The 72,077-nt window shown below is 36.2% G+C and overlaps 4 protein-coding genes across 21 annotated transcripts; 3 read left to right on the top strand and 1 right to left on the bottom strand.

Moving 5' to 3' along the window:
- Nucleotides 1–20,666: 20,666 nt before the first annotated feature.
- LOC140181431 (uncharacterized) lies at nt 20,667–21,197 on the top strand. The gene has a single exon (XM_072224995.1). The coding sequence runs from the start codon at nt 20,667–20,669 to the stop codon at nt 21,195–21,197; it is 531 nt and encodes a 176-aa protein (XP_072081096.1).
- A 3,345-nt stretch (nt 21,198–24,542) lies between these two features.
- On the bottom strand, nt 24,543–33,267 carry LOC112773130 (CRM-domain containing factor CFM3A, chloroplastic/mitochondrial). Of its 18 annotated transcripts, none has more exons than XR_011875812.1 (13): nt 32,987–33,267; nt 32,720–32,884; nt 29,229–30,536; nt 28,487–28,643; nt 28,109–28,378; nt 27,887–28,017; nt 26,974–27,324; nt 26,381–26,537; nt 25,883–26,196; nt 25,651–25,710; nt 25,458–25,547; nt 25,246–25,374; nt 24,543–24,871 (listed from the first exon to the last, which is right to left on the bottom strand). XR_011875812.1 is itself a non-coding variant. In XM_072223921.1 (13 exons), the coding sequence occupies exons 3-12, from the start codon at nt 30,168–30,170 to the stop codon at nt 25,249–25,251; spliced, it is 2,517 nt and encodes an 838-aa protein (XP_072080022.1). In that variant the 5' UTR covers nt 30,171–30,536; nt 32,720–32,884; nt 32,987–33,252; the 3' UTR covers nt 24,543–24,871; nt 25,246–25,248. The 18 variants fall into 18 exon arrangements, 10 of the variants coding, with proteins under 10 accessions (XP_072080022.1, XP_025673960.1, XP_072080020.1 ...); XM_072223921.1 differs by having other exon boundaries at nt 25,883–26,175; nt 28,109–28,643; nt 29,229–29,916; nt 30,085–30,536; nt 32,987–33,252; XR_011875809.1 differs by having other exon boundaries at nt 28,109–28,643.
- Nucleotides 33,268–38,657: 5,390 nt separating this feature from the next.
- On the top strand, nt 38,658–42,454 carry LOC140181430 (uncharacterized). The gene is made up of 3 exons (XM_072224994.1): nt 38,658–39,191; nt 40,868–42,183; nt 42,289–42,454. The coding sequence occupies exons 1-3, from the start codon at nt 38,658–38,660 to the stop codon at nt 42,452–42,454; spliced, it is 2,016 nt and encodes a 671-aa protein (XP_072081095.1).
- Nucleotides 42,455–49,831: 7,377 nt separating this feature from the next.
- LOC112772358 (uncharacterized) lies at nt 49,832–50,930 on the top strand. Its single transcript, XM_025817292.3, has one exon. It carries the CDS (start codon nt 50,118–50,120, stop codon nt 50,676–50,678), a length of 561 nt encoding a protein of 186 aa, XP_025673077.1. The 5' UTR covers nt 49,832–50,117; the 3' UTR covers nt 50,679–50,930.
- The last annotated feature ends 21,147 nt before the right edge of the window (nt 50,931–72,077 follow it).

The raw sequence follows: 72,077 nt of genomic DNA, 5'->3' as shown, positions 1-72,077 counted from the left end.
ATTTCTCTAAGTTATCCACCACAATAAGGGTCCATTAAAATTGCAGTTCACTGCTATTATTTTTTGTCCCCATATTATGAGGAGCACGCTATTATTATATGTTGATCCCAAATGCATGTGTTTCTGACTCATTTAGCTTCAATTTTCTGCACCTGATATGCAGATTGGTTTCACTTTCGAGCTCTTTGTAATTGATTATTAATTATGGCACAAAACTGTTTTTAGAGTCGGAGATTGAAAAAAAAAAAAATATATATATATATATATATATATATATATATATATATATATATATATATATATATATGAGTAATTTTTTGGTGGCCAAGGTTATAGTGATTAAGAGTGGCTAAATTTTGACTGACCAATAAATATATGACATGTGTAGAGTTGGGTGAAAGTTGTTAGTTAGAGTGATAGGCCTTATTGTTAGTGAGTAGTAGGGCAAAAGAGTAAATAGAATGACCAAAATGATGTGTATATCATGTGAGTCTTTGTTTTGAAGGAAAAAAATGTGTTAGTATTTTTTAAGTGGATAATTTCAAAACTTTAATGGTTGGACTTTAGTGTGAAAATTTATTATAATGTTAGATCAATAAAAGGTCATGAACTATATATTAATAATGAGAGTAATAAAAAGGGCCTAGACCCCGATGAAATACCAAAAAAAAATGAGAGTAATAAAAAAAAATAAAAATTAAATCATGCAATATTTATGTGAGCTCTTACTATTAATGTATTTGTGGCATGAATTATATGAAAGTATACATTTATAAAGTGTTAAAATTTTATAAAAAAATATTTTTATTTTGAATAAAAATAACTATTAAACATTATTATTATTATTATTATTATTATTATTATTATTATTATTATTATTATTATTATTATTATTATTATTATTATTATTATTATTAAAAGAGAAATTTTTGAAAATTGGTAATTTTTAGTATTTTTGTTCATTTTTTGGTGAATAAAAATACTAAATTATTTTTAACAGATAAATTTTATTAATTTATATGTTCAAACTCTAAAAATTTTGAGTGCAAATGGTAATGAATTATGTGTATGTGCATAATTTTAATAAACATATGTGTAAATTGTATGTTTATTGTGTACAAAATCTCTATAAATATAAGTACAAATTATTACCGATTAAGTGTGGACAAAAAATGATAATACTTGTTAGTCATATAGCACTGCTCTTATTAAAAATCTTCATAATAGTTTTATTAATAAGATTTACTCTTTTTACTTTGTGAATCCACTAAAGCTGCATCCGTAAATCTTAAATTCATAATGTCATACCTTCTATAATTTATTTAAATAAACTAGTTGAAAATCAATTATACCAGATTGTCTTAAAACTGAATTCACTGTTAATTTTGTTTTTTTCTTAATATTTATATAAAACGTGGTCCTTGTATAAAATTTTAAAGAAACAAATATAAAATCTGCAAAACCACCATGATTTATGAAGTAAATTTGTTAGTTTTTATCAACGTTTATGGTTTTTTACGATATTAATTTGTTAATTTTTATTTAACTAAAAATTCTTTGTTTTTTAATTTGTATATCCATGATTATACATATTATTTGTTAATTCTATGATATAAATTTTAAAACTAAAGAAGAAATGGGCATTGACAAGAAGAAAACGTAAAAATATAAAACAAAAAGAGTCACTCGTATTTTTTTAGGATATTCATGTAAAATTACGGTAAAAGATATTTTAATCATAATAGTGTACAAAATATTTTTGTATTTAGATTACCAAAAACGGATCTAGTATTTTTAATATGGAAGGGTCGAATTATAGACAAATTTTTTAACTTCTTTTTTAGATTTTTTTATTACATAAATGTAATTTAGGAATAATATATAGTTATTGAATTAATTTTATCCAAATATAAAGAAAAAATCTTATAAATTATTTTTTATAATATCATTTTTTATATGAAAATTACATAAAAGAGACAACAATATCAATAATATGTTATAAAATTATAATGATAAAAAATTTATAGTGTATTTAGTTACAAAAATTATTAATTAAAATTATTTAAAAAAATTATAAATTATTAATTACTTGAAAAGTATAATACTGTTATCAAATATAAGATATGAATATTAAAATAAAATGATAGCTGAAATTAAATAATTTAAGATAAAAAAAAGTTAGGTTTATTTTGTTTTTTTTTTATGTAAAATTAAACGAAAAATTGAGTATTTTTTTACAAGAAAATAATATTTAAGATACACAATATAATTACCAGAACATAATTCTGTAAGTCATTTACTAATATTTTATATAATAATATAAATGTTAGATATGTTATTATTAAAAGAACAAACAATTTTTCTTAAAAATAGATATAGAGATAAATATATAAAAACTATTTTGATAAGTACAAAAATTTGAGTGTATGATATTAAATTGGTTAAAAAATACTAGAGATCTAAATAATTAAGATATAAATCCATTACATAATAAAAAATTAATACATATAAAGCTACTAAATTACATAATATTTTTTATTTCCTTAGACATATATCCCATATGTAGACATAGTTTTTTAAAATTTTTAGATGGTCGAGGTTTAACTGTCTCCTACATGTTACAATAAAAGATAAAAACAGAATAAAAATGAATAAAAACTGCAATTCACATTTTGTATTTGACTGCAACTCAAATAAAATTGCATATCTACAAACATATAAATTTAAACCATAAATTTTGTTTTTGAAAAAAATAACCTATATATAACCTTCTAATGTGGTATTTCAGTATAATTTTTTTACATTTTAAATTTTAAAATAAAAAATAATTATAATAAAAAAATTTATAAAAGTCTAACCAGATTTATACAATGTGACTCTAAAAATATTAGGGCATAGCATTAATAAAATTATTATTTCTCTTTTAATAATAATAATAATATATATAATAACAAGAAAAAAAATAATAATTATGATAAAATCAACAATACTATTTAATAGTTATTTTTATTCAAAATAAAAATATTTTATTATAAAATTTTAATACTTTATAAATTTATATTCTCATATAATTCATGTCACAAATATATTAATAGTAAGAGCTCATATAAATATTACATGATTTAGTTCTTATTTTTTTAAAATTATTCTCATCATTAATAGTTCATGATTTTTTATTGATCCAACATTATAATAAATTTTCACACTAAGGCCCAATCATTAAAGTTTTGGAATTATCCACTCAAAAACAGATTTTTTTTTCCTTCAAAAAAAGCCCACATGATATACACATCATTTTGGTCAGTTTATTTATTTTTTTGTCCTTTAATAATTACTAACAATAGACTCATCACTCTAACTACCAACTTTCACCCAACTTTTCATATGTCATGTGTTCATTAGTCAATCAAAACTTAGCCATTCTTAGCCACTGTAACTTTGGACACCAAAGATCTACCCTATATATGATATACACATCATTTTGGTCAGTTTATTTATTTTTTTGTCCTTTAATAATTACTAACAATAGACTCATCACTCTAACTACCAACTTTCACCCAACTTTTCATATGTCATGTGTTCATTAGTCAATCAAAACTTAGCCATTCTTAGCCACTGTAACTTTGGACACCAAAGATCTACCCTATATATATATATATATATATATATATATATATATATATATATATATATATATATATATATATATATATATGTTTAATTACCCTGTTGGTTCCTATAGTTTTGCAAAATTTTTAATTAGGTCCTCTTGGTAATAATTGGCTTAATTGTATAGGAACTTAACTAAAAACAAAATTGGTGCAGGAACTCAAATAAAAAAAAACGTAGGGACTCAATTAAAAAAAATTTGGTGCAAGGACTCAATTAAAAAGAAAAAAAAGTATAGGAATCTAATTAAAAATTTTGCAAATTATGTGTGTGGGAGAGAGAGAGAGAGAAAGATAAGCTAGCCTACGTTTTTACGTGAAATTATATATTATCTAGGGTATTAAAGTATACTTTTTGTCCCTAAAGTTTGACAAAAATTTCAAAAATACCCTTAAGTTTTATTTTGTTTTAATTTTATCCCAAAAGTTTTGGATTTGCATCAAATATACTTGTGTCAGCTAATTTTTTTAAAAGTTTAAGACCAATTCAACAACAATTTCATAAAAACATTCCTCAACGTAAGTAATTCAAGCAGAATTTTTATGCATTATTGTTAAATTGGTTTTAAATTTTTTTAAATTTTTTCCGTTGAGAGTATATTTGATGCAAATCGAAAACTTTTGAGACAAAATTAAAACAAAATAAAATTTAGGGATATTTTTGAAATTTTTGCCAAACTTTAGGGACAAAAAGTATACTATACCCTAGATAATATATAATCTCACGTGAAAGCGTGGGTTAGATAACCATAGAATAGGTTGAATTATGTATGTTAAGGGTTAGTAACTTTGATAAAAATGTTGAGTTATCTTGAGAATGAGTTGATGATTGATGATGATAATAAATTGGAATGATGGTAGCTTGACGAATAATGAGTTAACTTATCTTGATTTTGGATTGTTTAGGATAAAAATTAATATAATTGAGTAAATAGTATAATGTGGAAGAGATGGAATGGATATAGAATTGTTTTGGACTCAATTGGTGTTGTTTTGGGGTGTGAATCATTGGTTTTGAAATGAGAGTTTTGGTAAAAATAGAGATTTAGTATTTTTGGTAAAACTTGATTTTTGACAAACTTCGGCAGGTTATAACTTAACTTCCGGACCCTTAAATTTTGTCAAACTTCCATGAAGTTTACGCCATTCGAAAAACGAACTAAAAATAATTTTTAACAAAAAAGTTATGCACATTTGAATTTGTTGTGCGAAATTTGAATTCTACAGACTTAGCAGCTTTTTACTACTTTTGCTGGGCATGCGTACGCGAATACACACGCGACGCGGACCTAGGCTCTACCCAGGCATCCGGCATACGCGGGAGTGTGTATGCGTGCGCAGAATGGGAAGATTTACAAGCTCGCGTACGCGAGCAATACCACGCGATGCGGGAAGGCTTCCCTGTCCAAAGGGCTTGCATACGCGGACAAGGGTCACGTACGTGAAATGGACAAATGGCACCGCTGCGTATGCGAAACATGACATGCATACGCGGAACTCCTATTTTGGAAAAGTTATTTTTATTAATTAAACCTATTTTCGAACTTCTAAACTTCTATAATTACCTTCTAAGCTCCTATACCTAATCCCTAGTCATAGGAAGAGGGGTGAACTTAGAGAATGAGTTAACTTGGCAGTAAAGAAAGATCTTTAAAGTAATGATTTATGTTTAAAAAGTGCAAAAATGCTGAATATGTGATGAATGACATCTGTAATAATAATGATTAATTGAATTTAAATTATTATTGGCATGTGCACTTCTATTTATCTGAGATACGAGTTTCTCTGGGTAGATGCAGTGGCTAGCCACCACTCGCTCCAAGTTGAGACTTGATACTCTGTTGACCCTACGTTACAAGATATGGCTGGGCACTTTAACTCCCCGAAAATTCTTCCAATGAGATGAATATTTAATGATTGAGATTATATGCATAGATTCTTAGAGATGCGTGCACGGAGGACTGTCCAGGGTTAGCTACCGGATATATCGGGTTTGGTTATATAACTGACAGATGAGACTCATCAGCCATAGGGCATGCATACATCATATACATTTGTATGTTTTTGTAGGAGTGTGCATTACTTGTGATTGTCTATGTGATTAACCATGCTTACCTGCTATTTGTTCTACTTGTTGTAATTGCATTCTATATGTGTTTTCTTTGTCTGTGCTTTATATCTTTGCAACTGAGAGATCCTTCGTCTGACGGAGGTGTGATGAGGGTAGTTCCATTAGTGCTTCAGAGGGTTGGAGGAGACAGAGATTGGAGTGTTGAGTTTAAGTTAGGTTTATAACGTGAATACCTTAGATAATTTACCCCATTTATGGCTTAGTATATTCCTTTAAGTTAAATTCTGAGTGTTAGAGTTCTAGGATTTTCTCTTGCCTTCCTGAGACCTTATGTATTACCTATGTTAGCACCATTACCATGCTGAAAACCTTCGATTTTCATTCCATACATATACTGTTGCTTTTCAGATGCAGGTCGAGGGACACCTCGGTGAGCATCTGGAGTTTTCTACTGCAAACGAAGTTTAGGATGTTGTACTTTGTTATTATGCTATATATATATATATATATATATATATATATATATATATATATATATATATTCTCCTCTGTATATACTTTATATACTTTATGTTTGATCCTCCTAGAGGCTTTTATGGAGAAATAGGTGCTCGCTTTATGCATTTTTGGGATATTTTGGGATGTATATATATGTATGTATATATTCTCCGGCCGGCCTTGACTTCATAGGTCGATTCTGGAGCTTGATATTCTGTATCTTTCGGTATTCCGCTTTGTATGTATATATCTTTACCTTTCTTCCTATCCGAGTTTTCGTTTGCATGTGCAATGTGCTTTTCTTTTTTTGCGATTTTGCATAAACCTTCCTTCAAGGCTCCTCGTTACGAACTTTCTTTCAACTATATTTATACGTACGTATTTTTATTTTAGAGGTCGTAATACCTCGCCACCTCTATTTTACGACTTAAGCGTAAAACACTGTGTGGTAGGGTGTTACATTATGGTATCAGAGCAATTCGTTCCTGTAGAGCCTCAGGGACAAACTGACTATGCTTTTGGGCATGCTCTGGATGTCTATATATGCTGAATTATGATATCTAACTGATATACGAGGCATAATTTTTCATGAGAATGCATTTGGGACTTTGAAGCACTAGACTTGAGATATTGAGACTGATCACCTTGATATCACTTGTTTGGTGTGAACAAGGACCAGATGGTAAGTTGTGGACGCGGTCGCGGCCGAGAGAGAGGTAGGACTAGTAATACAGAACCTGAAACGACGGAAACTTTATGGCTGCCTTGGAGAGCATGGCTACGGCTGTACAGGCTATAACCGAGGTGTTGGGAAACAAAGTCAATAATGGGAATGGCGGTTGGTGCACAAAATTGTGATTCACACTTTTCACAACTCCGCACAACTAACCAGCAAGTGCACTGGGTCGTCCAAGTAATACCTTACGTGAGTAAGGGTCGATCCCACGGAGATTGTTAGCTTGAAGCAAGCTATGATCATCTTGTAAATCTCAATCAGGTTGGATTCAAATGGTTATGAGGTTTTGATAATTAAAAGATAAATAAAACATAAAATAAAATAAAGATACTTATGTAATTCATTGGTGGGAATTTCAGATAAGCGTTTGGAGATGCTTTGTTGCTTCTGAACCTCTGCTTTCCTATTATCTTCTTCCAACCATGCGTGCTCCCTTCCATGGCAAGCTATATGATTCTCTCGGATGAAAAATACCAGGTACGATCTCTGCACGACTAATCAACTGTCGGATTTCTCGTCTCGGATGAAAAATACCAGGTATAGCTACCGCACGGCTAATCATCTGTCGGTTCTCACTAGCGTCGGAATAGGACCCTTATCCTTTTGCACACTATCACTGCGCCGAACATTCGCAAGTTTGAAGCTCGTCACAGTCATCCTTTCCCAGATCCTACTCGGAATACCACAGACAAGGTTTAGACTTTCCGGATCTCAGGAATGATGCCAATTGTTCTAGCCTATACCACGAAGGTTCTAATAACAGATTCGAATGCTCTGTTGTCAGGAGAGATGATGCGAATCGTGGCTTAGAGACCCAAGAGAATATACTCTGGCTATCGTCTAATAACTACGTTGAACATCATGTAGACCGCTAGTGGTTGTCAGGCACGCGGATCTTGGCTAAGCGAGTAATGAAGATAGTGGGTGATTCTCACGGGTCACCCCTTCATTCTGACTTAACTGAATTAAGTACGAGAGTATATCTTGGAGAAGAAGTAAGCGTGAATTGAAAGAGAAACAATAGTACTTGCATTAATTCATAAAGAACAGCAGAGCTCCGCACCTTAATCTATGAGGTGTAGAAACTCCACCGTTGAAAATACATAAGAAAAAATAGTCTAGGCATGGCCGTGTGGCTAGCCTCCAAGTCCAAGGATGATAATATCATAATCCCCTAATACTATAGTAAAAAGTGCTATTTATACTAAACTAGTTACTAGGGATTACAGAAAATAAATAACTAAGTGCAGATATTACAGAAATCCACTTCCGGGGCCCACTTGGTGTGTATTTGGGCTGAACATTGAAGCTTTCACGTGCATAGGCCATTCTTGGAGTTAAACGCCATCTTGGGTGCCAGTTTGGGCGTTTAACTCCAGTTCCAATGCCAGTTCTGGCGTTTTACTCCAGAAAAGGGTCACTGGTGGGCGTTTAGACGCCAGTTTGGGCCATTAAATCTTGAGAAAACTATGGACTATTATACATTTCTGGAAAGCCCAAGATGTCTACTTTCTAATGCAATTGAGCTCGTGCCAATTGGGGTTATGTAGATCCAAAAAATCCATTTCGAGTGCAGGAGGGTCAGAATCCAACAACATCTGCAGTCCTTTTTCAGCCTTTGAATCAGATTTTTGCTTAGGTCCCTCAATCTCAGCCAGAAAATACCTGAAATTACAGAAAAATACACAAACTCATAGTAAAGTCCAGAAATGTGATTTTTGCATAAAAACTAATAAAATATAATAAAAAGTAACTAAAACATACTAAAAACTATGTAAAAATAATGCCAAAAAGGGTATAAATTATCCATTCATCACAACACCAAACTTAAATTGTTGCTTGTCCCCAAGAAACTAAAAACAAAATAGGATAAAAATAAGAAAAAATACAATAAATTCCAAAATTATCAATGAAGATTAGTTTCAATTAGATGAGCAGGACTAGTAGCTTTTTGCTTCTGAACAGTTTTGGCATCTCACTTTATCCTTTGAAGTTCAGAATGATTGGCATCCATAGGAACTCAGAATTCAGATAGTGTTATTGATTCTTCTAGTTCATTATGTTGATTCTTGAACACAGCTATTTTATGAGTCTTGGCCGTGACCCTAAGCATTTTGTTTTCCAGTATTACCACCGGATACATAAATACAATAGACACATAATTGGGTGAACCTTTTCGATTGTGACTCAACTTTGCTAGAGTCCCCAGTTAGAGGTACCTAGAGCTCTTAAGCACACTCTTTTTGCTTTGGACCACGACTTTAATCGCTTAGTCTCAAGCTTTTCACTTGACACCTTCACGCCACAAGCACATGGTTAGGGACAGCTTGGTTTAGCCGCTTAGGCCAGGATTTTATTCCTTTGGACCCTCCTATCCATTAATGCTCAAAGCCTTGGATCTTTCTTACCCTTGCCTTTTAGTTTAAAGGGTTACTGGCTTTTTCTGCTTGCTTTTTCTTTTTCTTTTTTTTTCCGCCCTTTTTTTTCACAAGCTTGTTTTCACTGCTTTTTCTTGCTTCAAGAATCAATTTTATGATTTTTTAGATTATCAATAACATTTCTCATTTTTCATTATTCTTTCAAGAGTTAATAATTTTAACATTCACAAACTTCACTATAAAAAATATGCACTGTTCAAGCATTCATTCAGAAAACAAAAAGTATTGCCACCACATCAAAATAATTAAACTAATTTCAGGATAGAATTCGAAACTCATGTACTTCTTGTTCTTTTGTAAATAAAAACATTTTTTATTTAAGAAATGTGAAGGATTCATAGGACATTCATAGCTTTAAGACATAGACACTAGACACTAATGATCATGTAATAAAGACAAAAACATAGACAAAACATAAAGCATAGAAACCAAAAACAGAAAAATAAGAACAAGGAAATTAAAGAACGGGTCCACCTTAGTGACAACGGCTAGTTCTTCCTCTTGAAGATCCTATGGAGTGCTTGAGCTCCTCAATATCTCTTCCTTGCCTTTGTTGCTCCTCTCTCATGGCCTTCTGGTCCTCTCTGATTTCATGGAGGATAATGGAGTGCTCTTGGTGCTCCATCCTTAGTTGTTCCATGTTAGAACTCAAATCTCCTAAAGAAGTGTTGAGTTGCTCCCAATAGTTGTGTGAAGGAAAATGCATCCCTTGAGGCATCTCAAGGATTTCTTGATAAGGAACTTTCTCATGCTCTTGTTGAGGTCCATGAGTGGGCTCTCTTGTTTGCTCCATCCTCTTTTTAGTGATGGGCTTTTGAGATGAATCTCTCCATCTCCCATGACTCGGAGGTGGAAGCAATTACCTTCCCTTTCCTCTTTCTAGAGGTTTCTCTGGCCTTAGGTGCCATTAATGGTTATGGAAAAATAAAAAGTAGAGATTTTTTCCACATCAAACTTAAAAGGTTTGTTCGTCCTCGAGCAAAAGAAGAAAGAAAGGAGTAGAAGAAGAAGAAATGGAGGAGATAGAGGGGAGTAATGAATTCGGCCAAGGGGATTTGAAGTGTTTATGATGTATGAAATTGAAGGTGGTAAGGAGGGGTATTTATAGGGTAAGAGAGAGGGGGAATTCGTGTAAAAGGGGGTTGGATAGGGAGGGAAATATTTTGAATTTGAATGGTGAGGTAGGTGGAGTTTTATGATGGATGGATGTGAGTGGTTAAGAGATTATGGGGGAAGAGAGTAGGACTTAATAGGTGAATGGTATTTGGGGAAGAGGTATTGAGAGGTGTGAAGAGGAGAGAGAGAGTGAGTTGGGGTAGGTGGGGATCCTGTGGGGTCCACATATCCTGAGGTGTTAAGAAATTCTGCTCCCTGCACTATTCTGGCGTTTAAACGCCCTCTGTGTGCCATTTCTGGTGTTTAATGCCAACTCTGCTACCTTTTCTGGCGTTAAACGCCAGGCTGATGCCCATTTCTGGCGTTTAACGCCAGCCAGACATCAGACACCCTTTTCTGGTGTTTAACGCCAGTCTAGCTACCAATTCTAGCATTTAACGCCCAGAATGCTGCCAGACTGGGCGTTAAACGCCCATTCTGCTATCCTTACTGGCGTTTAAACGCCAGTAAGCCTGTTCTCCAGGGTGTGCTATTTTTTATTTTGCTTTAATTCTGCAGCTATTTTTATGACTTCGCATGATCATCAACCTAAAAAAACATAAAATAACAATGGAATATAAATAAATATAATTAAATAACATTAGGTTGCCTCCCAATAAGTGCTTCTTTAATGTCAATAGCTTGACAGTGAGCTCTTAGAGAGCTTCACAGAGACTCAGAGCTTAATGGTGGCCTCCCAACACCAAACTTAGAAGTTGAGTCTGGGGGCTCTGTTTTACTCTGTATTGAGAGAAGCTTTTCATGCTCCCTCTCCATGGTTACAGAAGAAGATCATTGAGCCTTAAACACAAGGTAGTCCTCATTCAATTGAAGGACTAACTCTCCTCTACCCATATCAATCACAGCTCTTGCTATGGCTAGGAAGGGTCTTCCAAGGATAATGGATTCATCCTCATCCTTCCCAGTGTCTAGGATTATAAAGTCAGCAGGGATGTACAGGCCTTCAACCTTCACTAAGACATCCTCTACAAGTCCATAAGCCTGTTTCATTGATTTGTCTGCCATCTCTAGTGAGATTCTTGCAGCTTGTACCTTAAAGATCCCTAGTTTTTCCATTACAGAGAATGGCATGAGGTTTATACTTGAACCAAGATCACACAGAGCCTTCTCAAAGGTCATGGTGCCTATGGTGCAAGGAATTAAGAACCTTCCAGGATCTGGTTTCTTTTGAGGTAATTTATGCTGAACCAAGGTATTCAGTTCCTTAATGAGCAATGGAGGTTCATCCTCCCAAGTCTCATTAACAAATAACTTGGCATTCAGCTTCATGATTGCTCTTAGATACTGAGCGACTTGCTCTTCAACAATATCTTCATCTTCTTCAGAGGAAGAATACTCATCAGAGCTCATGAATAGCAACTGTAAGTTCAGTGGAATCTTTATGATCTCTGTATGAGCCTCATATTCTTTTGGTTCCTCATTAGGGAACTCTTTAGCAGTCAGTGAACGTCCATTGAGGTCTTCTTCACTAGAAATCACTGCCTCTTCCTCCTCTATAGGTTCGGCCATGTTGGTTATATTTATGGCCTTGTACTCTCTCTTTGGATTCTCTTCTGTATTGCTTGGGAGAGTACTAGGAGGGATTTCAGTAACTCTTTTACTTAGTTGACCCACTTGTGCCTCCAGATTTCTGATGGAGGACCTTGTTTCAGTCATGAAACTGAGAGTGGTCTTAGATAGATCAGAGATTATGGTTGCTAAGTCAGAGAGGCTCTGCTTAGAATTCTCTGTCTGTTGTTCAGAAGATGATGGAAAAGGCCTGCTATTGCCAAACCTATTTCTTCCACCATTATTATTATTGAAGCCTTGTTAAGGCTTCTGTTGATCCTTCCATGAGAGATTTGGATGATTTCTCCATGAAGGATTATAGGTGTTTCCATGGGATTCTCCTATGTAATTTACCTCTTCCATTGCAGGATTCTCAGGGTCATAAGCTTCTTCTTCAGAGGAAGCTTCTTTAGTACTGTCGGATGCAGCTTACATTCCAGTCAGATTCTGAGAAATCATATTGACTTGCTGAGTCAATATTTTATTCTGAGCCAATATGGCATTCAGAGTATCAATCTCAAGAACTCCTTTCTTCTGAGTCATCCCATTATTCACAGGATTTCTTTCAGAAGTATACATGAATTGATTTGCGACCATTTCAATGAGTTCTTGGGCTGCTGTATGTGTTTTCTTCAGATGAAGAAATCCACCAGCAGAGTGGTCCAATGACATCTTGGACAATTCAGACAGACCATCATAGAATATACATAAGATTCTCCATTCTGAAAGCATGTCAGGAGGACACCTTCTGATTAATTACTTGTATATTTCTCAAGCTTCATAGAGAGATTCACCTTCCTTTTGTCTGAAGGTTTGGACTTCCACTCTAAGCTTGCTCAACTTTTGAGGTGGAAAAAATTTGGCCAAGAAAGCATTGACCAACTTTTCCCAAGAGTTCAGCCTTTCTTTACGTTGTGAGTCCAACCATATCCTGGCTCTGTCTCTTACAACAAAGGGGAAAAGCATAAGTCTGTAGACCTCAGGATTAACCCCATTGGTCTTAACAGTGTCACAGATTTGCAAGAATTCAGCTAAGAACTGATGAGGATCTTCCAATGGAAGTCCATGAAACTTGCAATTCTGCTGCATTAGAGAAACTAATTGAGGCTTAAGCTCAAAGTTGTTTGCTCCAATTGCAGGAATTGAGATGCTTCTTCCATAGAAGTCAGAAGATGGTGTAGTAAAGTCACTAAGCATCTTCTTTGCATCTCCACCATTGTTGTTGGGTTCGGCTGCCATGTCTTATTCTTTTTTGAAAATTTCTGTAAGGTCCTCTCCAGAGTGTTGTGCTTTAGCTTCTCTTAGCTTCCTCTTCAGAGTCCTTTCAGGTTCAGGATCAGCTTCAACAAGAGTGTTCTTATCTTTGTTCCTGCTCATATGAAAAAGAAGAGAATAGAAAAGAAGAGAAATCCTCTATGTCACAGTATAGAGATTCCTTTATGTGAGTAGAAGAATGGAAGAATAGAAGGATGAGGTAGAGAGGGAATAAGAAGAATTCGAACACAGAGAGAGGGAGAGGGTTCGAATTTTAAGAAGAGGGATGTTAGTAAATAAATAAATAGAAAGAGATGAGGGAGAGAGTATATTCGAATTTTGCTTAAAAGAAAAGAAAAATATTTTTGTTTTTATTTTAATTATAAGTTAGAATTCGAAATTTAAGAATAAAATAAAATTAGAATTTAAAACAATTAGTTAATTAAAAAGAATTTTGAAAAAGTGATTGGTTATTTTTCGAAAATTAGAGAGAGAAAGAGAAAGTTAGTTAGGTGGTTTTGAAAAAGATATGAAATAGTAAACTTTTTAAAATTAAAACAAACAACTCAAGTGGTTAATTGAAAAAGATTTGAAAATAAATTTTGAAAAGATAAGAAGTTAGAAAAAGATTTTGAAATTAAGTTTTGAAAAAGATATGATTGAAATTTATTTTAAAAAATATTTGAAAAAGAAATTAAAAAGATTTGATTTTGAAAATTAAAGTTGATGACTTGACTAACAAGAAACTAAAAGATATGATTCTAGAATTTAAAGATTGAACCTTTCTTATCAGGAAAGTAACAAACTTGAAATTTTTGAATCAAAACATTAAATGTTAGTAATAATTTCGAAAATTATGAACTAAAATTAAGATAAAGATTTTGAAAAATTTATTTTGAAGAATTTTCGAAAAACATGAAAGAAAAATGAAAAAGATTTGATTTTTGAAAAAGATTTGAAAAGATAAAATTTTTAAATTGAAATTTTGAATTGACTAACAAGAAACAACTAAATTTTAAAATTTTTTGACTAAGTCAACCCAAAATTTCGAAATTTATGAGTAAAATAAGGAAAGATATTATTTTTGAATTTTTTTGATTTAATGAAGAGAGAGAAAAATAACAACATGACACAAAACATAAAAATTTAAGATCAAAACAAATAATGTATACAAGAACACTTTGAATGTCAAGATGAACACCAAGAACACTTTGAAGATCATGATGAACATCAAGAACATATTTTTGAAAATTTTTAGGAAAAGAAAGACATGCAAGATACCAAACTTAGAACTTTTTAAACTTCAGACACTATGAATTCGAAAATGCATATGAAAAATAAGAAAATACACAAAACAAGAAAAATTAAAGATCAAATAAGGAAAATCATCAAGAACAACTTGAAGATCAAAGAAGAACACAATGCATATATTTTCGAAAATTTAAGAAAATTAAAAACATGTAATTGACACCAAACTTAAAATTTGACACAAGACTCAAACAAGAAACATAAAAATTTTTGGTTTTATGATTTTATTAATTTTTTGTATATTTTTCGAAATTATTTTGGAAAAAGAAAATAAAGAAATTCAAAATTTTTAATAAGAATTCCAGGATTCGTGCAATGTTCGTCTAAAGCTTCGGTCCAAAAGAATTAGACATGGCCAAATGGCCAGCCAAGCTTTAGCAGACAAATACAGACATGTCCTTTCTACAATGGAAAGTGGAAACCTCAATCCAAAAGATTAGATATGGCTTAACAGCCAGCCAGGCTTCAACATACCTCAAGAAGCTTTAGAATTCATTCTTAAAAATTTTTATGAATTTTTCGAAGACTAAAATTTTTTGTTTTTTTTTTAAATTAAAAATAAAAAGTTTAATCATAAAATAAAATTACCCAATCTAAGCAACAAGATGAACCGTCAGTTGTCCAAACTCGAACAATTCCCGGCAACGGTGCCAAAAACTTAGTGCACGAAATTGTGATTCACACTTTTCACAACTCCGCACAACTAACCAGCAAGTGCACTGGGTCATCCAAGTAATACCTTACGTGAGTAAAGGTCGATCCCACAGAGATTGTCGGCTTGAAGCAAGCTATGGTCATCTTGTAAATCTCAGTCAGGCGGATTCAAATGGTTATGAGGTTTTAATAATTAAAAGATAAATAAAACATAAAATAAAATAAAGATACTTATGTAATTCATTGGTGGGAATTTCAGATAAGCGTTTGGAGATGCTTTGTTGCTTCTGAACCTCTGCTTTCTTATTGTCTTCTTCCAACCATGCGTGCTCCCTTCCATGGCAAGCTGTATGATCCTCTCGGATGAAAAATACCAGGTACGATCTCTGCACAGTTAATCAACTGTAGGATTTCTCATCTCGGATGAAAAATACCGGGTACAGCTACCACACGGCTAATCATCTGTCGGTTCTCACTATCGTCGGAATAGGACCCTTATCCTTTTGCACACTGTCACTGCGCCCAACATTCACAAGTCTGAAGCTCGTCACAGTCATCCCTTCCCAGATCCTACTCGAAATACCACAGACAAGGTTTAGACTTTCTGGATCTCAGGAATGTTGCCAATTGTTCTAGCCTATACCACGAAGGTTCTAATAACGGATTCGAATGCTCTGTTGTCAGGAGAGATGATGCGAATTGTGGCTTAGAGACCCAAGAGAATATACTCCGACTGTCGTCCAATGACTACGTTAAACATCATGTAGACCGCTTGTGGTTGTCAGGCACGCGGATCTTGGCTAAGCGAGTAACGAGATAGTGGGTGATTGTCACGAGTCACCCCTTCATTCTGACTTAACTGAATTAAGTACGAGAGTATATCTTGGAGAAGAAGTAAGCGTGAATTGAAAGAGAAACAATAGTACTTGCATTAATTCATGAAGAACAGCAGAGCTCTGCACCTTAATCTATGAGGTGTAGAAACTCCACCGTTGAAAATACATAAAAGAAAACAGTCTAGGCATGGCCGTGTGGCTAGCCTCCAAGTCCAAGGATGATAATATCATAATCCATTAATACAATAGTAAAAAGGGCTATTTATACTAAACTAGTTATTAGGGATTACAGAAAATGAATAACTAAGTGCATATAGTGCAGAAATCCACTTCCGGGACCCACTTGGTGTGTGCGTGGGCTGAGCATTGAAACTTTCACGTGCATAGGCCATTCTTGGAGTTAAAATCCAGCTTGGGTGCCAGTTTGGGCGTTTAACTCCAGTTCTGGTGCCAGTTCTGGCGTTTTACTCCAGAAAAGGGTCACTGGTGGACGTTTAGACGCCAGTTTGAGCCATCAAATCTCGGGCAAAGTATGGACTATTATATATTTCTGGAAAGCCCAAGATGTCTACTTTCCAAAGCAATTGAGAGCGCGCCAATTGAGCTACTGTAGCTCCAGAAAATCTATTTCGAGTGCAGGAGAGTCAGAATCTAACACCATCTGTAGTCCTTTTTCAGCTTCTAAATCAGATTTTTGCTCAGGTCCCTCAATTTCAACCAGAAAATACCTGAAATTACAGAAAAATACACAAACTCATAGTAAAGTCCAGAAATGTAATTTTTGCATAAAAACTAATAAAAATATAATAAAAAGTAACTGAAACATACTAAAAACTATGTAAAAATAATGCCAAAAAGGGTATAAATTATCCGCTCATCAGCGGTAATAGAGATACTAGGCTGATGACGCTTGCAACTTTTCTGAAGGTAAATCCACCGACCTTTAGAGGAACCACGAACCCCATAGAGCATGACAATTGGTTTCGGGCGATGGAGCGAGCTTTACAGGCACAACAGGTGCCTAAAGATCAATGCGTTGAGTTTGCGACTTATCAATTAATGGGTGAGGCTCAATATTGGTCACAAGGGACACAACGCCTTCTACAGCATGATAATGTTGTGATACCTTAGGATGTGTTTCAATCTGAATTCTATAAAAAGTATTTTTCCAACTTAGTCAGGACGACAAAGGAGCTTGAATTACTCCAATTGAAGTAGGATTCAATGTCGGTAGCTGAGTACACAAACAAATTTGAGAAATTGTGTCGATTTTCTAGGATTTGTCAGGGAGTTTCAGGAGACTTTGAGGAGTGAAAGTGTATCTAATATGAAGGAGGGTTCCAGAGTGATATTCTGGACACAGTAGGACCGATGAAAATCAGGACCTTCTCTAAACTAGTGAATAAGAGCAGAGTTGCCGAGGATTGTATAAGGAAAGCAGAATTAGAGAAGGGAAGTCACAGAGTACCTTTTCAACGGAATCAAGGAAGGAATTTTGCACCTTGGGGTCGGGCTTTCAAGCATGGAGGTTATGTTCCTCAACAACCACAGAGCCAGAACAACTTCTGGAGATTTAATACCAATAACCATGAGGGAAGAAGGTTTGGGAAGCAGTCTCAAAACAAAATGACTTGGAACAGGTGTGGAAGTTACCATCCGAGAACTCTGTGCAGAGCTGGACTGGGTTTGTATTATTTCTGTGATGGAGCCGGGCATTTGTCTTGGAATATTCCATAAAAAAAGAAGTAGGATATTGGGAGAGCTCAACAGCAAGGACGGGTATTCACTATGTCGGTTGATGGTGCTGAGAGGTCTGACACACTTATTAGAGGTAATTGGGATATTTGTGGTAAAACTTTAATTGCATTATTGGATACTGGAGCATTACGTTCATTTATATCGTTTGAGAAAGCTGGTGAGTTAGCCTATGACTTTCAAGTGCATACTCCTTCCTCTGACACTATCGTGACTAGGTTAGGTTGTTATCAAGTCCCATTCCGAATTAAACATCAAACATTTGTCAATGACCTAATTTGCTTGCCGATGACTGGCCTTGATTTAATTCTGGGATTGGATTGGCTGTCAAAATATCATGTAATGCTCGATTATTCTGAACAGTCAATGCAATTCATATCTGTAGGACCGATAATGGTGAAGGGATACTATCTGAATCGGTTGTGGTAAGCTGTAGTGTAAGTGAATGTCAGGGTTTTATGCTGTTACCCACAAATGTATCGGGCAAGGAACAAAGCTTAAATCAGATTCTGGTTGTGAACGAATTTTCAGAAGTATTCCCTGAAGACATACCTGAATTTTCTCCTTATCGAGAATTCAAGTTTGCAATTGAGTTGGTGCCTGGGGCAGGACCAATCTCAATTGCGCCCTACCGAATGTCGCCGTTGGAGCTGGCTAAACTTAAAGCTCATCTGGAGGAATTAATGAGAGAGAACTTTATCCGACAAAGCATTTCTTCGTGGGAGCACCGATGTTACTGGTGAAGAAAAATGATGGAAGTATGCGGATGTGCGTAGATTATAGACAATTAAACAAAGTACAGTGAAAAACAAACCCGTTGCCAAGAATCGATGATTCGATGGGGCAAATGCAGGGAACTAGAGTCTTTTCTAAGATTGACTTGAGGTCTGGTTATCACCAGATTAGGGTAAGAGATGAAGATATTCCAAAAATCGCTTTCAGAACCTGATACAGCCACTATGAATATACTGTAATGTCATCTGGATTAACTAATTCCCCGATGGTGTTTATGGATTACATGAATCGGATATTCCGTCCTTTCTTGGATAAATTCATCGTCGTCTTCATTGATGACATTTTAATTTACTCTAAGACCGATGAGGAGCATGCAGAAAATTTGTGGATCGTGCTACAAATTCTGAAGGAAAGGAAGTTGTACACTAAACTTTCTAAGTACGAATTCTAGAAGAAAGAGGTAAAATTTCTAGGACACGTGATGAGTTAGTAGGGAATACCTGTGGATCCCTCTAAGGTTGAGGCAGCAATGAATTAGGGACGACTAACATCAGTGACTGAAATCAGGAGCTTCTTAGGTTTGGCAGGTTATTATCAGAGGTTTATCAAAGGCTTTTCACAACTTGCGTTGCCTTTGACAAAGCTAACCAGAAAGGATGTGCCGTTTGTCTAGACGTCAGAATATAAGGAGCGTTTTCAAGCCTTGAAGCAGAAACTGACTACATCGATTGTACTTGTGTTACCTGAGCCTAATGAGCCTTTTAAGATATATTGTGATGCGTCATTGAAAGGTCTGGGGTGTGTGCTGATGCAACACCGTAATGTCATGGCGTATGCTTCTCGACAGTTGAGACTGCACGAAGTAAATTACCCGACTTATGACCTGGAGCTTGCTACGGTTGTGTTTGCTATGAAATTCTGAAGGCATTACCTGTATGGGGTTAAATTTCAAGTTTTCTCTGATCACAAGAGTTTGAGATATCTTTTCGATCAGAAGGATTTGAAAATGCGCCAGAGAAGGTGGATGGAGCTACTAAAGGACTATGATTTCAAACTGAATTACTATCCAAGAAAAGTTAACGTCGTGGCTGATACTTTGAGTAAAAAATCTTTATGTGTTGCATAGACGATGGTTAAGGAAGAAAAGCTATTGAGAGAGTTTGAGAACCTCAACATGGGCGTCAGAGAAGTAGCAGGTAATCTATGTTTGAATCAGTTGCATATCTCTAGTGACTTCAAAGCTGAGATTCAGAAGGCTCAGCTGAATGATTAGGGAATGCGAAAAATGTTGCAAGCAGTTGAACAAAAGGAACTAGGAGAAGTAACACAAGAAAGAAAAGGAGTATGGAGGTATAAGGGAAGAATCTATACACCGAACGTGAGAGATTTGAGGCAAGATGTGATAACAGAAGCTCACCGGAGTAAATTTTTTATCCATCCAGGAAGTACCAAAATATATCATGATCTAAAGACAATGTTTTGGTGGCCGGGAATGAAAAGCGATGTGGCGTTGCACGTTTCTAAGTGCTTAACTTGTCAGAAGGTAAAATTTGAGCACCAGAGACCATCCGGGACCCCTACAATCTTTGGAAATTCCGCAATGAAAGTGGAAAAGTATCACAATGGAATTCGTGTTCGGATTGCCATGAACTCGGGAAGGGCTTGATGCAGTTTGGGTTATTGTGGATTAACTGATGAAGTCATCTCACTTTTTGCCCGTCCGGATGAACTATACCTTGGAGGAGCTAGCACGCATATATTAAAGAAATTGTAAGGCTGCATGGTGTTCTTACCACCAGAATCTCCGATAGAGATCCTCATTTCACTTCGAGATTCTAGGGAGCTTTCCATAGAGTATTTGGAACTCAATTAAGCTTAAGTACAGCGTACCATGCTCAAACCGATGGCCAATCGGAGAGGACGATACAAACCCTAGAAGATATGTTGAGGGCTTGCATATTGGATCAACCGGCGAGCTAGGATCGGTCTATGCCACTAGTGGAGTTTGCGTACAATAATAGTTACCGTGTGAGCATCGGAATGGTTTCGTATGAGACTCTATATGGGAGAAAGTGTCAATCTCTACTGTGTTGGTATGAAGTTGGAGAATCAAGTTTGTTGAGATCTGAGTTAGTAGCTGAAACCACAAAACAGATCAAGAAAATTCGAAATAGAATGCTTACAGCTCAAAGTCTCCAGAAAAGCTATGCCTATTATAGACGGAAACCTTTAGAATTCGATGAGCGAGATCATGTATTCCTAAGGGTTACTCCAATAACAGGAGTGGGTAGAGCGATCAAAGCAAAGAAGTTGAATTCTCATTACATTGGTCCGTTTCAAATTCTGGAGAGAATTGGGCCGGTGGCATATCGGATATCTCTACTACCACATTTTTCGAACTTGCATGACGTATTTCACGTCTCGCAGTTTTGGAAGTACACTTCTAATTCCAACCACATTCTAGAACCAGTATTGACAATACCAGTATTAAGCAACTGCGCAGGAAAGAAGGTTCATTAGTTAAAGTTGCTTGGAGTAGGGCTAAAATTGAAGAACATACTTGGGAACTTGAATCCGAAATGAAAAAAGACTATCCACACTTGTTCTTAGGTAACTGAATCTGAATTTTGTGGGCATATTTCTTAATTAGTAGGATGTAAACCCTACAAAATTAATGAATAATTAGTCAATAAACTAATATTAATAAAAAAAATTAGAAAATTTAATTTTATTAATCCAGAGAGATAAAAATATTAAAAATACAAATTTCGACACCGAACCAACAGGCCGAACCGGTTGGACGAGGCCCAAACTGGGCCCAAGGACCAACATATAAAACACCAAACTTAGCCATCTTCCTTTCTCATTTCCATGGAAGCACGCTGAAAGGGAAGAGAAGAAACCTCAAACCCTAGTTCCAAATTCAAATCTACTTATCTCTCAATCCAGAGTTCCGATTGCCGCACCGCTTGCGGCCAAATGACCACCACGTCGAGCTCTACAAAACCCACCAAACAAAGTAGTATGTACCTTGCTATTTCTTACTCATCCTTCCTCCTTGCAATTTTGAAAATTTAGATTTTGATTTTGAGAGATTATGTGATTTTAGTGCTTTAGGATTGAATTAGCTTTGGGAACTTGCTGGGTCTTGTCCCAAACAACCGTGAGTAAGGTGAGAAACTACTAAGTCTTGTGAATCATTGATAATAATGAACCTTATGTTGATTTTGAGTGATATTGTTTCGTATTAGATTAAATTAAATGTGTTGGGATTAAATTGATGGTATTAGAGGCTTGAGATTGAATCTTGGGAGCTGAGTTGATTATTGGTGAGAAATTGGAGCTTTGAAGCTTGTGGAACGGAGGCATTTTGAGGTGTCCGAGCATTAGGGAGGAATCGGCCAATGTATGGTTTTGGTTTCTCATAGATAATATATAATGTCATGTGAAAACGTATGCTAGATGACCATATGATAGGTTGAATTATGTAAGTATGTTAAGGGTTAGTAACTTTGATGAAAATGTTGAGTTATCTTGAGAATGAGTTGATGATTGATGATTTTGATGATTGATGATGATAATGAATTATGATGATGGTAGCTTGATGAATAATGAGTTTTGTTATCTTGATTTTGGATTATTTGGGATGAAAATGAATATAATTGAGTAAATAGTATAATGTGAAAGAGATGGAATGGATATAGAATTGTTTGACTCATTTGGTGTTGTTTTGGGGGGTGTGAGTCATTGGTTTTGAAATGAGAGTTTTGGTAAAAATAGAGGTTTGATATTTTTGGTAAAACTTGATTTTTGACCAAATTTAGCGGGCTATAACTTGGATTCTGGACCCTTAAATTTTGTCAAACTTATTTCAAATGAAAATTGGGTCCGTGAAGTTTACACTATTCGAAGAACGAACTAAAAATTATTTTTAACAAAAACGTTATACGCGTTTGAAATTTGGTGTACAAAATTTGAATTCTGCAGACTTAGCAGCTTTTTACTACTTTTGCTGGACATGCGTATGCGAATACACACGCGACGCAAACCTTGAGCTCTACCTAAAATTAATAAAATAAAAAATTAATTATTATTAATTTTGTAATTTTTTAAAAATATATTTTAATATTTTAATTTAAAAAAAAAAGACAAATAGGTCTCTGAATTTTCGTTCGACAATATTTTAGTCTCTCATAATTTAAAAATATAAAAGCATCCCTGACCATTCAAAATGCTTAACATATGAGTCCTTACGTTCAATATAGTTGGCTAAACGTAACAGAGTCAAATTAGATGGCGCTTATGTGATATAGAGTGTGTGTACATGTCACTAAGGTGTTGTTAACGGGACTGGCCTGGTCCATTATAAAAAGTTATGAGACAGATGGGTCCTTATGCTCTAAAACGACGTTTCAAAAAATGTAGTTGTTCCTGTACTTATATGCAATACCAAGGATGCCCATAGACAATTACAAGAAGCCTTAGCACTGACATTTTTTCTCCAAAAAACACAATGTTTCATCTTCATCATGTCGCCATTGGTGTTCTGTGAAGCAGCTTTAGTGAAGCTTTGTTGTTGTAGCTGCATCCGTCGTATTGAAACTTATTGTACTCCTGCTTTTTATTTGTTATGCATGTCCTAGGATGGTTATAGGGACTGTAAGGGTAGTGGCTAATTAGTTATGTGGGGTTAGTGAGGTTTAGGGTAATGTTTAGGACTTACCGAATTGAAAAATTTGGATCATTGTTAACTATGTATGATTTTTGTGTTGTTTTGTGTGTTAAAAAATGTTGCAAATGAATGATGTATTTGATATTTTTGTTTTCCATCATGGGAACTACTTTTCAAGGGCAAATTTTTTGGCAAACTTTTGGTGCTCATGTGGTGACCTACTATATTATGTTATTTTGTTAAGATTGTAACCTTTTTAACTTGTCATATCTTATGTTTGGATGTTTAATGAACCAAAATATTTAATTTAGTTCACATAGACCATTAACAAGACATTGTATATAGCCATTTAAACACATAATATAACAGCAACAAAATATTATCATTCATTAATGCATAAACATAACTAAATTATGTGAACTCAAACCATAGTTCATCACAAGTTAACAACAATGCATAGCTTCTTTAATTGTTTATTTTTCAAGACTTACTTACAATAACAGCAACACAAGTTACTAACAAACACACAAAAATAACTAACAGATTAGTTTTTTTTTTTTTTCCTCTCTAGATAAGCAAGCTTCTTCTCCAACTTAATCAGTCTCTGTTCTACTTTACTCTTGCGTAAGTACTCTTTCACATCATCAGTCTCATTGCACAAATTGACTTCTCTATGTCTCTAATGTTATGTATGTATTAGTATGCTCTACTTTAATTATGTAACTAGTTATTGTTATTTTTACTTTTTCATTATACTGATAAACAATATTTAAAACTAGAAAAATGACTTTTATAATAAAACCTTATTTCTCTACTAAAATATGTGAACCCGGATTTATTTCAGATAAATTATATTGTTCTCCCAATTAAATTTAAAATTATATGAAGGATTTTTTGTGATTTGGTTACTAGAATACGATGTACCATTAAAAAAATGCATATAATTGAATGATACGGAGCTGTTGGTCTTGCTGTGTGTAGTGATTGCAGTTTTATAGTTAGTGAGTAGTGATTCTTGTTCTTTTCTATTTTTGCCTGGCAATGCCTTGTCATTGTTGCTTTTTCAGTATAATCAATAAACAACAACTAAGCCTCTATATGGATTAGTTAATGTCCTATGAGATTCATTACCAAAAAAAAAAATGTCCTACGAGATTATATGCATTTCTCTATTAAATCAATCTCGCTTAAGATTTGTCCACTGAATTTTCTTGACTTTTATAAGCATTTCTCTATTTTCTTCTTAACTTGAATGAGATCACTTTGTAAGGTGAATCAAGATTCCTAAATTTCTCAATTGTTGTTGAGAAACATGTATTTCAACTTTTAGTACATCTTTGAAAGGCTAAATTTTTCTTAGTAAACGCCCAAAATTACTTTCTTCATAAATGAATGCTATGTACCCAATTTCTACTTGACACTTAAACATATTAACAAAATACCAAAAATAAATTAAGGCATTACATACTCCAGGAGCAGCTTCAGCATGCAGAAAACATTACTTGATCCACACCTTATACATCTTAACAATCACAATAAAAGGCAAAAAAAATGAAACTCATTACTATAGATGCTGCATCAGCATGTAGAAAACATAAGGTAGCTAATAATATAGATGCATGCAAAAAAAAAAAAAAAGGATCTATTAACTAATTCAACTCAGAGCGCTCCATTATGAACAAAAAGTACGTACATACAATTTTCAATAATTCTTTGTCTAATTCGATTCTTATCATGACTGCATAACATGTCCTTTGACACACATGGCACTAAGTCTTTTCTTTAGTGGCTTGATCAGAAAGAGTTATTATGTTTATCCACATTCAGCATGTGTTCAATGTATACTGTTCCATAAATGGTAGAAATAGTCTTAAGAGTTCAGACATGTCCTTTTACCTTTTAACTTTGTGATGCAAATTTCTCAGTTGAAGTATACAAATTATTATCACTTTCATTGTCTTCACCGTCGCTTTCACTGTTATAGGTCTCAAGATATGCCTCATCTCCTTCCTCGCCATCTTCCACCTATATATAAATAACATATTAACCAAAATTAAAAATTAAAAATAAAACAAGGTTGAGAGAGAGAGAGAGAGAGAGAGAGAGACCTCGGAGTCATCATCATTGCTAGCATAAGCAGATTCTAATTTGTCATACAATTCTTCATCTCCATGGTCCTTTACAGTCTCCACTTGTTTCTATCAAAAGTGAAATAAGCAAAATATGAGTACAGTCTGCTTCCCATAATACAATTTTGCTTGCAATATGCTAAAGATATAAGATCAGAAGGTAGGTACATACTATTTCAGATCTTATCTTCTCCACTTTCTTTTGCAGATTTGAAATATGCTTCAAGAGAGCCTGTTATCAGTGGAAAAGGGAAATTAAAAAAGAGCATGCATTGTACTAGTAAGCACAATACTAGAAGAAAATTAGGATAAATGATCAATTAATTAGAGAGACCTACAAGTGTTTTTGGATTTTGCAAGAAGATTGATATCAGATATCACGAAACAAAAGTTTGTATAAATACCTCACGTCGTTGGAGCTCAATTGACCGTGCCAGAGCCTTTCTCTTTGTTAAAAGATTCTTTGGTCTTAAAGTTAAAGGTCGCTGGTAGTCCTTTCCCCGGTAAACAACTATAGCATATCCTTTTGAAACTTTGTCAACCGAAACTAAAATGCCTCCACTCTCGGCTTCGAGTGCCAATGCAACCTTTTTCACTTGATCAAAGGTTTTAGCCTTCACAATTATCTTAACCAGTTCCCTATATTTCCAGTGCAGGTGCATGTTCTCAATGGTACCATCAAAAACTCCACGTCTACCTGACACCAAAAATCAGGTTCCTATAAAACAAATTTGAATCAAATTTGTTTTATGGATAAGCATCATGTGCAGTTTTAATCAAATTTACTATCCCACCCTTACTCTCTAACCAAGGACACCCTGATTTCTTCCTTCCACCCTTTGCTAAAGGTGAAATGAACCAAAATGGTCCTGAAATAAATTGACAATTTTATATGCTCTTACCAAGAAGTAAGAAGGCTTTCATCCGCAATCCTAATTTGCGAAACATAAACCTCTCTTCGTCAGTTATGCTTTCAGGGTCTGATTTGGGTTCCGATGGCATCAAAGATGACTCCACTTTCATCAAGGCTCGTTCAGCTCTCATTACCTTTCTTTCAGCCTGGTATAAGTGAAAATCCCAGGATCAATCACAATTATATATATGCCAAGTTGGAAAATAATCTTAGAGTGGAGTTAGGTCATCGAAGAAGACAACAAGAATGTAAAAAGCTCCAAAGCACTTACACATCAAACATAATATCTATAACCATTGGTGATAAGGCCTTATTTAGAGTCATACTAAGCACGTTTGGAAATTAAACAAGCTTAGCGGTTATAAAAAGTGCTTAAACTTGTTGATAATGTATGGATTTGTGTCAGGTGCAAAATAAGTAATAAATATTTTTTTCTCCTTGTAAACTTGGTCTATTGCCTTCATTATTCATTGCTTTACTGCCTTTAAGAAAACCCTTAGGGAACTATCATTTTTCTCAATCATGAAAGTGACTTAACATGAAATCCATTAGCAAGTTGATAAGAGATTTCTATTCACTTACCAGAAACAGATTCCGTTCTAACTTGTTAACGACTTTGGTATGTCGTCGTAGTTCTACTTCTCTCATTATTTTTTGTTTGTGATGTTCGTCCAAGGTCTTTCGCCACTTTGCATCAGCATCCAAAGTTTCACCAAGGGTCCCAGCCTCTGCAGATATCTCTGAATTATTAATTGTTGGTAAGATCAAAGATGACGCTCTCAATCTTGCTTGTTCTTCCTCATCTTGCATTGCTTTTGCCATTCTTTCCCTCTCCTTCAAGGCTTGTGTGACTTTTGCTGACAAAAAATTCTTTCCCCGATAAAAGACCAAGAAATATTTATTCCTCGAGAGCAGTACACCACCTGTCAATTTCTGGGGGAAAAAAAAGTAATAATTTATCAACAGCATATAACAGGCAACCATTTATTATTATTTCAGTATTTGTCTAACTAGATTCGTTGATGCATGTAAAGTCCATCCAACACTAATCTAAATGCAACTTGCAAGGCCATCTGACTAACTTCTATATATTAATATACAGTTAGTTCATAATTTTACATTCTAACTTATTAAATATCTATATTTTTCCAAAATCCCTTTATAATGTGATAACTTCAAAATAACTTGATATCACTTAAACTTGTTAGAGATACAAATCCAGCGCCAGACTTCCACCTATAAGAGTTGAATCCCTCAAGTGTTACAAACATAAGTTGTGGAGCAGTCTCGACCCCTTAAAGACATTTCATGTCTACTAAAGGAAGCTGCCATTAGCAAAAATTATGGGGAAAAAACAGTATATTTTTTTAACATGGGAAAAGTTTTTTCATTATGAAATGGCATTTGTAATAAAAATAACATTGAAGAAAAAATTGGAGGAAAGTCAATATTTTTACAAGTGGAACTGGAAAAGACATGATTTATCATTTATCACCTTGATATCTTCTGCCATTCTCTCGCTTGTAGTTAGTGGCACACCGCGTTTGAGTGCCACCTTTGCAATAGAACTTTTTTCCCATAATTTAATCATGGCTGTAGCTAACCCTTGAAGTTGTCTGTTTCTGCCTATACACAATGATTAATTTATAATCAGCACGAAACTATATACACAATGATTAATTTATACTTCACATGCACAAGAGAATTAATTGCTAACCTAATGCAAAATGTGGAGGAAGGGTCCTTGCAATCCTTCGTAGAGAAGTTGCCTCTGTTTGACCAAGCGAGGGTCTCACTCCAAAGGGAAGAACTCTGAAGGGAGGCTCATAACCAGGAACAGTTTCCGGAAGCATATCTGCATCAACTGGCAACAGCTCACTCCCAGGCCAATCTGTGTATCTAGGGCCTAGAGTATCCAAAAATTTGCCTACTTCATCTTCGTAAGTAACTTCTGGAAGCAAATTTTTTTCCTTTTGGTCATCAGTAGCTTCCATTTTTTCCAAATGTGAAATTGTCCCAAAATTAGAAGCAATGTCAGAATGCTTTTCCAATGAACGATGAGGTGGTGCTGGTAGAGACTTAAAAGAATTCTCACTTTTCCCATATATCTGTTTGTTCTGTTGCACTGAAGAACTCCCTCTTTTCCTATATATCCACTTGTTCTGTTGTATTGAAGGAGCTTCATAGCTCACACCCCTGTACAAGGAAACAGAGTTGCCAGACCTCCAAACCACGAGACCACCAGTTTTTCTCTGAACGCGACTTTAAAATAATCAAGAATAAGAATAAGGCGATGACCAATGAAGAATATATCCACACCCCAAAAATATAAAAGAAAAGAAAACACAAACAAAACAACAGCAGTCAGAAGAAGCAAGTTGAACATGTAATCATAGAGCATTCAACATTCAAACAAATCCCTAAGGATAATTGGGATTATTCTAACAAGAGATGTGGTTGATCAAGAAATGTATCCAAATCCAAAAGAGAGGAAGTATTCTCTCGAATTCTAGAAAATGTCACAAGAATTCATCACTATATGAAAAAATTTGTGAAAAAGAAATATCATGTTTTACATCAAAACCTTTTAAGAATATCAAAACATGTCATAAGAACAGATTTGACCTTGGATGTCCAACTATAACACCAAGAAAGGGAAGGTGTCTATAGAATGCTATTCAATTCATCTAAGACAAGTTTACCTATGCTTCACAAAGACACTGTTACCTTCAATACACTATTGCATTTGAATCTAATTATCATTGTAAATTATGAATGAAGCTAAACTAAACATAGAAGACCTATATATGAAACTAAGCTAAAGGTAGAAGGCAAACCTCCAGTAGCTCATGCATCCTCTTCATGTTAAGTGCAGCTTCCCCTTCGAATTTCAGCCTAACAATCTCCGAATCCTTCCACCTCTCATGAATCTTGTCCACAAGACCTTGAGTAACCCCACCACCTCCAACTCTGGTCTTATGCTTCTTCTCGAAAGTCAAGTGCCTCAGCCTCCTCAATTCCGACTCTGGAAGAGTCAGTTCTGCAAGAGAAGTTTTACTTTCCCTCCTTCGATTATACCTCTCTTCTTCTTCTTCTTCTTTCTCTTTATCCATTGGCTTCTCCCATGGAAACCTCACCTCCCTATCACTCACAAAGTTTCCAATTCCAAATGGAGACTCTGGTGAAAACCTGCCTCGTGTATTGGGCAATAGCCCTTCCTCCACGTAAAATATATCCTCCACAGATCCTTTTTTTATTACCCTCTCCTCCCTTCTATCTTGCTTCTCAATCTTATCATCATCAACATACCCAAATTTCTTCAATTTCCCCACAATCTTATCCATAGTACTACCACCACTGCTTCCATCACCTCCTCTATCATCATAATCATAATCATCATCAGAACTCACAAAACCAGATTTTGATGAATGCCCATTTCCAGAACCTTGATAATCCAAAAGAGCACATGGCTGTTTTGGACGAGTGTACTTGCTAGGCTCGTTCCAATGTTTCAACCAACTATCACTACACAAACCCTTACATTGAAATATTATATTATTTTTCACGCCAAAAAGACTAGAATTCCTAGAGGGTATTGTTCCATTAATTGAATGGCACAAGACCCAGTTCCGTGTTGAGCAGAAAGTGAGCTTATCAGAGCAGTGAATTGAAGAAAAAGAATAAGAAGAGTACCTGAAGAAGCAAAGAGTGTGGAGCTTGGGGGTAGTGTTGAAGGAATCAAAGAAATGGTGAAGATTGCAAGTGGGAACAAGAGCCATCACATAAAAATGGTGGAAAAATAAAACAAAGTTGAATGTTAATGTGATGGTGGTGGCGGTGGGGAAAGAGCATAGAGTGGCAGTGGAAATAGCTTTAGCTTCTTGAGCTTGTTGTTAATAGTTACCAACGTAAACTTATCATCATGGTTTTCATCCACGAGACAAATATCTCTTGGTTCGATTTTTTAAGAAAAAATTATCCGATCTAATTTTATATGAATTTTTCGGTTTAGTTTGGTTCGATTTTTTAACTAAGACCAATCAAACCAAACCAATTTTGATTTTTCAATTTTTCAATTAATTCAAAAAAAGTAACCTTCTGCTCCTCCTGTGTCGCCAAAGTGAGTGTTGTCACTTGAACTGAAACTGCATAATTATCATAATTCACAAAAAAAATTAGCACCAATTAATTAGAATTTACAATCTAATAATCAAAACTAACCCACAAATTAGTAATAACCACTAACCACTAAATTTGCAAACAGAATTACAGCGCTAATTACTAAACTTACAAACAAACAAACTAAGAAATCAAACTGCAGTAACAAATTAAAAACAGAACAAAAACAGAATTTGGAACTTCAAACCAAACCAATTTTGATTTTTCAGTTTTTCAATTAATTCAAAAAAAGTAACGTATTGCTCCTTCTATGTCGCCAAAGTGAGTGTTGTCACTTGAACTAAAACTGCATAATTATCATAATTCACAAAAAAAATTAGCACCAATCAAGGTTGCGAGAACTGGTGAAGCAACTGGTTCAGTGGTTTAATGGTTCAACCGGAGTTCAACAGGTTTAATTAAATATTAAATAACATTATTCAAAATTCAATATATAATTTTAAATATTTAAATTCAATAATTTCTAACCTAATAAAATTCAAAACACATAATAAATTGTCCATAATTTATCAATAAAAATTCACAAACAACTTCAAACATCAAAGTCTATAACTAAAGTAGATCAAAACACATAAATAACAAACACATAATGTTCTACCACCAAAAGAAACAACAACTAAACAAACACTAATCATAAAAAATCATAATCATCATTAAGTGCTTCAAGATCTTTAATATACAGTCAACAAAAATTGTTCCATCAATAAAATTAACTCGGTCAGAAAATCAGAAAACCAGCATCATCGTTATGGCAGAAAATAACAACTCAGAATAATAAAAAATTAACAAATCAGTAGTTCAATATTATTAACTCATCAGCAATAACATTGGCAACTCATTATAATAAAAAATTCAATTAGTATCAAATCTCTCAAAAAAATTCAACACTTTCATATTGTTAAACATCTTAAACCCATCTTGTTTCCCTTCAACTCCATTATTACTGTTACTTAATTTACTATTATATTAACAACCAGCAATAAACATCACAAATCTGATTATCAATTTTATTTTATCAGCAATCAAATGAACAATATCACAAAATCAGATTACAAAATTATTTTAGTTTAACCTATGATTTTAGAAATAAAATAAATAAAATCATAAAAAAAGGTGGGAAAAACGGGTAAAGAACAGAAGCACAACCGTAGCAAAGAGATGAGCAAAACGGCGACATCACTCGAAGAAGCAAGCAGAACCGAAGAAGCAAGCAGACGTCACTCGCGGTGGAGAATGGCTAGGCGAGCAGAGGCGACGACGGAGCAGCCCTTCGCGGCAGCGACGCCAACAGCTCCAAGCATGCCTTCGTGCAACGTTGAGGAGAAGAGGAGCGAGGAGAAACGAGCAGACCCAACACTAATAATCTAATAATCAAAACTAACCAAGGTTCTGATAACCGGATCGGTCATCTAATCGCTCTAGTCATTGATTCACTAATTTACTGGTCTAACCAGTCCAATCAAAAAAACCGTTTTAGAATAAAATAATAAATAAATTATAGAACTAACTCTCATCAACACAGTAAAAAACAATCAATAAATCATCAGAGACTACTCACAAAAACTCTAATATTATGAGAATCACCGATAGTCTGAAATCAACCTATTATACATCAATCTCCAAAAGATGCACCATCAAGTTTTTAACATAGTTTTCATAAGGTTAACACAAAAATTAACATGCTTTAACAAAGATTAACAAAGTTTTCAACCAAATTTTAACAAGCTCAGCACAATAATTAACAACAAAATCAAGAAACTTTAAGACAAAAAAAAAAAAGTTACGAATCAGCAAGAACAAGCCAGTAATCAATTTATTAGTATCAAAATAAGCCAGTTACAGGGTTAATCAGTCAAGAACAGGCCAGAACGAGCCAGAGTAGTGAGCAAAGCCAATCAACCAAGAACAAGCACTAAGCACTGACAGAGCATCCAATTAACTCAAGCACAAAGTAAAAAAAAAAAATAGCAACACATTACTTAATCAATAATCATCAATCAATGAAAGCACAAAACACCAGCAGTGAGCATTAAAAAACGCCGATAACTGACCATCGAAGAACAAGCATGAAGAGGGTTTGATTTCTGAACAGACAATAAAAGAAACACGAAGAACAAGCACTAGATTGGAATGGAGCGAAGTAGCGTACGCCGATAGCACGAAGACGGAAGTTCTTGAGTGCAACGGAGGCGGCAACAGCAGTCTCTCACTCAGACAGACGGCGACAAGATTGGAATGGAGAAAGGTTTTTTCCTTGGTTGAGCTTCTGCTCTCTGAACTCGAAGGAAGCAGATTGGAATGGTGAAGGGTTTTTCTTCAATAAAATCACAAAACATTCAATAATCAATCATCCTGTGATTTGATTTCCGAACAGATCATTAAAAAAAATGAAGAACAGGTGACCGTGAGCACTGACCTTCGGTCTGAGACGGCGAGCAGAGTCAGCAGACGAAGACGACGGCTAGCATGACGGTAAGAAGACGAAGACGACGGACGCTCGAGGAAGAAACAGCGTGCCTGCGACTGGTGAGTCTGAGAGCGAACAGGGGTCGGTGCGACGGACGGGGCGGCAGCAATAGAGGCACAAGGCGGTGGTGGAGGCTAGGCTTGCGGGCAGCAGTTCGTTGTTGTTGCTATCTGAAATCTGAATTCTGAAGGAAGGGGTTGGGCACAAGGCTAAGTGCATGTTTGGGTGCCATTATTTTGTTAAAAAAAGATCTTTTTTCAATGAAAAAAGATCTTTTTTTTATTTTTTAACGTGTTTGGCAAATTTCTAGTAGTAAAAGTAAAAGCACTAGTAAAATCAAAAAAAGATCTTTTTTGAGAAGCTGTAATTTACATCTTTTTTTAAAAGATCTTTTTTCCTTAAAAAAAAGATGTTTTTCATGTAATAAATAAACAAAAAAGTACTTTTATATTGTTATACCCAAACATAATTGATAGATAAAAAGATCTTTTTACATGAGATATCCAAACATAAAATTACTTTTACTTTTCTATAAGATCTTTTAAAAAAAGATAACTCGAAAAAAGATCTTTTTTTAAAAGCTCACCCAAACAAGCCCTAAGGGTTGGCATCGCGCTCTGTTTTTTCACGAAACGGCGTCGGGTCACTGAAACCGGACGGTTCTGGTTCCGGTTCGACCGGCCGGTTCCTGTCCGGTTCAATGACTCACATCCGGTTTTTAATTGAACAATTTTAGACAATAAACCAACCGTTGAAGCTGTTGGTTCACAATCGGATCAGCCCGACCAGCTGGTCCAATCCAATTTTCAAAACCATTTGTCCAAGCCTCAGCTGCATTATTATTATTTAAACATGAAAAACAAAAGAGAAAATCTCTACGTGTTTTGCGATTACAAGCTTTACAAGTATGAAGAAAACAAAATCTATTAAACGCGCTGCTTATGTTACGTGCCTCTTTAACAGACTTTTAAATCAATTCAAATCAATTAACGCGCAAATATATAACTTCCATTTTTCAAAAAATTTCGTTTCTTTTTTCGAGTTTCTTGCCAAATTTGTTGGATTTTCTTCGTGCATTCTCTCTTTGCCTTTTCATTCGTTGTTTTACCTGAGTTTATCACTGGTTTCTTCTTCGTCATTTACGTACATTTTCTCTCTCTATATTCTTGCTTTGTTTTTTTTTCGATTTTCATGGTTTCTGAAATCAAACTTTGAAACCGTTTTGAAGATAATGGAACTTCAGAAATACACCCAAACGATTACAGAAATACACCCAAACGGTTACAGAAAGGAATACAGAAATACACCCAAATGGTTATAGAAATACACCCAAAGGATTACAGAAATACACCCAAAAAATTTAAAAAATACACCCAAAACATGGGGGGAGACAGTATATTTCTTCTTGAGATCTTTTAATGTTTTGCTGGTTAAGGATGAGGCACATGGCAGAGACAATCTAGAAAAAAACCTAGAAGAACAGTAAAACAGTACCTTGAATAATGGTTCTTCGTTTTTCTGGTGATTTTTTATGGAGATTTGTATCTTTTCTTCTTGATTTCTTCTACTCTTCGCGAGGAGTTGGAACGTTTCTGCAGAATCGTAGTTTGTTTCAAATGTCGCTTGAATCTTGAAGGTTTGCGTTTTGATTTCGGAAGAAGAGGAATAGTGAACGTGTTGTGGAAGGGTGATTAAGGCCCGTGCGTTGGACGCTCGATTCTAAAAGAGTGGTGCGCGTGTTTTTTTTCTTGGACTTGGACCAACTTGTATAGCTTGTAAGCCAAAAAGGCTTGTATGTATGGCAGGCCTGTAAACAAAAATGCTTACACATAGTTGTAAGATCGGTGAACCGGTAGTATGGCCCATTTGGTTGAAAGCCTGGACTAATGACGCAATTAAACCACCAAGAATCGGATAGTTTGTAGGGCTGCACATGGATTGGATAATATCCGCATATCTGCGGTAATTATTTGCATCTGATCCGAATTTTGCGGATATTATCCGATCCGCACTATGGTAGGATTGGATCGCAAATTTGCTAGTGATATTCGCGGATCCAATTCGATCCGATCCGTGAACCGGACGAAGGTTCGAACTCATGTCTTCTGTGTTCTGTCTACATTCCAACATATCATGCCACCATGCTATTTGTTCCTTTGGTGTAATATATGTTAATTATTATATATATTATATACATATTTACATTTACGTATTAAAATGTTAATGAAGATATTTATTTTAAATTTTTTAGAGTAAATTGATAATTAGGCCTTTAAGGATTTCGACTTAGAATTTGATACGGCCGTTACAAATCCGATATTATAATTCGGCATTATATACAATAACTCGGCATTATGCACTATAACTCGGCACTTTACGTTATAACTCGGCGTTATACGTTACAATCAGACTCAACGAACTACATCCTGGAATAAAAATGTCCGACCAAACATTATCACTTATTAAAACCTATTAATTGCTCTTCAATTCAGATGATCAATAGAAACGTAATCGACCTATTTTATCTCACCTATAAAGGTATGATATTTTATCTTCAAAGGATACATTGAATTCTCAATACTAACTTAAGCTTCGGAGTGCCTTTGCAGGTACACTCCCCCCTGTTTCTTGCTCAAAGCTCTACGCGATTGGACACCCTCTTGGAGTAAAGCTCGGATTAACAGCTCGGGGTCGACTCCCAGAGACTGAGATCTCCCTCCAGGTATCCATACAAGAATATGATTAATTAGTCGTTGAAGAAAAAAATATTAATTAGGTCTTCTACGATAATAAACAGTGAACATGTATATCCTTGTATTAATAGATAGTGCAAAACAAAACGAAATTATTCATGTATTTCGTTATCTATAATGATGCATGTCTTGTTGTTGTCATATAAGCATAGAAACGATGTAGTTTTGGATAATGAAGTATTCATTATCTTTTGAATTTTTTCATATGACATTTATCAACTGCTCTCTATTTATTACAAATCCTATTAAAACAGGTAAAATTTTGCTCCAAAAATTATTATCTACATAATAATCTTTCATAGATACCTCACAGTAGTTAACGGTATATATAAGCATCATCGTTAAATTTTACATGATAAATTGATAGAGGGACATAACATATCCACTATCTACTCGTAGAAGTCTAAATTAATACTTTAATTTTTTTAAGGGTTAATTAATCTGAAGTAGAAAACTTCAAGGACCTAATTATTATTTTACTCAATTTTTTATTATTTTTATTTACATAATACTATTTTTACCAATTTAACTAGTCATTTAACCGATTCAATCACTAGTTCGATTCTAACAACTATGCACTTACATGATGTGCATTGGACTTGGTTAATGTATGTATTTTATTGTAACTTCAGCATTTAGTCCAATTCATTGATAAAGTCATATATTTAATTTAATTCACACTAAAAGTAATATATATAAAAATAATAAAAAATCTAAATAAATTATAGAGTAATTACTCAAATCAGAGTCCAAAGATTTTAGAATCAGACATTCTAATCCTCAAGAAAAATTAATCCATAGATCAATCCCCAAGATTTTATTCCGGCAGATAAATCAGTCCCCAGTTCATTTTTCGGCAGAGTAATTATCTAGTTCAGTCCCCAAAAATTTTAAAAACGGACATTTTAGTCCCCAAGAAAAACTAATGTATAGATCAATCCCAATGTTTTTCTCTGTTAGGCATAATAGTCCTCCATCAAAAAATAAAATAAAATAAAATAATTATTATTATTAATTGCATAATAATATTGTACTGTATTTTTTGGACAAAAATGATAAATTTATTCATTAAATTATTATTATTATTATTATTATTATTATTATTATTATTATTATTATTATTATTATTATTATTGATATAATAATAATAATAATAATAATAATAAATTTATTAGAGATTATTTTACAAGAAATTCAAAGTTAAAACCATTTGATATTTTTGTATTTAATATAATCAAAAGATGTCCTATGTAAAAAAAAATATATGTTTGTATTAAAAAATATGTATTGAAAGAAAATATTTTAATTTGGATTTATATTAAATACATATTTTTTTAATACAAACATGTTTTTTAAAATAGTACATCTTTTGATTATATTAAATACAAAAATATCAAATGCTTTTAACTTTGAATTTCTTGTAAAATAATCTCTAATAATTTTATTGATTATTATTATTATTATTATTATTATTATTATTATTATTATTATTATTATTATTATTATTATTATTATTATTATTATTATTATTATTATTAATTACATAATAATATTGTACCATAATTTTTTGTATTTTCTAGATAAAAATAATGATAAATTTATTCATTAGATTCTTATATATGTATTTATATATATATAGTCACTCAATAATAATAATAATAATAATAATAATAATAATAATAATAATAATAATAATAATAATAATAATAATAATAAATAAATAAAATTATTAGAGATTATTTTATAAGAAATTCAAGGTTAAAATCATTTGATATTTTTGTATTTAATATAATCAAAAGATATACTATTTTAAAAAATATGTTTGTATTAAAAAAATAAATATAAATTAAAATATTTTCTTTTAATACATATTTTTTAAAACAAACATATTTTTTTACATAGCACATGTTTTAATTATATTTGTTACGGATCCGGTCTACGGATCCATGACCCGGTCCACGGATCCATGACCCGGGATTAAACCCAAACCCGGTTACCCGGGTCCTACCCGCCTCGCTCTTCTAGAGGGCTCGAAGCCGGCCCTCTAGAATTCCCAACCGACTTTCAAATTCAAACGTCTTCCTTATCTTAGCCAAACAAGATAAGATAAGACAACTACCATCACCTATAAATAGAGGACACAGGTCCCTCCAGGTATTCATTCATTCCTCACACCTTCTACCTCTTAGATCCATTCTGACTTGAGCGTCGGAGTGTCCTTGCAGGTACCATCCCCCATTGCTCCAGTCAAGTGATCCGGCATCTGCCTCAACCCGCAAGTTCTCGATCCATCTCTCAACCCGTACCAGAGACATCTTGTACATTGGCGCCGTCTGTGGGGAACTTGCACCGACTAAGCCGGAATGGGGGACGTACTCGAAGAAACCTCCTCAAGCCGGGATGACTCTCGAACAAAGAATCCGACCCCAGAACACCAGGAGGTCGCAAACCAAGGAAGGATAGCAAGTACCATCCACCACACACAGAATAAGGAAAATGATCACATCGTCACGGAACCGTGACACCCTGAGAAAACGGGGGACAAAGCGGCACAAATCATCCAAGATCTCTGCCTCCGAGTCCAGGAACTCGAAGGCAGATTGGCCGCTAAGGAAAGATACAATAACGAACACAGGATCCATGCAACTTCCAGATCAAAATCTCGCCACGGCAGATCGCCAACTCGACGACACGATAGGAGAGACGATCGCAGCACCTCGCGCGACCACAGGCGAGAAAAATCGCAAGAACCGCGATACAGCAAAAGGCACAACCGCAGCGCTTCCCGAGATCTGAGTCGTCAGCACGACTCGGACGAAGATCGGCAACACCGAGAAACCAAGCGCACAAGAAACGACCACACAATAATGGGAGCCACACCTTTCACGGAAAGGATTTTGAAAGCAAAACTCCCCAAAGGTTTCGATAAACCCACTGACATGAAGTACGACGGAACTAAAGATCCCCAAGAACATCTAACGGCCTTCGAGGCCAGGATGAACCTAGAAGGAGCGGTCGACGCAGTCCGATACAGGGCCTTCCCAGTGACCCTAGCCGGGCCAGCAATCAAATGGTTCAACGCCCTCCCAAACGGATCCATAGCTGGTTTCCACGACATCACACGAAAATTCATGGCCCAGTTCACGACCAGAATCACTAAAGCTAAACATCCCATCAACTTGCTAGGGGTCACACAAAAACAGGACGAATCCACAAGGAAATACCTCGACCGCTTCAACGACGAATGCCTAACGGTCGACGGGCTCACGGATTCAGTCGCAAGCCTTTGCTTAACCAACGGGCTCATGAACGAAGACTTCCGCAAACACCTCACCACCAAACCCGTGTGGACCATGCACGAGATCCAAAACGTCGCCAAAGACTACATAAATGACGAAGAGGTCAGCCAGGTCGTTGCTGCCAATAAACGGCAACACAACCACACCCAACACAGCAACCCGACACCACGACATAACCCACCACCAAGAGAAAATCAAAGAGACCACCCCAAACTAACAAACACAAACCGACCACCAAGAATCGGCAAATTCTCTAATTACACGCCCCTGACAACACCAATTACCGAGATATACCACCAGATTGCAGATCAAGGCATCATTCCAAAAGTGAAGAACTGAAGATTGATGGTTTAGAAGTTATAGTAAACTCTCGTTGCAAGTATAGTTACTAAACCAAGTAATCAACCTTTCTTACAAATGTTTTGGTTGTCACAAGTAACAAACCCCTAAATAAATTGATAACCGAAGTATTTAAACCTCGGGTCGTCTTCTCAAGGAACTACAGGGAAGTATATTCTTATTATTGGTTATGAAGATTGTAAATCGGGGTTTTGAAGATGAGGAGCAAGTAATTTGAATTGCAATTGAAATAAGTAAAAGACTGTAAAGTAAATAAATAACTGTAAAATAAACTTTTGGGAAGGTATGAGAAATTAGAAGTCCTATCCTAGTTATCCTTATCAATGATGATGAAGATTGAATCTTAATTCCACTTAGTTAGTCTTTACTTAAAGCAAAGAAAAATCAAGTGACTAATTAGTTAGATCCTCAAATCCTAGTTAATCCCTAAGGAAAGATTGGGATTGTTGAAGTTCAATTCAATTAGTAAAGATAACAATTATCAATCATATTTGAGTTTGATAACTCCTGAGTTACTGATTTCTTAACCAAGACCAAAAGGAGAAAAGTAAATCTATTGGAATAAAAATGTCTTCAGATTGGGAGTAACAATAACATAAATAAAAGAGAGCAATCATAAACTGAAATACCTCAAATAACATTAATTCAAAGAATAATCTGTAACATAGAAGAATTTATAAATTAAATTAGAAAAATAAATAAAAGGAACATTGAACCTGTGATGAAGAAGAAATAATCCTAAATCCTAAAACTAAATCCTAAGAGAGAGGAGAGAACCCCTCTCTCTAAAAACTACATCTACTCCTAAAATTGTGAATTATGAGAGCATGTTCATGTATGGATGCATTTCTCCACTTTATAGCCTCTAATCTGTGTTTTCTGGGCCGCAAACTGGGTCGAAAACAGCCCAGAAATCGCTGGAGAAGAAATCTGCCACGCTGGTTTTTTGCCACCGCGATGCATCCGCGTGAATCACGCGACCGCATCGCCTAGCGTCAGAGAAACTATGGTATATTATATATCAAATCGAAGCTCCGGACGTTAGCTTTCCAACACAACTAGAACCGCGTCATTTGGACCTCTATAGCTAAAGTTATAGCCGTTTGAGTGCGAAGAGGTCAAGCTGGACAACTTAGCAATTTCTCCAACTTCTTGTATTCCTTCCACTTTTGCATGCTTCCTTTCCATCCTCTGAGTCATTCTTGCCCTGTAATCTCTGAAATCACTTAACACACATATCAAGGCATCTAATGATAATAAGAGAGGTTTAAACATAGGGAACTTAAGGCCAAAGAAGCATGTTTTCAATCAAAGCACATAATTAGGAAGGCAAATGTAAAACCATGCAAATAGTATGAATAAGTGGGTAAAGAGTTGATAAAACCACTCAATTGAGCACAAGATAAACCATGAAATAGTGGTTTATCACCGGACAACTCAAAGAAAGAACGGGCAGCAACAAAACCCTTTACTACGACTACCACCGAGGTTACGGGCACAGAACACAAGACTGTTTCGACCTTAAAGACGCCCTCGAACAAGCCATAAGAGACGGCAAGCTCCCAAAGTTCGCCAAAATCATCAGCGAACCAAAACATGCAGAAAGAGACAGGTCACCGGAAAGAGAAGGGCACAACCCAAGAGCGCAAAAACAACCCCCTAGGGAAAGCCCAGAGGAAGACCCAACAATCATAGTAAACGTCATCACAGGCAAAGACATATCGGGCAAGTCAAAATCAACACTGAAAAAAGATCTCAAAGTCATGGCTGTCAGAAATCAAACTCCTACCACCCTGGCTGACAATACGATAACCTTCCTACCTGAGGATTGCCAGCACGGCACCTCGGCTGAAGACGCCCCCTTCATCATCTCGGCAAGGATCGGAACAGGACTAGTACGAAGGATACTGGTGGACACCGGTGCAGACTCAAACATCCTTTTCCGAGGAGCCTTCGACAAACTCAGACTCCACAAAGAAAATCTCCAAACACACCGCAACGGTGTCACGGGACTCGGAGACAACTTCCTCAAACCAGACGGCTCGATCACCCTCCCCATCACCATAGGGACAGGTAACCAAAGGAAGACAATCCTATCCGAATTCGTGGTCCTCAAAGACTCCACAGCCTACAACGTCATTCTCGGAAGAAAAATAATGAATGACTTTTCCGTCGTCATCTTTACCAAATACCTCCTCATGAAGTTCACAACCGAAGACGGCTCCATCGGCACTATCCACGGAGACAGAGAGGTCGCAGCAGAGTGCAACAACACCAGCCTAGCCCTACGGAAGAAATCCCGGGATGCAGCCAGAATATTCCTAGCCGACCTGGACGCTCGACAAGACGGCCAACCCAGGCTAGAGCCAGAAGGCGACATGGAAAAACTACAAATAGGGCCAACCAAAGAGGAATACACCTTCATCAACAGGAACCTCCCATATAATCTTAAAGAGGATCTTTCCCAACTCCTGAAACAAAATAGAGACTTGTTCGCATTTACACCAGCCGACATGCCGGGAATAAACCCCGACCTAATGTCCCACCAGTTAGCCGTGGACCCCAAAGCTAAACCAGTAGCACAAAGGAGACGAAAAATGTCACCAGACCGAGCCGCCGAGGTCAAAAGGCAAGTCAAAGCCCTACTCGAAGCCAACTTCATCAGGGAACTCCCCTACATGACCTGGCTAGCCAATGTCGTGCTGGTGAAGAAATCTAACGGGAAATGGCGAATGTGCGTCGACTACACGGACCTCAACAAAGCCTGTCCAAAAGACGCCTTTCCCCTACCAAACATCGACGGATTAGTAGATGCCGCATCCGGCCATCGATACCTCAGTTTCATGGATGCATACTCCGGCTACAACCAGATACCGATGCATCGACTTGACGAAGAAAAAACAGCATTCATCACCCCAGAGGGGATGTACTGTTACACGGTAATGCCCTTCGGCCTGAAAAACGCCGGAGCCACTTACCAAAGACTCGTCAATAAGATATTCTAGAATCTGTCCGGAAGCAAACTAGAAGTCTACATAGACGACATGCTCACCAAGACTGAGTCAGGCAAACAACTTGTCAGCGACCTTAACCTCATAATGAACACCCTACGGAAACACCAGATGCGACTCAACCCAACAAAATGTGCCTTCGGAATGGAGGCAGAAAAGTTCCTCGACTTTATGATCACGCAATGCGGAGTCGAAGCCAACCCAGAAAAATGTCGTGCCATCCTTGAAATGACAAACCCTAAAAACCTTAACGACATCCAAAAGCTCACCGGACGGCTCACGGCGCTATCCCATTTTCTCGGAGCATCGGCACAAAAAGCAATCCCCTTCTTTAAGTTAATGAAGAAGGGGGCCCCTTTCAACTGGGAGGCAAAATGCGAAGAAGCATTCAAACACTTCAAAAGAGTCCTAGCAGAACCACCGGTTCTCGCTAAACCCCAGACAGGGGGAACCCTGTACCTATACCTCTCTATAACAGAAGAAGCGCTCGCAGCGGCACTCATCCGCGAAAACGAGAGAAAGGAACAAGAACCTATCTACTTCCTAAGCAAAGTCCTACAAGACACGGAAACTCGCTACTCCCGCCTGGAAAAACTAGCCTTCACACTCCTCACGGCCTCCCGACATTTGCGACAATATTTTCAGGCCCATCCCATAACAGTTCGAACCGACCAAGCGGTCAAACAGGTACTACAAAAACCCGACCTAGCGGGAAGGATGCTAGCGTGGTCCATCGAACTATCCCAGTTCCAAATCATGTTCGAACCCCGGTACGCAATCAAAGCACAGGCCATGGCCGACTTTATCACCGAGATGACCCCAAGAAACTCCACCCCCGAATCATGGAAACTACACATTGACGACTCATCGAACGTCACCTCCGGAGGTGCCGGAGTCATTCTCGAAAGTCAGAACGGAGTCGTAATTGAACATTCAGTATGATATGAATTTCCAGTTTCAAATAATCAAGCGGAATATGAGGCCCTCCTGGCAGGCCTAGCCGTGGCCAAAGAAGTTGGAGCAAAGATCCTGGAAATAAATACCGATTCGCTAGTAGTCAGTTCCCAAATTAACGGAGACTACCAAACGCGAGATCCCCTGCTTCAACAATACCTTGCCAAGGTGAACAAACTAAAGGAAGAATTCATTCACATCACCATATGGCACGTTCCCAGAGAACGAAATGCCAGAGCAGACCTCCTCTCCAAGCTAGCCAGCACCAAACCAGGACACGGCAACAAATCGCTAATTCAAGAAGTCGTTAAATCACCGTCCATATCAACAACGGCTAACACTCACCTGACACTCTCCAACCAAGGATCATAGACCTACCCTATCCTGCAATACCTCCTCGACGGAACACTACCTGAAGACCCCAAAGAGGAAAAACGGACAAAGAGGGAAGCCGCCAACTACACGGTTGTCGCAGGACAACTATACAAACGCGGATTCTCGCAACCCCTGCTCAAATGCGTCGAACCCGGGAATACGGAGTACATACTCCGCGAAATCCACGAAGGTTGTTGCGGCCACCACATCGGAGGAAAAACCCTTGCCCAAAAAGTCATCCGGGCCGGATACTTCTGGCCCACGGTTATCCAGGACTCCATGCAGTTAGTAAAAAACTGCGATAAATGCTAAAGGCACGCCAACATCCACCAAGCTGCCCGCACCAGCTCAGCATCATATCGGCAGAGCGGCCATTCGGCACCTGGGGGATCGACCTTGTCGGACCCTTCCCTACGGCACCCGGACAATTCTGATACCTCATCGTCGCCATAGATTACTACACTAAGTGGATCGAGGCCGAACCTCTAGCCTCCATCACGGCAACCCAATGCCAAAAATTCCTCTGGCGGCAGATCATCACCCAATTCGGGATCCCTGAGATCGTCATCTCGGACAATGGAACCCAATTTGCTGACAAAAAGTTCAGAGAATTCCTAAAAGGACTACGTATATCCCACCGCTTCAGCTCGGTAGAACACCCCCAAATAAACGGACAGGTGAAATCCGCAAACAAAGTAATCGTCAAAGGACTCAAGAAGCGGCTCGACGAAGCCAAAGGACTATGGGCCGACGAACTCGGATCGGTCCTATGGTCATACCGAACAACACCCCAAATGACCACAGGAGAAACACATTTCCGATTAACATACGGTGTGGAGGCCGTCATCCCAGTGGAGATTGGAGACCCAAGCCCCAGAAAAACGGTCGGAGGTAACGACGAGGAAGCAGAGCGAGACCTCATCGACGAAGAAAGAAGCATAGCTCATGTCAGAGAGCTAGCCCTAAAACAAAGAATCAGCTTAAGATACACCCATGGCGTCATCAAACGAGAATTCGCACCCGACGACCTCGTCCTACGACGAAATGACATTGGAGCCCCGACCCCAGGGGAAGGAAAACTCACCCCCAATTGGGAAGGACCATACCAAATCAAAGCCACAATCGGAAGGGGAGCATACAAGCTCGAACGACTCAACGGCGATGAAATTCCGAGGACATGGAACGCCGCCAACTTACGATGCTACTACACTTAGACCGACCTCCCCAGGTCACCCCCTTTTCTCTTTGTTTTATGTCTTTTCTTTACCTACCTTCCCCCTTACAATTTTTCAATTTTAAATTTTAAAATTCGCTTAAGTGTCAATTTCGGGTACTCTTTCCCGCCATAGACGGGGGGTTTTAACGAGGCCCAACCATCAATAAAATTCTATTGAGCTATTTTCTATCTTCTTTTTCCTTTTTTAAATGTCCCAAATACAGAACAAGAACATGGCCACAACCGGGGGACCGATCACCCCTCGGGCCCGAAATACGGATATCCACGAAAAACCGACCTCACGACGGTCCCCTCATCCCAAACAAAGGGAACAAATAAACAAAAAACAGAATAGCTTAAAACGGAATACACAAAAAGAGGCCCGAACGGCCCAAAAGTCATTCACCGAAGTTCAAAAACTACGAATCCACGGTTACACGGCCCATGGCCAACCAAACATCCGAAATAAAACAGTTTAAAACAAACTAAAATAACAAAGTTACAATTAAACTATTCAAGGTCAACAATCTGGCCATCACGGACGGCCTTGAAAGCCCCCATCACGGACACATCCACACCCAGAGCCAGCACCGAAGCTTGAGCCCTCATCGTCTCCTTGGTAGCAGCAACAGCTTCCTTCACATCGGCAAGCAACACAGCTTTTTCCTCTTTTAAAACCACAGCCTCCGTTTTCAAGCCGGCCACCTCATCCTTCAACGTACCGACATCCGCCAAGAGCACGGCTACCCGAGACTCGGCATCCGAAGCCTTCCTCCGCTCTTCCCCAAGTTGAGACAAAAGAGAAGTCTCAACCTCGGAAAGGTGAAGGACCTCGGCGCCAGATTCCTCGGATAACTTTACCGCTCGCTCCCTCGTTGACTCGGCATCAGCAAGTAACCCCTTCAACCTCGCCACCTCGGCCTGAGATTGACGAAATTTCTTATCCAGAAGGCCCACCTGAGCCATCACAGGCTCAGCCTTCCGGACAATCACGGCGGAGCGAAGAAGAGATCAATAAAGGGACTTAGCCTGAAAAGTCACATCACACTCACGAAAGAAATCTTTCGTGCCCGGCATGAGGTACTCGTCAATGAAGGCAGGAGCGTCAAACGGCGATCCATCACTGACGGAACCGCACCCTCTCCCTCCACCATATTCTCGCTTTCAACATCCTCCGACCTCTTCTGCTTCCGGGAAGCACCCTCTGGCGACACCACAACGACATCATCATCAGCCTCCACACCCCGACCCGACCCCTCGGTACCACCTTCAGTCAACACGAGATCCTCAGAAACGGTTCTCGTACCATCAGTGGGTCGCGAGTTCGGAGTGGAAGGAGTACCGCCAGAAGAAGTCCCCTAAGACAATTGAGCCTTCAACCGGGCAAGAGTCGTCAAACCTCCAGCCATCTCAACTGCGAAATAATAAGAAGCATAAGTACCAAACTCGGAACCTCCAAAAAAAAAATCACACACCAACATAAGTCCGACAAGTAATCGGGTCCCCCATCACATCCCTGGGGTTCAGAGGGCGCTCCCCAAACAACTGCCATAACACGAGGGCAACATCCCGCTCTTCCGCAGTCAAAAAATCCTGCGACACCCGAGTAAGAACAGACGGCCCCGCCCTAAAATTCCAGTATGTGGGGAACCGCCTCTCACCCTCCAAAGTCAACCAGAACGGATGATGCCCCCTTGCAGGACGAACTTTAAAATATCCACTCTTAAACCCGTGAAAAGAATCTTCATACAACCCGAAGACCCGGCGATGAGGCTGAGCTCTAAAAGACATATATCCCTTCTTGTGCTTTTCCTCCTTGGTCGGAAGGGTACACAAAAAGAGGAAAAGGAAGACGTTCACCGAGGCAGGGAGCTCCAGAAATTCACAAACAAACTCGAAAGACCGTATCATCGCCCAGCTATTCGGATGCAGTTGGGACGGCGCCACGGAGCACCGGCTGAACAACTGCTGAACAAATGGGGAAAAGGGGAGCCGAACACCAAGTCGGGTAAACATCGCCTCGTACACCCACATCCAGTCCGGAACGGTCGGGGAGTCGAGGTTGGTATAGCAAACCCTCTCGTCAATCCCAGAGAGTGAAAGCTCGTAGTGGCATTCGGCGTCGCCACCCCCACAAACAGCCCCCTGATCACGGAGCCGCTGGAGGTCCGCCTCCGTCATCCGCGACGGCGTCCCCCATACATCACTAGTAACCCAAGAAAAAAGGTCAGGGACACCCCCCGCAGGGGCCACTGGAGCCCTCACACCTAGGGGTGGAAAAAGGCCAGGCGGCCTGCCAGGGGCCTGCAGCCTGGCCTGTGTTTGGCCTGGCCTGTTATAAAATAGGTACAGGCCCAGGCTCTTTTAAAAGCCTTAATACATTAATAGGCCAGGCCCAGGCTCACTAATTAGCCTTATAGGCCTGTCAGGCCTGCCTAGGCCTATTAAAATATAATTAAATATATAAATAATTATTTATTATTAATAAAATTATGAGATATTTTAAATTTATTATATTTTATTATAAATATTTTTGTATATTTTAAATATGTTAAAAGTTTAAAATTTTTTACAAATATTAAATATATGACATATTACATATAACTATTTTTATTAAAAAATAAATTTTTTAAATAATATTTTTATTTTTGTAAAAAAAAATTAGCAGGCCTTTTAACAGGCTTCAGGCCAGGCCAGGCTGAATAACAGGTCAGGCCTAGTACTTTATAAAGAGCCTATAACAGGCTGCAGGCCAGGTTCAGGCCAATCAACTGTATGACAGGCTAGGCTTGTTAAGAGCAAAGCCTGGCCTGGCCTGGCCTGTTTCCATCCCTACTCACACCCTCAGTCCTTTGATGAGCCATACCTAAAACAGCGATGAGCACCACCGTCAGCCAAACCTCGCGGCAGAAAACGGTGGAGGAAACTAAATAGACACCACTATACCCTACCAACTACACAGTGGCGCTCATCCCCTCATAAAACCCACTACCCCAGGGAAAATGTTTGCCACCGAACAAAACCATCATACAGAGACAATTCCAATCTACACTAAAACAGGAACAAAAACGTCTAATGCAAAGGAAAGCAAAGCACAAATCATACAGAGAGCAGGAAGAAATAGAAGGATACCAACCTGATAATGCAGAAATAGCAGAGCCTGAAAGGAAAACTGAAGTTCAACTTCAAAGAGACCAAAAAACACTACAGAGAAAAGAAAAATTTCCTTCAGAAGAGAGAGCGAAAGTGAAACGAAATGAAGCAAGGAGAAAAGCCAAAACGGTTTTCAAAAGGGGTAGCAAAAGACACAAATAGCCCTAAATAATAAAGGTGCGTTGGGGCAATGAAGGAAAACGTCCCCTCGTATTAAATGCCCCCTTGGGAAAAAGAAAACAATAAAGCACGCCTCGAAGAACGCAACAGACGCTTTGAACACGGAAGGATCGCGTCGAACCAGAATGGCCAATCTTTGGCACGACCATCAAAGCCAGGTCCGGGACACCGACTTCCCCTCCAAAAAGCCAAACGGCTACCCGAGAAGAACTAAAGACCCAGCTCACGGTCAAAGCCACACCTCCCAGCGACAGACTGACCCTGCTCGCTCTCCCGCTGCGGGGGCAACTGTTACGGATCCGGCCCACGGATCCATGACCTGGGATTAAACCCAAACCCGGTTACCTGGGTCCTACCCACCTCGCTCTTCTAGAGGGTCCGAAGCCGGCCCTCTAGAATTCCCAACCGACTTTCAAATTCAAACGTCTTCCTTATCTTAGCCAAACAAGATAAGATAAGACTACTACCATCACCTATAAATAGAGGACCCAGGTCCCTCTAGGTATTCATTCATTCCTCACATCTTCTACCTCTTAGATCCATTCTGACTTGAGCGTCGGAGTGTCTTTACAGGTACCACCCCATTGCTCCAGTCAAGTGATCCGGCATCTGCCTCAACCCGCAAGTTCTCGATCCATCTCTTAACCCGTACCAGAGACATCTTGTACAATATTAAATACAAAAATATCAAATGGTTTTAACCTTGGATGTTTTTGTAGAATAATCTCTAATAATTTTATTATTATTATTATTATTATTATTATTATTATTATTGAGTGACTCTATATATATATAAAAGAATCTAATTAATAAATTTATTATTATTTTTATCCAAAAAATACAAAAAATATAGTACAGTATTATTGTACAATTAATAATAATAATAATAATTATTTTATTTTATTTTATTTTTAGACGGAGGACTGTTATGTCTAACAGAGAGAAACGTTGGGGATTGATTTGTACATTAATTTTTTTTGGGGACTAAAATGTCCATTTTTAAAATCTTTGGGGACTGATATGGATAATTACTTTGCCGGAAAATGAACTGGGGACTGATTTGTCTGCTGGAGTAAAATCTTGGGGATTGATCTGTGTATTAATTTTTCTTGAGGACTAAAATGTCCGATTTTAAAATTTTTGGGGACTGATATGGGTAATTACTCTAAATTATATTTATCCAAAATTCTCTTATTAATTTTATATATATTTCTTTTAATGTGTATATTTTTAAAATTTATATTAAAATATATTTATATTTTATATGTTTATTATAGTTTTAAAATTTATTATAATTTAATTATTTAGGTTGATCTAGATTGAACTTCTAAACAGCTAAATCACAAAAGTAGAGCAGTTCAATAAGACAATAAGTCAATAGCTGGTTCGATTCTCAAAAGCTTGGAAAGAATTGAAATTCCTGGTTTGTTAGAATTCAGAAAGTATTGTATTTTCTTTTTTAATGAAAACGGGGCACGGGACCAGAAAGATTGTAATCAATTTTTGGTATTAGAAAGTAATGCAATTACTAACCACAAAAATGATTGGGCCGGAAATACACTGTAGTTAACGGGTAAAGAACCAGAGCGAGGGCCTATAGAAGAGCCCACAATATGAGTTATGAGTCAAAGTAAACAGGGAAAACGGTTGAAGTTTTAAAGAGGGAGGCGAGGTTGCTTCCAAAAGAAAGCGAAATTACATACACACATACACGCACTCTCCATCGCAGTCAACATCACATGCTCCCCACCTCATCACTCCTCCACCAAACTCTCTCTTATGCATAAAACCACCAACCCATGTGGACATCCACCACCACCGCATCCAACATCTCCCCTTAAATACGACGTCGTTTCCTTCCCCACCCTTCAACCCTATAATCATCATAACCGTCATGATCGTCGCCACCGCTGCTCCTGGACTGCCGCGATTTCCCAGCGGTTCATGGTGACCGCTGCCGTATCAGCCGCTGCATCCTCCTGGCTCCACAACAGGCGGATCCGGTACCTCTTCCTCCTGCTCTGCTCGCCACTCCTCCTCGTCCTCCTCTGCGCCGTCCTCCCGTTTCTATGTGCCGCCGAGCTCTGCCTCCGCCGTCGCCTGTGGCGGAAGCTAATCCGCGACGAAGAGGAAGGGAGATGCGGTTGCGGCTGCGAAGAGGAAGAAGAAGAAGAAAAAGGGCTTCTTCATAGGTACCTGGAGGATCAGCTTCTTTTGGTTCGATCTATGTACGATTGCGGTGACATTGGAGAAGTTGAGGAGGAAGAAGGCGAAGAAGATCCTAGAAGGGTTGTAGATGTTGAAAACCTTAGTAGTTGTAGGATTCCTCTATTGAGATGATGAAAAACAAAACAAAGGAAACAGAAAATTTCCTTTTTTTTTTTTCTTTTGGGATAATTTTAGAACCTTTTTTATATAGATGATGGCTAATTTTCTTCCTTGATTTTCATTTTTGTTTAACATCATAGGAAAAAGGAATTTGTGTATTGAAGTTGTATGTACTGGTTGAGGGTTTACACTTTGCAGCAAGTTGCAATTATTAACCTTTACTTTACTTTTTCTTTTTTGTTAATATTAAACTCTTTAATTGTATTTCTCTGAGTTTAATTTATTTTCTCTTCTTGTAATTAACTTCATTGGATGTTCCACAGAGCTTTCCAGAGCAACATTTCATTGTATATGCATAGTGGAATTTGGCATCGTATATTGCAGGCAATCCATTCATTTTTAAGAGTTCGTTTGAAAAATTAAAAGTACTATCTTTATACAAGACTAATACATAAAAGTGTATGATCAAGTGTCTTTCTAAAATGTAAATATAAAAAGTTTTGACTGAAATATTTAATAAATGACTATTTGTATCTATAAAAGATGAAAACATATATATATCTACACTAGATTGAAATTGAGTTACACATATATATATCTACTACACTAGATTGAAATTGAGTTACACATATATATATCTACACTAGATTGAAATTAAATTTGTAACTCATGAAGGTATTTTTGTAACACTGGTAGATATTTTATGTGAGTACAAATTTAGTTTTAATTTAGTATGGGTACATATATCAGTATTTTTATCTTTTATGGATACAAATAGTTATTTATTCAAATATTTATTAAATAACTTTAATAAATACCCTCACAAAAGACCATGAAAGTAACGCTAACATTACCCACAACTAAAATGGTGTAAACTTTTGGTAAAATTTAAAATATATAGATAAAATAATGATTATATTTTTCATTTTTTATCGACTTTTTTTAATTTAAAAAAAATAAAAATATAAAATGTGATAAAATTAAAAAATTTTGTAGAATAGTAAATAATATGTTACATTAATTTTAGATATACATTGTAAGTGTTACCAAAATTGATTTTTTTTATATTGAATTATTAGATGTAAATTTTTAAAAAATGACTCAAATTATATGTTATATACTGTTGTAGATCTTTATAGAACGTGAGTAATATTTTGTCTTTTTATAATTAAAATAATATTTTTTTTATAAAACGTCAATAATATTTTATCTTTATATAATTAAATTTTTTTTGTTACATTAATGTTTTGTACTTTTATTATAATCATATAAAACACTAAAATAGTTAAATATTTTTGTGTTTTACACTAAAATATTCTATATAAAAGATTTAGCCATCATAATTTTTAAAGAGAACAAATGATGAGAGAATTTATGTGAAGTATGAAGAGGTGAAGATAGATTTTATCTTATTTTTTTTCACATAAATCATAAGTAGAATAGTTTTTGTAAGAGATTTCAAAAAAATATTTTACTTCCTTTTAAGATAACTCATAAATGAGTGTTTTTGCGAGAATAACCAAACTTCTTGTTTTACAATCATTTATTATTAATGATTGAAGACAATCATCTTATATTCTGATATTTTAGGTCCTCAAAGTACAACAAATATATGTTATCCACTTCAAAGAAGCTAGGGTAGATTTAGTTGCCTTATTGATAAGAGTAAAATTTCACTCCAACCCTTAACTATTTCATAAATTTCTATTCTATTCCTTATCGATTAAAAAATATATTGTAACTCCTAACTATTGTCTCTATAAGATTTTTTGTCCCCTCTGTTAATGTCTCCATCTAGACTTAACGGATGTTGTCTACGTATAATGTTAATTCAACACGTATTAAGCATGTAAACCCCGGTTAAATTAGTAGATAATTAGTTAATAAATTAGTTTTTAATAAGGAGGATTAGAAATGTGAATATTATATTAAATTAGGATAGAGCTCATCGAAACGAGAATTTTGACACCAATTTCAAAAAAATCGGTCCAAGATTGGACCGAACGGACCGAACCGGGCCCGAACCGGGCCCGTGGGCCCAAACCAGCCCAAAAGGACATTAAATGAAACCAAACATTTCCTCTTTCTCTCCATACACACGTTCCAGCGAGCAAAGGGAATGGGAGAACGAGAAAACGTTCCAACGCTTTACGGTAAATTCAAATTACCGTAACTTTCCGATCCGAGCTCCAATCGCCGTACCGTTTGCGGCCACGCGTTCACCGCGTCGAGCTCTACATTTCTACCGGAACAATTTCATAGGTAACTTGCTATTTCACTCTCAGCTTCATCTTCCCCCAATTTTCGAATTTTAAGTGGGAATATTGAATTTCTTTGATTTCTGATGTTTTAGGATCCAATTAGCTTGAGAGAAACGTTCACTCTTGCTTATGTGAAGCTTGGATAAGGTGAGGATACGATAATTCTATTTTAATTTCATTAAATTTGAGCTTTGAGTATTAAATTGGGTATATATGTATTATGAATGTGTATTAGGTTGAAAATAAATAATTGGAGCTTGAAATTGTGAATACTGGAACTTGGAGGAAGCGGATTAGTTGAGTTTTGAGGGGTTGTCTTGGTTTTGAATAAATAGCTTTGGTCGTTACGTGGAAATCGGCCAAGGTATGGTTTAGGTTTCTTGCATTTAATATATAATGTTCTGTGAAAACTTAGGCTAGATGACCATAGGATAAGTTGGAATGCAGGTGTATATTTAATATTTAGTAATTTGTCGATGAATATAATTGGTTGAAGTTTATTGGATAATTAGTTATTAATTTTGGATGTTGAATGTTATTGTTGATGAACATGGTTAGTTTGGTGCTTGTTGATTAACTAATGATTTGGTGAATTATTGATTTGAGGTATTTGTGTTAAAAGCCTAGGATTTGTGAACTATGATTCTTAGTTGAATTTTGGTTGTTGGATTTGAATATTGTATGAGTTTAATTGTTGATTTGAAGTAGATTTATTGTGGTGATTGTTATGATGATGAGGAAGGGTATGTTGAATTGAAAAGAAAGCAGGTTTGGACCCGAAAAGGGTGGCAAAGTCCGAGTTTTAGAGGAGATGCTGCCGAAATTTTATAAAAAATTAGAGATTTTATTTAGATGATTATTTAAAAGAGATTTAGATTTAAAGGTTATATGGTTTGATTTTGAGTTATTAAGAAAGTGAGTATGTTTTAAGTTTGAAGTTTGATTCTTAGAAAAGAATGAATTATGTTTTGAATTGAAACTATTGATGAATGGAATGGGAGGTGATATAATGAAGGATAAGGATTGAATATGTTTAATGTATGATGATGAATGAGATGCAATTGAGAATGATGTGAATGTTGATGAATTATAATTGAATTATTTATATGGCTTATGAATTTGAATAATCTGAGATACGAGATTCCCTGGATTAAGTGCCGTGGCTTGCCACCACGTGTACCAGGTTGAAAACTCGATACTCTGTTGACCCTACGACGTAAGTGTGACCGGGCACTATATAAATTCCCGGGAATGTTACCCCCAGTGAGCAATATTGATTATTTGAGAAAAATCTATGCATAGACTCTTGGGGATGCACGTCGGGGGACAGTCTAAGGACAATTCAGACTTGTCGGGTTGGCTGGATAACCGACAGATGAGCCTCATCAGCCATAGGACAGGCATGCATCATATGCATATTACTTGAATTACTTGCTTGTGCTCTAATTGGGTGTGCCTATCTGTATTTGCCATGCTAAATGTGTATTTGTTACCTGCAGTAGTTGTAACTTTCTTGTGTTTGCCTTTATCTGTTTATTTGTCTGTGAAAATGCATGATGGAATTGGAGGTATGGAGGAATGGCAGTATAGGACTTAGATTTAAGGTTAAGTTAAGTTATAATTAAATATTTTTAGGAAACCACCTTTTATGGCTTCTGTTTAATACTTTAAGCTCTACAATCTAAGTGTCGGCGTTCTAGGATTGCCTCTGGCATTCCCAGGACCTTATATATTATGTGTGAGGCACCTTTACCATACTGAGAACCTCCGGTTCTCATTCCATACTATGTTGTTGTTTTTCAGATGCAGGTCGGGAGCCATCTCGTTAGGCGTCTGGACTCTTAAAGCGGAGGGGTTACTGGATAGTGTTGTTGTATAGTTTTCTTGTACAGTGATGTATATATATGTACTTAGCTTTCTCTCCGCATAACTTGTCCTTTTTGATCCTCTTAGAGGTTTATGGAGAGGCAGGATTGTGTGTATGTACTTTTGGGTTTTGGATATGTATGTTTATATGTGTAAATATTCTCCGGCCAGTCTTGACTTCGCAGGCTGAGTTAGGAGCTTGTTATTTTGTATCTTTGGCACTCTATTCCTACTTCTGTTAGCTTATGTTTGATAGTTATGGTTTTCTTAGCACGTAAGTTAACTCGTTCCTTGAGCGTTGCGCTTTTATCTCGCGATTTTTATTTTCCCTATCCTTCAAGGCTCCTAGCATATTATAACTCTTCTGCTATTATATGTACTTATTTTATTTTAGAGGTCGTAATACCACATCACCTTTGTTTTACGACTTAAGCGTAAAGCTTTGTGTGGTAGGGTGTTACATTATGGTATCAGAGCAGTTCGTTCCTATAGAGCCTGAAAGACGGACTGGTTGTGCTTCTGTGCATTCTCTGTATATGTGTATATGTGCTATTAGGATATCTGATTGATATATATGGCATAAACGTTTGTGAGCATGCATTTGGAACTTAAAGCATTAGACCTGCGATATTGAGACTGATCAACTTAATATCACTTGTTTGGTGTGTATAGGGACCAGATGTCGACTCGCGGACGCGGTCGCGGGCGAGGTAGAGGTAGGACAGGCACCGTTACTCCTGTACCCACAGGGACTGATCCAGTAGACTTTATGGCTGCCTTGGGAAATATGGCTGCAGCTATGCAGGCAACAGCTGAGGCACTGGGTAATCAGATAAGTCAGGGTAATCATGGGAACAATAATGATGAGGACGGTCCTATGACACTTGCTACATTTCTGAAAGTTCGCCCTCCAACTTTTAGGGGAACCTCAAATCCCACTGATGCAGATAATTGGATTCAGGCTATGGAAAGGGCGTTACAGGCACAGCAGGTTCCTGAAGAGCAATGGGTTGAATTTGGGACTTATCAGTTGCAAGGTGAAGCTCAGTATTGGTGGCAGGGAACACGACGTATCCTGCAGCCTGATGGTGCTGCGATTCCTTGGGAGGTTTTCCGGACAGAGTTCTATAAGAAATATTTTCCTAATTCAGCTAGAAATGCCAAGGAACTTGAATTAATGCAGTTAAAGCAGGGACAGATGACTGTTGCTGAGTATACCAGCAAATTTGAGGAGTTATGTCGCTTTTCTCGTATCTGTCAAGGTGCGCCTGAAGATTTTGCTGAATGGAAGTGTATTAAATATGAGGGAGGTCTTCGGAGCGATATTCTGAGCTTCGTTGCCCCAATGGAGATCAGGGTATTTTCTGAATTGGTGAATAAGAGTAGGGTGGCTGAGGATTGTGTGAGGAAGGCGGCAGCAGAGAAAGGGAGTTTGAGGATGCCTTTTCAGAGGCCTTCAGGGAGGAACTTTGCTCCGAGAGGTAGGAATTTCAAGCGTGGAGGCTTTGTTCCGCAGCAGACTCAGGGTCAGGGTAATTATAGAAGGCCGAATATTACTGCTAATCAAGGAAAAAGGTTTGGGAAGCAGCCACAGCAAGATCTGAATTGTCAGAAGTGCGGAAAGTATCATCCTGGAGTTCCGTGCAGACTAGGACTTGGAGTGTGCTATTCCTGTGGACAGCCCGGGCATATAGCCAGTAATTGCCCTGAGAAGAAGAAGTATGAGACTGGTAGGGTGCAGCAGCCGGGGAGAGTATACACCACTTCTACCATTGGTGCTGAGGGATCTGAGACACTGATTAGAGGTAATTGTGAAATGGCTGGTAAAATCTTAAATGCTTTATTTGATTCAGGAGCAAGTCATTCATTTATTGCATTTGAAAAGGCCCATGAATTAAGATTGAGAATGGTGGTCTTAGGTTATGATTTGAAAGTATATAATGCTACTCATGAAGCTATGGTGACTAGGATAGAATGTCCACAAGTTCCTTTTCGAGTGCAACAGCGTGAATTTGTGCATGATTTGATTTGTTTGCCTATGACTGGTCTTGATCTCATTTTGGGATTGGATTGGTTATCCAAGAATCATGTTTTGCTTGATTGTTCTGAGAAGTCAGTACAGTTTATGCCAGAAGGGTCAGAAGCACCGGTTGTGGTGAATAGTTACTATTTGAACTCTATGATAGTAAACTGTTCTGGAACCGAATGTCAGGGTATTATGTTATTAACTGCGGGAGTATCAGGTGATGATCAGAGTTTAGAGCAAATTCCGGTTGTATGTGAATTTTCAAATGTGTTTCCGGATGATATTAATGAATTCCCACCTAACCGAGAGGTTGAATTTGCAATTGAGTTGGTACCTGGATCCGGTCCAATTTCAATTACTCCTTATAGGATGTCGCCTTTAGAAATGGCTGAACTGAAAGCTCAGCTGGAAGATCTGTTGGGTAAGCATTTTATCCGACCAAGTGTTTCTCCGTGGGGAGCGCCAGTGTTACTGGTAAAGAAGAAGGATGGGAGTATACGGCTGTGTGTCGATTATCGGCAATTGAATAAGATCACTGTGAAGAATAAATATCCGTTGCCTAGAATCGATGATCTAATGGATCAGTTACAGGGTGCCGGTGTATTTTCTAAGATTGATTTGCGATCCGGATATCATCAGATAAGGGTTAGAGACGAGGATATTCCGAAAACTGCTTTCAGAACCCGTTATGGTCATTATGAGTATACAGTGATGTCTTTCAGGTTAACTAATGCCCCGGCAGTATTTATGGATTATATGAACAGGATTTTTCGACCGTATCTGGACAAGTTTGTTATTGTCTTTATTGATGACATTCTTGTTTATTCTAAGACTGAAGAGGAACATGCTGATCAATTGCGAACTGTGCTGCAAATTCTGAGAGACAGGAAGTTATATGCTAAGCTATCTAAATGTGAGTTCTGGAAGAGTGAAGTGAAGTTTCTCGGCCACGTGGTGAGTAAGCAGGGGATAGCTGTGGATCCTGCTAAGGTGGAAGCAGTGATGAATTGGGAGCGACCAACTTCAGTGACAGAGATCAGGAGTTTCTTAGGTTTGGCAGGGTATTATCGCAGATTCATTAAGGGATTTTCACAGCTCGCCTTACCTTTAACTAAGTTGACTAGGAAGGATACACCTTTTATCTGGACTCCGGAATGTGAAGAGAGTTTCCAGGCATTGAAGCACAGGTTGACTACTGCACCTGTATTGGTATTACCTGAACCAAGTGAACCGTTTGAAGTGTATTGTGATGCATCTCTGAAAGGTTTGGGGTGTGTTTTGATGCAGCACCAGAATGTTGTAGCATACGCCTCACGGCAGTTAAGGCCGCATGAGATGAACTACCCGACACATGATTTAGAACTTGCTGCTGTTGTGTTTGCTTTAAAGATTTGGAGGCACTACCTCTATGGCGTTAAGTTTCATGTTTTCTCAGACCATAAGAGTTTGAAGTATCTTTTTGAGCAGAAAGAGTTGAATATGCGTCAGAGGAGGTGGATGGAGCTTCTGAAAGATTATGATTTTGAATTGAATTATCATCCAGGAAAAGCGAACGTTGTGGCGGACGCTTTGAGTCGGAAGTCTTTATATGCAGCTTGGATGATGCTACGGGAGGAAGAGTTACTGAAGGCATTTCAAGGTTTGAATTTGGGAGTTAGAGAAGAATCTGGAATCTTGTGTTTGAGTCAGTTGCAGATTTCAAGTGATTTTAAATCAGAACTTCTGAAGGCTCATCAAGATAGTGAAGCGTTACGTAAGGTATTACCAGCAGTTGAACAGGGAAAACAGTGGAGAATGTCAAAAGGTCAGGATGGTTTATGGAGGTTCAAGAACCGGATTATTGTGCCTGATGTTGGAGACCTACGACAAAGTATCTTGAAGGAAGCTCACAAGAGCGGGTTTTCAATTCACCCAGGGAGCACTAAAATGTATCAGGATCTGAAAGCGATGTTCTGGTGGCCAGGTATGAAGAATGATGTGGCATTGCATGTATCTAAATGTTTAACGTGTCAGAAGGTTAAGATTGAGCATCAGAGACCATCAGGGACCCTTCAGCCTTTGGAGATTCCACAATGGAAATGGGAGAGTATCGCAATGGATTTTGTGATAGGTTTGCCTAGAACCCGATCTGGTTGTGACGCTATTTGGGTGGTTGTGGATCGACTAACAAAATCAGCTCACTTTCTTCCTATCCGAATAAGTTGCACAATGGAGGAATTGGCTCGAATGTATATTAAAGAGATTGTCAGGTTGCATGGCGTGCCTTCTACCATTATATCTGATAGGGATCCTCGTTTCACATCAAGGTTCTGGGGAGCTTTTCAGCGTGCATTCGGGACTCAGTTAAGTTTGAGTACTGCATATCACCCTCAGACAGATGGTCAGTCAGAGAGAACTATTCAGACCTTGGAGGATATGCTAAGGGCTTGTGTTTTGGACCAGCCGGCGAGCTGGGATCGATATATGCCATTAGTGGAATTTGCTTATAATAATAGCTACCATGCGAGCATCGGAATGGCTCCATATGAAGCTCTGTATGGCAGAAAATGTCAGTCTCCGTTGTGTTGGTATGAAACTGGAGAAAGGAGTTTATTAGGGCCTGAAATGATAGCTGAAACGACTGAGCAAATAAAGAAGATTCGTAGTCGAATGCTTATAGCCCAAAGCCGCCAGAAGAGCTATGCTGATCAGAGGCGAAAGCCTTTGGAATTCGAAGAGGGAGAACATGTCTTTCTGAGAGTTACACCAACCACTGGCGTGGGAAGAGCTATTAAGACCAAGAAACTGAATCCCCGTTATATTGGACCGTTTGAGATTCTGAAGAGAATTGGACCAGTGGCTTATAGAATTGCCTTACCGCCGTACCTTTCGAATTTGCACGATGTATTTCATGTATCACAGCTTCGGAAGTATACTCCTGATGCAAGTCATGTTCTAGAACCAGAACCAATTCAAGTGAGAGAAGATCTAACACTCCCAGTAATTCCGGTGAGGATTGATGACACCAGTGTTAAACGATTACGAGGAAGGGAAGTATCATTGGTAAAAGTAGCTTGGAGACGAGCTGGTATCGAGGAACATACCTGGGAACTCGAATCAGATATGCGAAAGGACTATCCACATCTCTTTTCAGGTAACTATATTTGAATTTTGAGGGCAAAATTCTTTATTAGGTGGGTAGGATGTAAACCCCGGTTAAATTAGTAGATAATTAGTTAATAAATTAGTTTTTAATAAGGAGGATTAGAAATGTGAATATTATATTAAATTAGGATAGAGCTCATCGAAACGAGAATTTTGACACCAATTTCAAAAAAATCGGTCCAAGATTGGACCGAACGGACCGAACCGGGCCCGAACCGGGCCCGTGGGCCCAAACCAGCCCAAAAGGACATTAAATGAAACCAAACATTTCCTCTTTCTCTCCATACACACGTTCCAGCGAGCAAAGGGAATGGGAGAACGAGAAAACGTTCCAACGCTTTACGGTAAATTCAAATTACCGTAACTTTCCGATCCGAGCTCCAATCGCCGTACCGTTTGCGGCCACGCGTTCACCGCGTCGAGCTCTACATTTCTACCGGAACAATTTCATAGGTAACTTGCTATTTCACTCTCAGCTTCATCTTCCCCCAATTTTCGAATTTTAAGTGGGAATATTGAATTTCTTTGATTTCTGATGTTTTAGGATCCAATTAGCTTGAGAGAAACGTTCACTCTTGCTTATGTGAAGCTTGGGTAAGGTGAGGATACGATAATTCTATTTTAATTTCATTAAATTTGAGCTTTGAGTATTAAATTGGGTATATATGTATTATGAATGTGTATTAGGTTGAAAATAAATAATTGGAGCTTGAAATTGTGAATACTGGAACTTGGAGGAAGCGGATTAGTTGAGTTTTGAGGGGTTGTCTTGGTTTTGAATAAATAGCTTTGGTCGTTACGTGGAAATCGGCCAAGGTATGGTTTAGGTTTCTTGCATTTAATATATAATGTTCTGTGAAAACTTAGGCTAGATGACCATAGGATAAGTTGGAATGCAGGTGTATATTTAATATTTAGTAATTTGTCGATGAATATAATTGGTTGAAGTTTATTGGATAATTAGTTATTAATTTTGGATGTTGAATGTTATTGTTGATGAACATGGTTAGTTTGGTGCTTGTTGATTAACTAATGATTTGGTGAATTATTGATTTGAGGTATTTGTGTTAAAAGCCTAGGATTTGTGAACTATGATTCTTAGTTGAATTTTGGTTGTTGGATTTGAATATTGTATGAGTTTAATTGTTGATTTGAAGTAGATTTATTGTGGTGATTGTTATGATGATGAGGAAGGGTATGTTGAATTGAAAAGAAAGCAGGTTTGGACCCGAAAAGGGTGGCAAAGTCCGAGTTTTAGAGGAGATGCTGCCGAAATTTTATAAAAAATTAGAGATTTTATTTAGATGATTATTTAAAAGAGATTTAGATTTAAAGGTTATATGGTTTGATTTTGAGTTATTAAGAAAGTGAGTATGTTTTAAGTTTGAAGTTTGATTCTTAGAAAAGAATGAATTATGTTTTGAATTGAAACTATTGATGAATGGAATGGGAGGTGATATAATGAAGGATAAGGATTGAATATGTTTAATGTATGATGATGAATGAGATGCAATTGAGAATGATGTGAATGTTGATGAATTATAATTGAATTATTTATATGGCTTATGAATTTGAATAATCTGAGATACGAGATTCCCTGGATTAAGTGCCGTGGCTTGCCACCACGTGTACCAGGTTGAAAACTCGATACTCTGTTGACCCTACGACGTAAGTGTGACCGGGCACTATATAAATTCCCGGGAATGTTACCCCCAGTGAGCAATATTGATTATTTGAGAAAAATCTATGCATAGACTCTTGGGGATGCACGTCGGGGGACAGTCTAAGGACAATTCAGACTTGTCGGGTTGGCTGGATAACCGACAGATGAGCCTCATCAGCCATAGGACAGGCATGCATCATATGCATATTACTTGAATTACTTGCTTGTGCTCTAATTGGGTGTGCCTATCTGTATTTGCCATGCTAAATGTGTATTTGTTACCTGCAGTAGTTGTAACTTTCTTGTGTTTGCCTTTATCTGTTTATTTGTCTGTGAAAATGCATGATGGAATTGGAGGTATGGAGGAATGGCAGTATAGGACTTAGATTTAAGGTTAAGTTAAGTTATAATTAAATATTTTTAGGAAACCACCTTTTATGGCTTCTGTTTAATACTTTAAGCTCTACAATCTAAGTGTCGGCGTTCTAGGATTGCCTCTGGCATTCCCAGGACCTTATATATTATGTGTGAGGCACCTTTACCATACTGAGAACCTCCGGTTCTCATTCCATACTATGTTGTTGTTTTTCAGATGCAGGTCGGGAGCCATCTCGTTAGGCGTCTGGACTCTTAAAGCGGAGGGGTTACTGGATAGTGTTGTTGTATAGTTTTCTTGTACAGTGATGTATATATATGTACTTAGCTTTCTCTCCGCATAACTTGTCCTTTTTGATCCTCTTAGAGGTTTATGGAGAGGCAGGATTGTGTGTATGTACTTTTGGGTTTTGGATATGTATGTTTATATGTGTAAATATTCTCCGGCCAGTCTTGACTTCGCAGGCTGAGTTAGGAGCTTGTTATTTTGTATCTTTGGCACTCTATTCCTACTTCTGTTAGCTTATGTTTGATAGTTATGGTTTTCTTAGCACGTAAGTTAACTCGTTCCTTGAGCGTTGCGCTTTTATCTCGCGATTTTTATTTTCCCTATCCTTCAAGGCTCCTAGCATATTATAACTCTTCTGCTATTATATGTACTTATTTTATTTTAGAGGTCGTAATACCACATCACCTTTGTTTTACGACTTAAGCGTAAAGCTTTGTGTGGTAGGGTGTTACAAAGCAACTATTTAAAGGACAAATTATTTTCTAGTGACTCAGTAAAATACTGCATTTTAGAGAGGTCAAAAATGTTTTACTTCTTCTTCTTCTTTTAGAATAGTTTTATGTATTGAAGAGGATACTCACCAAATTCATGGCCCACACATGCCCGTAACACCAAATCATTGGTAATCCCTCTAAAGAGTCCCAAGAACCAAGAATAGGATCATCTCCAACTATTAGAAAGTGTTTGCCAAAAAAGCAATTCTTTTGCAACTGAAATGTTACATGTACATATTTTGATTCATCTACAAACAATATATTTCAATCATTAGAATCTGAATGTCAGAAAATATGCAGTAAAAAACTGAGAGGCAAAAAGAAGTAAAAGAGATCCATCAAAATTAAGAACTTACTTGTTTGCTCACTTTGTTGAGCTTGAGGCTCTACAGTTTTTAAATCTGGCTTTTATGGTTTCAATTTCACCTACAACAAATTTTTGTAAATCAACAAATTTTTGCAAACCAAGAAATCTGGTTGAACAACAAAAGAAAGAAGAAGTAAAGCATTTTTGACCTCTCTAAAATGCAACATTTTGCTAAGTCATCAAAGGATAATTTGTCTCTTAAATAATTGCTTGACATGTGTTGAGTTAACAGTACACATAGACAACATTCGTTAATTCTAGACGGTAGCATTAATAGAGGGAGTAAAAGGTTTAACAAAGACAATAATTAAAGACTGCAATATCATTTTTCAATTAATGATGGAATGGAATGAAATTTACAAAATGATTAAGAACCGAGAAAAAATTTTACTCTATTAATAACTTTACATTCGTATGCATTAAATACAACTCTATCACATTAGTTATAGAATTAAGTAACACTCAATAGATTATGAGTTAAATCATCTATTAAAAGCACGTGATAATTATCCTAACCCACATTTGCAATACCAAAAATTTTGGCTTGAATACCGTTGGTAAACTTAACCGAATCACTAGTCTTGGATTTGAGATGATTGAAATAGTATTTAGGTACCACTTCTGATATAACATCTATTATTTACGTACCACTTCTGATTTTTGGATGTTTTGAGACTTCAAATACACTTATAATATTAGAAATCTTTGTCTTAGATACCCAAACTTTATCGAGCCCTTCTTGGCTAGTCCATGAAAACTCTATTTGACGTTTTCTATCTGGGAGATTCTACTATGTTAAAACCTTTTCCTTTTTTTATATGCTGAAGACACATGGGAAGACTGCTGGAATGACATGCGTTGAGAGAGAAATTAAAGAAAAGCTAACTGTCTGTTTTGTAGCAAAACATGGGTCCCACATAGTTTTATTTGTCGATTACTTACCCAAGTGTTATAACATTGGGTTAACTAAAGTATTAATTTTTTTTTATAACTAATGTTAAAAGTTATTGCAAAACTGTCATGGGTTATTTTACAAAAAAGAGTGACTCGGTTTCAAGAGGACTAACAAGTTTGGGTTTAGCAAAAAAAGACCTTAGTCTTATTACTAAGAGTGGATTGTAAGACCACAAAAAAAAGATTGGATTGGATTGACAAAAAAAAAAGGAGGTATGCTTATTATGTTACAAAATTTTTTGTTTTGCTGAAAAGCTTTAAATAAAAATGTTATAAATAAAAAACCTATAAAAATGTGTAATTTAATAATTAAAGTTGTGACCATATTTGTTGGCAAGATAAAAGATAGTGATAATATAATTTTTGAATTGAAAATGAAGTATTAATTTTTTTTATGAAATTAAAGAGCATTTCTTAAAAATTAATTGTCAATAACAATCACCTTTATTTACTTGTAACTAGAGTACGGACGGTACTCCTGATTATTTTATTACTCAGTTTCCTTATCGCTACATTTATAATTTTTATTTTTTTAAATTGTTAATAATTTCAATTAACATAAATAAGTGAATGAAAATACAAATAAAAATAAAAACATAAGTAGGAGGGAAAAAAAGTAAAAATAAAAAGATTATAAAAATAAATTATAATAAAAATATGAAGACTATGAAAATAAATAATTATAAAATTAAATAATTAATAAAAATTATTAATATACATAATATGGCCTATAATAGAAATAATAATTATTAATATACATAATATGTACTACAATTATTATTTCTGTTATAAGCCATACTATGTATATTAATCATTTTTACTAATTATTTAATTTTATGATTATTTATTTTCATAGCCTTCGTATTTTTATTTTAATTTATTTTTATAATCTTTCTATTTTTACTTTTTTTTCCCTCATACTTATGTTTTTTATTTTTATTTGTATTTTCATTCACTTATTTATGTTAATTAAAATTATTAACAATTTAGAAAAAATAAAAATTATAAATGTAGCGATAAGGAAATTGAGTAATAAAATAATTAAGAGTACCATACTCTCTACGTTACAAGTAAATAAAGGTGATTGTTATTGATCTTTTATCTCGCCAACAAATATGGTTACAATTTTAATTATTAAATTACACATTTTTATAGGTTTTTTATTTATAACATTTTTATTTAAGACTTTTCAGAAAAACAAAAAATTTTGTAACATGATATGCATACCTTCTTTTTTTCTTGGGTCAATTCAATCCAATCCAATCTTTTTTTTGTGGTCTTACAATCCACTCTTAGTAATAAGACTAAGGTCTTTTTTTTGTTAAACCCAAACCTGTTAGTCCTCTTAAATCCAAGTCACTCTTTTTTTTGTAAAATAACCCATCACAGCTTTTCAATAACTTTTAAGTTTTAACATTAGTTACAAAAAGAATTAACACTTTAGTTAACCCAACGTTATAATCATAAGCACTTGGATAAGTCTTGTGTATGCAGCAATCCATTGGCCAGCGACAGACCCTTAAATGGAGCTCAGATTCGCGACGAATTAGTCCTTGACCAGTTGGGAGATACCGTGAAAAAAAAAAGTAACCGACAAACAAAGCTATGTGGGACCCATGTTCTGCTACAAAGCAGAGAATTAGCCTTTCCCTTAGTTTTTCTCTCAACGCGTGTCATTCCAGTAGCCTTTCTATGTGTCTTCAGCATGTAAAGAAAGGAAATGAACCTCCCTTCCTACATTCTTAAATCTGAAGTTTTTTTAAAAAAATTTCAATAGTTTCATAGGATTTATGGACTAGAATCTTCAGCATTTTTCTCTTTTACCAGTAACACTGTTTTAGTGTCATGTCCAAGTTGACAATACATGCAAAAAAAATTCTCCTTATTATTTTTAATATAGCCCAAACCAAACTTTTAAAAGATATGATCTTTAATCACTAGATATTAAATCTATATTTTTTTGTGCCATTTACCATTTTTTCAAGTTCAAAAGTGGGAAGCTTATTAACTTTTATAACCTCAATTTTTTTCTTTTCAGTTTGACTATATTTATGTGATTATTTTTGAGATTCCTCCATCTCAAGTTCTATACTTCTATCTTCTAAGATGCAGAAGCATATGATTATCATTTAATTAATATATTTTGGTATTTATTTTAAAAATTTTAATTAATTAATAGAACTTACTCATTATCAGGATGCTCTGATTCTCTTGCCAAAGTTTCTGTGGAGGTTTGCTGTTAAGGTTGTGGAGGGCAGTTGGATTACACAATAAAGTATTTTAAAATGAACTGAAATTATTATGATATAGCATCAAAACTAATAAAAAGAAGGGTAAAGTATATTTTTTGTCCCTAAAGTTTGATAAAAGTTTCAAAAATACTCCTAAATTTTATTTTGTTTCAATTTTGTCCCAAAAGTTTTTTATTTGCATCAAATATAACCCTGACGGCTAATTTTTCAAAAAATTTAAGACCAATTGATCAACAATTTCATAAGAAAAACTCTCAATACAAATAAATCAAGCATAATTTTCATGCATTATTGTTAGATTAGTCTTAAATTTTTTGAAAATTTAGCTGTCGAGGATATATTTGATGCAAATCGAAAACTTTTGGGACAAAATTGAAATAGAATAAAAATTAGGAGTATTTTTGAAACTTTTGCCAAACTTCAGGACAAAAAATATACTTTAACTTACCCATTAATAAGAGCTTCTTGCTCTGATTTCCTTGCCGAAGTTTCTATGGGGGCTTGCTGTTGTGGAGAGTAGCTGGATTATACAGTAAAGTGTTTTAAAATGAACTGAAATTATTATGATATAGCATCAAAACTAATAAAAAGAATTTTAAGTAGAACTTACTCATTAACAGAAGCTTCTTGCTCTGATTCCCTTGCCGAAGTTTCTGCAGGAGCTTGCTATTGTGGAGGGCGGTTTGATTACACAGTAAAGTGTTTTAAAATGAACCAAAATTATTATGATATAGCATCAAGACTAATAAAAATTATTTTAACTAGAACTTACTCATTAACAAAAGCTTCTTCTGTTTGAGTTTGTAAAGGGATAAAGGTAAATGTTTTTGCTTGTTTTAGCTCTTCCTTAAGAGAACTTAGAAGAGCAATTGCAATAGGAACTCTAATGAAGGTAAACAGAAAAGGAGTTAAAATGTAGTAAAGTAAATTAAAAATCTGCACATTGATTAGAATATAAAAGTAAATTGAAAAACTCACATATCCAGAGATTCAGACTGACTTTGTTGTCAAACTACAAGGATTTGTTCTTCACGATATGCTCTTGGGCTACTCATAGTAAATAAAATTTCGTGTCAATAATTAAAAAAAAAAACTTATTATTAGCTAAATTTAATAGAACAATGTAAGTATGTCAACTTACATAGTTGCAGGTTGTAAACTATGTTTTTCCTTTTTTTCATGCCATCTTTTTCTTGTAAATAGTCTAACCGAGGATTCAGGTGTATTTTTTCTAATAAAAAAGATACGAAATTAAAATCATCAACCAAGATATTCTAATTAAAAGCAGAAGAAGTAAATAAATATTAAGAGAAATTACATGGTATTTCTCGTTGCGTTTATAGACTGTTCCAAGCTTGTCTGTGTTTGAAACACAGATTCATTTTCACTGCACAAATTTATAGTTGGCAGTCTAAGCAAAAAAATAAATATTCAGTAAAACCAAAGAAATTATATAAGGTTTTAGGAAAACTTAGCAGAGAAAGAAAAAGAACTTTATATAAGAAACTAGATCTTACGTGTGTGGTGAATCATAGTGCGCGTCTGTCGAGTTACAGTCATTTTGTTGTGTTTCAGCCTGAGCAACTTTTCTTTTTGCAGGACTGTCATTTTTTTTCTTCATTCTTTTTTCTATTTCTTTTCTTTTTTTTTTTTACTTATCTCCTCTATTTCTTCGCTTCTAAAAATTCATACAAAAAGTTTTGATTTAAAATCAGGATGAACCTTAATTCAAAATGAAATGAACCAAAATTTTTAAACGATTGCAACATACAATCCATGTTCGAAAACAAGCAGAGAAATAAGCAGCCAAGCGAACCTCAGTTAAGCAGTCAAAATGACTCAATCATCACCGAAAATACATTGAATATATACAGCTGACAAATATCAGAGCTATAACTAAGTAAACAAGCACACATGAGCAATTTCAGCAAATTCAAGTAAACCTAAACCAAATGAACTTCAATTAAACTAAGAAATGAGCCAAAATTACATAAGGAATAAAACATTTGGTCAATACTTATCAACATCATCAAGTGAACCTTAATTAATTCACCAATGAACCGAAATTAGTTCAGATTTGAACAAGCAGTCAAAAAGACTCAATTAATAAAAACAGAATATATATTTATAACAATAAAATAATTATTTCTGAATCGTACTCATCTTCGGATTCAGTTTCGGTTTCCGAAGATGAATCCGGTTGAACAATCTTCCTTTTTTTGTTTTGTTTCTTTGCCACTCTTTGTGGTTGTTTTCGTTTCTTAGGTGGTGTTTTTTGCATTTTTTTTTCTTCTCTGCAATACATATAAAAAATTGTTAAAATAAAAATATATAACTTTAAATAAGTAGATAGTTTCTGTTAAGTCATGGTGAGAAGTATACTTATATTCAGAATCAGTTTCTTCTTCCGAAGACGAATGCAGAATGATAGGTTTCTTTTTTTTCTTTCTTTCTTCTTCTTTTTCCTTTATTTTTTCCTTCTTTTCTTCTTTCTCTTCCCCCTTAAGCTCTGCTCTTTTTTATGAGGCCCTAAAATAGAAACTTATTTAGTTAGCACAATAATTGAGAAGCAACTGAACTGAAATTTTAAGGAAAATGATCTTTTTTAGTTACCATTTCATTCTTTGCCTCAAAAGGCAATCCTGTCGACCAGCCTTCTCCTTGTCCAGTACGTGACCCATGGTGGCCCGGGAGCATCATCTTCTGCTGCATCAGTGAACATCGATTCATGGAAATAGATTATCATTAATACAAAGACACAACCATCAACTGAAAGTTTCTCTCCTATTTTCTGGGCTTTGTTCCCTTTGAGCAAGAAGATGAACACATGATATGCCCAATTCTATTCTCGGGCTGTCTCCACATGAAGGGCAAGTGGCTTATGGATTAGGGAGACTGTGCTTATTGTTGTCGGCAACAAAAAGCATTTCTAGATGAAGACAATGAACATCCTCTTGAATTTCAGAAGATTTTTCTCCCATTCAACACTCATCTCGATCACAGATTTTGTCAAAGACACCAAAGTAGCACCTTTAAAGCTATCAATAATTTTTTTCTACTGCTCATTCAGTTTGCTGTATTTAACTTTTTCAGAAAAATTAGCCCTACAATAGCACCAGCATCGAAATAATTTAAAATAAAAAAATTAATATAAAAATAACAAAAAGATCAAAAAGAAAAAATACAAATGTAAAAACTGGAAGGTATAATACTGCTTGAATTTAGGCCTAATGCATCTCTTATTTTGGCAGGGGTTATGTAGATTTTTCCATAGTGCGTCTCCAAGAATCTTTGTAGAGATCAAAGAAAAGTATCAATTTCCTCAAGAGTTTGTGCGAGATATTCAATGATGGAATATCTCTCAAGGCACCAAATCTCATTTCCTCGATGATAGATTTTTTTCATTCACTCATGTTGGCGAATACGTTAGCTATCCATCTTGTTGAGCATCTCAAATCGTGAGTTTTCTGCAAGGATTTGAAACATTATGTTATGTGATATATTTATAACATAAAAATAGAGTTAATTTAATGTATATATGCTTATATCATAAATTGGCTTCTCCTTTTTTAAGATAGTCTTCTTTGTCATTTTGGCAGTAAGAAATAAAAAAATTTGTCCAATACTTAACAGCAGCATCAAGCGAACCTAAATTAATTCACAAATGAATCAAAATTAGTTCTGATTTGAACAAAAACTAACTAAACAACCACACATGAACAAGTTCAGCAAATTCAAGTGAAACGAAACCAAATGAACCTACATTAAACTAAGAAATAAACCAAAATTTCTTAAGGAATAAAAAATTTGGTCAATACTTAAGAGCATAATCAAGTGAACCTCAATTAATTCACAAATAAACCAAAATTAGTTCATATTTGAACAAAAATAAACTAAACAACCACACATGAACAAGTTCAACAAATTCAAGTGAAACAAAACCAAATGAACATAAATTAAACTAAGAAATGAACCAAAATTTCTTAAGGAATAAAAAATTTGGTCAATATTTAACAGCAGCATCAAGTGAACCTTGGTTAATTCACAAATGAACTGAAATTGGTTCTGATTTGAACAAGAAGTCATAAAGACTCAATCATCAACAAAAACACATCCAATACATTTCTGGATCTAAATGAACCTCAATTAAACTAAGAAATGAACCAAATTATTTATCAAAATCAATAAAATACCAACACAATTTGATTCGATGCCCAGTTATAGAGAAAAACAAGAAAAAATTGAATCAGAGAAACTCGATCTACTAAATGAACAAACTCGATCCACTAAACCTTAAAACGAACTAGTAGAAATGCGAGAATTGCGAGAAATGTGAAGGAGAATTAGAAACTAAACATAATAACAAGTAGTTTTGTTAGTACCTTGAGGAATCTATATTGATCTTTTTCTGTGTTTTTTGTTAATGATCTCAAATGCACCACCAGATTTTGCAGTAGTTTCCACAGAGAATTTGAAAGATTTTTGAGAGATTTTGAGAGAGATTTCAAATTCCTTTATTGCAGTTTTGAGTAGGAGATATGAATGGTTTTTCAAATTAGAAGGCGAAGAGACAGGTAACATTTTTGGGGTTTCGGCGCGTGTACACGCTCTTTTAATGAGAGTGATTTTGTAACAACTGCAACTAATTAACCGGTTAATTAAGTAATTAATTGCCCAAAATAGGTTTCGAAATATTAGCCTGAGAATTTGAGGATTTAAATGTGATTTTTGGACTCAGTAGGTCTTTCTAAGTCAGAAAATGTGTTTTCTGCGAAAAATTACAAACCGGCAGTTGAATCGGTTCAAGTCTTCCCGGTGCTGCGCGAGAAAAAGTGGAAACAGTAAAAAACCTTAGAAAAACATTAGAAATGAAAAACCGGGCATTAATTTTAAAGGTTTGGCCCGAAGTTAGGCCAACGGGCTAAAAACGCTAACGAGTTGGACCGGACCCAAGTTGGGCCCAAGCCCAACATATATAAGGTTCATTTAATGAACCTTACCCTTTCACAAACACACACACATCAGAATTGAAAGAGGGAGAGGAGAAGAGATTGAGCACTATTCACTTCAATCTTCCCTAGTTCATATCTTGAGCCACATAGCTCCGATCGTCGCACCGTTTGCTGCTACGCGTTCCTCGTGAAGAGCTCTACAAAACTCATATAAGAAACGGGTAAGAAAAATCTCGAATCCCTCTCAGTTCTTTTCTCCAAAATTTCGGTTTTAGGGCTTTGGGATTAAGTGAGTTGTTGTGATTTTGGATGTTTAAGTTCACTCTAATCCTTGCTTTGCATTGGGTTTTGGCTTCCAAAGCTATTGGAAAAGGTAAGAGCTCTTGAACCTTTGTGAGATTATGTTTATGTTGAATCCTAGGTTGATTTGTGGTGATTTATATGTATATAGCTTGATTATTGTGAGTTTGGGAGCTATTGGAACATATTGGTGCTTGTTGAAGTGGAATTGAAAGCTTGGTTTGGAGTTGAGAGCTTGCTTGTGCTCATTTTGGATTTTGGTGCATATAGAGAATCAGTCAAGGTATGGTTTCGATTTCCTCTATGTAGTATATAATATTCATGGACACATAGGCTAGTGACCCATAGGATAGGTTTGGAAATTCTATGTTGTTGATGATTGTTTGTGTTGATGAAGTATAACAATTTGATGTTGTGGTTGTGATTAAATGATGAAGTTGAGATATGATGGATGTGGATGAATGAGTA

The sequence above is a fragment of the Arachis hypogaea genome, chromosome 18, assembly GCF_003086295.3.
Source record: "Arachis hypogaea cultivar Tifrunner chromosome 18, arahy.Tifrunner.gnm2.J5K5, whole genome shotgun sequence".
Classification (NCBI taxonomy): Eukaryota; Viridiplantae; Streptophyta; class Magnoliopsida; order Fabales; family Fabaceae; genus Arachis; species Arachis hypogaea.
This window is presented reverse-complemented; position numbering and strand designations above follow the sequence as displayed.

Bases quoted from the DNA above. Each gene is read 5' to 3' on its own strand.
- LOC140181431 (XM_072224995.1), top strand. From the start codon at position 20,667: ATGCCACTAGTGGAGTTTGCGTACAATAATAGTTACCGTGTGAGCATC.
- LOC112773130 (XM_025818175.3), bottom strand. From the start codon at position 30,170: ATGGCTCTTGTTCCCACTTGCAATCTTCACCATTTCTTTGATTCCTTC. The intron at 26,176-26,380 runs GTAAGAGCATAT...TTTTGGTGTCAG, and splicing joins GAAAGCCTTCTTACTTCTTG to GTAGACGTGGAGTTTTTGAT. The intron at 25,375-25,457 runs GTCTCTCTCTCT...ATTTATATATAG, and splicing joins GCAATGATGATGACTCCGAG to GTGGAAGATGGCGAGGAAGG.
- LOC140181430 (XM_072224994.1), top strand. From the start codon at position 38,658: ATGGGAGCCACACCTTTCACGGAAAGGATTTTGAAAGCAAAACTCCCC. The intron at 39,192-40,867 runs GTCAGCCAGGTC...ACCATGAAATAG, and splicing joins ACTACATAAATGACGAAGAG to TGGTTTATCACCGGACAACT. The intron at 42,184-42,288 runs GTGCGTCGACTA...TCGATACCTCAG, and splicing joins TCTAACGGGAAATGGCGAAT to TTTCATGGATGCATACTCCG.
- LOC112772358 (XM_025817292.3), top strand. From the start codon at position 50,118: ATGCATAAAACCACCAACCCATGTGGACATCCACCACCACCGCATCCA.